This window comes from Eubalaena glacialis, chromosome 11 (genome assembly GCF_028564815.1).
Source record: "Eubalaena glacialis isolate mEubGla1 chromosome 11, mEubGla1.1.hap2.+ XY, whole genome shotgun sequence".
Lineage (NCBI taxonomy): Eukaryota > Metazoa > Chordata > Mammalia > Artiodactyla > Balaenidae > Eubalaena > Eubalaena glacialis.
In genome coordinates, this window is record NC_083726.1 from 108,201,366 (window position 1) to 108,273,454 (window position 72,089).

A 72,089-nucleotide genomic window follows, 5' to 3' on the forward strand; every position below is an offset into this window, starting at 1 on the left:
TCCTTGCTTATGCCTTGCTTATGCCTTTGCCAAAATCCAGTTGGCCCTGCTCATGTGGGTTTATTTATGGGGTCTCTATTCTGTTCCATTGGTCTAGGTTGTCTGTCCCTCTGCCAACAACACATTGTCTTGATTACTGTAAATCTTAAAATATAGAAATACAATAGATTTTTATATGTTGACCATGTATTCTATAAATTCACTGAATTCATTTATCAGTTCTAGGAATTTTTTTTTTTTTTTGGTAAATTGGAATTTTCTGTAGTTACAAAACAGGATTTTTGTCATATTATCTGAATATAGGGACAGTTTTATCCTTTTTTTCCAGTCTGTGTGCCTTTTATTTCCTCTCCTTGCCTCATTGTGCTGGTTGGCTAGGACTTCTGTTTTTATTTCATTGATTTCTGCACATTATTATTTCCTTTGGGTTTATTTTGCTCTTCAGTTTCTGGTTTTTTTAAGATGGGAGCTTAGATTATTGACTTGAGACTTTTCTCCTATTCTAAGATAAGCATTTTAATGCTATAAATGTCCCTCTCAGCACTGCTTTACCTGTGCCCCACAAATTTCAAATGTTGTATTTACATTTTCATACAGTTTAATGTGTTTTAAAATTTGAGACTTTCTCGTTCACCCATTTAGAAGTGTGGTGCTTAATTTCCAAGTGTTTAGTGCTTTTTCTGTTATCTTTCTGATGTTAATTTCTAATTTTATTCCCTTGTTGTCAGAGAACATGCTGAATAATTTTACTTCCTTAAAATTTGTTGAGTATTATTTTGGTTTTACGGCTCATGATATGGTCTATCATATAGCATGTTCTATGAGCTCTTACAAATATTTCTGCTCTTGTTGGGTGGACTGTTCTATAAATGTCAACAAGATTCTGTTGATTGATGTTGTTGTCAAGTTTTCCTATTTTCTTGCACCAACAGACCATCTGTCCATCTAGACCCACTGGTTTCTCCTCCATCAACATGTAGTGCTGAGTTTTGGGGGAGACAAAGGAAATCTTCAAAGCTATATACTGACTGAGTTTATCAAAAATGTGGTTTCAAACTGGGAGATTGGGATTGACATATATACACTAATATGTGTAAAATAGATCACTAATAAGAACCTGTTGTATAAAAAAATAAATAAAATAAAATTCAGAAATTCAAAAAAAAAAAGATGTGGTTTCAGCCAGACTGAGTGAAGAAGGGGCAAGATCTTAGCACCTTCCCCACTTGGAAACTTGTCTTGTGAACTCATGTAGACCTAAGCTAAACCTATCTTATCTCCTTCAAAAATTTAAGAAACTGGGTTAGGCAAATTAAAGATGATAAAAATTGTATGGAAAAAAAGTAAAGAAATATGGTATTATTAACTTAGGGACTTTTTAATCTTTAAGGTTTCTTGCATAAATGAAAAATACATTAAGTGCCAATGTTCTCAGCATTGTTTTAAACCTTCACACCTATCCTGGCTAGTAGCTTTTGTTGCCATTTAGGAAATGAGAAAGTTGTGGATCCAGGTCACACAGATTCACTAGGAGGCTCAAACCCACGGAAATGGAGGAGACAGAGAGAAAGAGTCTGGGAATCAGAAGATCTGGGTTCAGATCCAAAGTTCTCATCATCTTTAATCTCAAGCCACTCACTCAGCAGTGGGGTTTTCATGTCTGGCTGAAAGGAAAAACGTTGTGTGGATCAGTGGTTTTCAACTGGGGGTCAGGGTGAAGTCATTGCAGAGTTTTCCCCAGCTCTCCCTCAACTTTAGTATGCCATTGTCCTTTCGTAAGTGCCTCTGTCAAGATCACTTCTAGGGATGGCACCAAAGAACTATATTTCACTGGCTGATATTCGTAATCTGGGTCTGCACATAATTGTAGGGGAAATGATAGCAGAGGCAACAGCCAATGTAGAGTGTTCCAAGCGTGTGGCAACAAACAGGAACAGGCAACAGAGAAGCTGAATGAGGATTGGACAATTTGCTCACTTAGTGTCCGTTTAGAAGTGTGTTTAGGAACTTCCCTGGTGGCACAGTGGTTAAAAATCTGCCTGCCAATGCAGGGGACACAGGTTTGAGCCCTGGTCTGGGAAGATCCCACATGCCACAAGATCTTCCCTGCTGTGGGAAGATCCCACAGCAACTAAGCCTGTGCACCACAACTACTGAGCCTGCGTTCTAGAGCCCGTGAGCTACAACTACTGAGCCCGCGTGCCACATCTACTGAAGCCCACGCACATAGAGCCCATGCTCCGCAACAAGAGAAGACACCACAATGAGAAGCCCACGTACCGAAACGAAGGGTAGACCCTGCTCGCCACTACTAGAGGGAGTCCGCGCGCAGCAACGAAGACCCAACACAGCCAAAATAAAGAAATAAATAAATTCATTTTTAAAAAAAAGGAAAAAAAGAAGTGTGTTTAAACTGTGATATGAGACCATTTTTGACAAGTATAGTTTGCGATAACTCTAAAGTTGCTGAAGTTAAAATGTAGTAGTGATGGTTAAGAACTACTGAAGTCATTTTCCTGACAGACTCTGAACTTTTCTTTTTTCCTCCACTTTTCCTTTGCTTAGTCCTTCCGCTCCTCTTCCTTCTTTTAAGACATTCATTTTAAGGTTCAATTACTGCTGGTGTCACATCCTTTACAAATATGACTGTAGTTGGGAGGTGGCAGATGAACCACGGGAAGAGTTTTCCAATGCTTTCAATCTGGATTCCCTTTCCAATCTTATTCATCACAATGTCCCAGTTTGTGTACTTATAACTTAGAGTGGTCAGAGGTTTGTTTGTTTTTTTTCCCTACCACAACCCTCAGGGATAAATTTCCTGATGTTAATAAAGAAATAAGAAAAGACTCAGTTGTACAGTTTTTCTCATGATACTATGCTAGTGGTTTCAAATGAAGTTATTTAAATTTCAGATACTATAGGTACCATTGAGAATAGTTGTCTCTGTTCTTTTAGTCATTCATTCTAATTTAAAAAATTGATTTAAGTCAATTTTTAAAAATGAGTATGCAAGTCACTTTACAGTACATCTGAAACTAACACATTGTAAATCAACTGAACTTCAATTAAAAATAAATAAATAAATAAATAAAAGTGAGTATGTATCCCAATGCATGCGTTTTTTAATACAAAAACTCTGTGTATGTATTTGTATGTACTTATAGTACCTGTTATAAAACATAAAAAAGAAATTAAAAATGAAAGACAAGATATCATGCAGAAAATGTTTATTAATGTAACAAACTTCTTACTATGATATTTTAATAATAACTAGTAAAGTGATTTAAATTGTTTTATTATTTGTAAAAGTATTGGCTTAATATTTTGTGATATGTGATTTGAAAATATGTTTTATATGTTCACTTTGATCTGATAGTCGATTTCAGTGGCTGTAATAGCTGAAAAAAATGTATGGGTCCAAATGGAAGAAAAGCATTTTGCTTCTATCATGATATATTTCAATTCCATCTACCAACTATTTAAATGTTTTGTTGGAATTTGCATAGAAAATTTTCATCTATCTGGTATCAAAACAGTTATGTAAACTAGTTAGAAATTGTTACATAATAATTGCTTTCAAAGTAAGTGGAAACTATTCATTTATATAATTTTTAGAGAGGTTAGAAATTTTAAAAAGTTTTAGAAATATGTAAATATGAGAGAATTCAGAGGTGAAAAATATATCATTTCAGCAACAAAAAAATACAAGATAATGAATAATAACATCTCCAAAAACCCGTTTTCAAACCCCATAGCAAGGGTTCTTTTCAAAAAAGTTCAATTTTTACACATTGTGAAAATATCACTTTTACCTTGAAGGTGTTCATCTTTTCTACAACTATCTGCTAGCATACTCCTGTCAGTCACTGAACGCAGAAAAAATAGCAAATTTAGGAGACCTGCCTTCATATAAAAGAAAAGTGGATAATATTTTAAATGTGACAATTCTCTTAAGTATACAGGTGCATCTATATAGGACAATTTATAACTTCTCATTTCAAGGTATTGCCAGGATTATACTATTTAATGGTTTTGATTTTACAAAATAAACCACATTGATATCATTATAGATTGCATTATGTTAAACATGTATAAACAAATGTAAGTTATCAACCCCTTTTTTCATGTAATTGCATTTCTTTTCTCAGGATACCTCATCCTCCATACGTGACACGTGACCCTCTGACATGCAGATTCAGTGAGTATTCCATTGTCACTCTTTTATATAAAAATACAGTGAATTTTAGTGAGAAAGCTTACTTTCATATACTTCAAGATAAAAACATAAGCAAACCTTCGTATTTTCCTCACAATTTACATATATCTCACTAATGTATCCTATGTACCAAGCACTATATAGATTATCTTTTACCTTTACTGCAAGACTTTTTATTTCCCTTTTATTTATGTGGAGAACAGTGGCTCTGAAAAAGTGGTATGCCTGCATTTCTCAGGGTAATTAATTCTAGCTGCTGTAACAAACCATCGTAAATTTCAGTGGCTTACTATAATACACTTTTTTCTTATGGACGCTTTTGGTTGAGTGGTTCCCATGGGCAATTTTCCTCCCAGTGGTTTCTTAGGAATAAAATCTCTTTCCATGCTATGGGTCTGTTGTCTTTAATACATGGTTTCAGCTTGTCCTGCTGTCATCCAGCCAGTAGATAGGGAAACGAGAAGATGTCTCCTGGGCTATGGTCCTCACTGCTCTGAAGAGGTAGGGGGAAATGTCGGTATATATAAGATATTAGAGAAGGGGGTACGTGCAGTCAAGCTCACATTTTGGCAGAGGGTTACTGCTGGTCACCAGGAGCAGATGCCTCCATGAGTGATTTTAGTGCTTTTCCACATATCAGAAGATGCAAGAAATTGGGCTCATAAAATCTCCTCCTGAAAATATCTAACTATCTGAAGGCCTGTTCTGCCAGTTTTTCCCGGAGCACAGAGTGCCTCATTCCTGATCTCCACCCTGAACCCCTTTTAAGGTGTGTTGAAGGTCAGGGATTGCTGTGGCTAGTGACTTCATCCTTGTAGAACCAGATGGCGAGTGACAATTTTTAGTTGGCAATATCTACTGTTCTTTCAATTCCTGAGACGCCCCATTTAGGTGGAGGGCATTGCTGCAGCGAGTCTATTGCTGACTCTGTTTGCAGCTTGCATCATTGTTCTGTTTCCATGTGCCATGCAAACCTTTGTAAGCCTCTGGGCCTGTGAAGCTGTGTATGGTCCCCTGCTGCCCTCCTATGGTGAAGTTGGATTGTTTTCAGATAAAGTTGGAAGAATCCATTTGCCTCGCTTTTGTGTTAACTTCCTTTGAAACAGTTCCAAAGCAATGCTACCCAAAGTCTATCATAGTTTTTTGGCTTTGTTTTGTTTTTCTGTTTTGTGAAATAACTCTCCCAGTTGTACCTACGGTCACCTTTCCTGAGGCTCAGTTATGTTATGAGGTCTAGGCCAAAGGACTTTAAGAGACAGACACAACGCTGAACATCATTCTATTCTTGTCATTGGGCAAAGCCTTCTTGCTCTGACTCTTTCCTTATAATTAACAATTTTCTAGGGCTTTCTCCATGCCTCACGTAAACAGATTTCAGGAGGGTCCACCCCACCAGTCTTCAAGCTGGAATTCCTCCTCACATTTGTAGAATCCAACAGAATATACTAAATAACGCAGGAACGAGTGCTGTTGTAGGAATTTAGAGGATCTGGTAGAGGTGTGTATGGACTAAACTGCAGAATGAAGAGGTCCCCAGTATATATTTCAGTGTGACCTCTTGCTGTTCAGTACTTAACATGGGCAGAGCGGAAAATGGGCATTCAATAAATGCTGATTGAACGAATGGTGAGGCAGAAATAGCCATCTGGCAGGGAAGGATGGACTGAAGCATTGCTGAAAATGAGTAAGAGGGACAGAAATTTGAGACAGAGGTAATAATTGAAATTATAAGGGAATGAACACTTGGAGAGAAAAGAGAAATAAGGGATATCTAGACACCTTATTCATGCATATATGTGTGGGACCAGTGATACATATATGCCTCCTGTTTATATCTTCTGTTTAAGATTCTCTATCTAGCATGTATGTAGGTGTTTCTGTGTCTGTGCAGTTATTTCCAGAGTTTTCTCTATCTCAGAAATTTTAAAAATTCATCATTTATTTAAATTGTTTATTAAAATTGGAGAATAAACTTTTGAATCCCCCTTTGTTCTATCTGTATATATTTTTAAATATTTCTAGGTTCTAGAGGTTATTACTTCTATGACTGTAGTGGGTCCTTTACAAAAACTAGATTTTTAAACACAATTCTGTGTATCAGAATGGGTATCTAGCAGTATGTTGGATGCTGCAGGAATTACAAAAATGAGTAAGCCATGGTCTCTGCCTTCAAGGAGATCAGGGTTTTGGGGGAAGTAGAGTACGAGATTACATAATATAAAGCTCAGATCAGTTCATGTGTCTTTTATTCATCAATTATGACATAAAGGATGGGAAGAAAATTTGACTGATGAGACTTCATCCATTCTTTTTTTAAAATTGAGGTAAAATTCCCATAACAGAATTAACCATCAACCATTCTTAAATGTACAATTCAGTGGCATTCAGTACAGTTCATCCTATTTTAAAAGAGATCTGAAGGAAATAAAACAGTCAATAGCAAACACTGGAGAACTGAAGTACCTCAGTCTCTAAATGTGCCACATCACATTGCACCCAAATTCTTTCTGTTCTAATGATGCCCAATTTCTTCTTAGTTTGTTAACAATGCTGAGCAAACTGGTCATCTATTCAATCTATGACCTATATTTCTTGAATAGAACATGTATTAGGTGTTAGTATCTAATTTGGAATTCTCCCAGCTGTGTATTTTCTTCAGTGTCTCCTATGATTGTAAAATCCATGTGGGGGGACTTCCCTGGTGGCGCAATGGTTAAGAATCCGCCTGCCAATGCAGGGGACACGGGTTCGAGACCTGGAAAGATCCCACATGCCGCAGAGCAACTAAGCCCATGCGCCACAACTACTGAGCCCACATTCCACAAATAATACTGGAGCCCGTGTGCCTAGAGCCCGTGATCCGCAACAAGAGAGGCCACCGCAATGAGAAGCCCGCGCACGGAAACGAAGAACAGCCCCCACTCGCTGCAACTAGAGAAAGCCCAGGAGCAGCAACAAAGACCCAATACAGCCATAAATAAATAAATAGATAGATAGATAGATAAATAAATAAATAAATATTTTAAAAAGTTAACATAAATTCCACATGGGCCAGTAACCTAACTAGTTGTTCATCACTATATCCCTAGAGGAGAACCGAGCACACAGATTATGTAAAAAGCATTTGTGAATGATTGATTACCTACTCCTGGGATTTTTATTTTCACTTGTCCCATATCTATTGCCTCATGTCATAGCAGTGGTCAATATAATCTGGTGCACCCAGTAAAGACTTGGGGTTGCGATTGTCCCTGGAGCTAAAGTCAAATCCTGACCATTCTGAGCACCAATGAAGGCAGCTGTTATTGGGTCGCACAGGAGGTGGCGCTGTTGCGCTTTATCATGACTATAATTTCACCTGGACAGGCGTCTCCTTTATACCTGTCTAGCAATCGCTAGTGAAGGAAATGAATAAGTTGATCAGCAAGAAGTCCAGCTTTTACAGTTTCGGCAGAGGTTTCCTGCTGGTTTATGTGTGGTGAGCCCCGGAAACCTCAGTGCCCGCAGACTTTCCTTTGTGGGGAACCCGCCCAAACTCCATCCTTTGCTGGCAGCCACGCCCCACAGTGGGAAGGAGGGACTGAAAAGCATTTCCTTGAGGACGGCACAGCTTGCCCTACCTAAAACAGTCTTTTTTTTTTTTTTCCTGGCTGGGCCAGTTTCATCTGAAATACAGAGTGACCAGAGGAAGGACACGGTAGTAAAAACGGTTTGGGGGTACTAAGGATGAGAGGGGGATGGCAGTGATGCAGCTCTGGGTGGACTTTGATGTTTGGGAAGAAAAAACGGGAGGCGGCCGAAAGTGGGATGGTTGCGAGTGGCTGTTTCTATTTTATGTGAACAGCGATCACCAGGTGAATGAATCTGTATTTCTTTGGAACAAGCATCTCGTGGGTTTTGGCTTCTGTCTTTTTTAAGGAGAGGCTAAACTTGCCTCAGCAATTTTGGCAAGGACAGAGGCAGCCAGAAAGCGAAGTGATGAGGGGTCTCTGTGTATTACTGGAGAGGAGGCCATCAGGAGAGGGGAGATATATAGAAACAAGCATGTACAGGAATTACAGGAGTTGTCACAGGACAATACAGTCGTTCAGAAGTGCTGCCTTGGGCTCCCTGCTCTCAGCTTCAGTTCTTCATCTCTTATGCATAATTAAGAACGTAATTACCTCACGGGGTTGTTGTGATATTTAAATGAGATGAGATAATATCTGTAATCACGCTTAAAAATTGTGCAGTCTGATAATGCTGTTCTTCGTTTACCGAATTTCGGTTTCCTTCTTAATTTGTCTTCTCTTTTTCTTTTTTATTGAAGTATAGTTGATTTACAATATTATATTAGTTTCAGGTGTACAGCATAGTGATTCAGTATTTTTATAGATTTTACTCTGTTAAAAGTTATTACAAAATAATGGTTATTATTCCCTGTGCTGTGCGATATATCCTTGTTGCTTATGTATTTTATACAAAGTAGTTTGTATCTCTTAATCCCATACCCCTATCTTGCTCCTTCCCCCTTCCCTCTCCCCACTGGTAACTACTAATTTGTTTTCTATATCTGTGGGTCTGTTCTGTTTTGCTATATACATTCATTTGTTTTATTTTTTATATTCCACAAGCAAGTGTGAATACAGTATTTGTCTTTCTCTGTCTGACTTATTTTACTATGCATCCTGTTCTCCAGGTCCATCCATGTTGCTGCAAATGGCAGAATTTCATTCTTTTTTTATGGCTGAGTAATATTCCATTATATATACGTATATAATGTATATTTGTCTTTTTAAATCCATTTGTCTGTTGATGGCCACTTGGTTGCTTCCATATTTTGGCTATTATAAATAATGCTGCTTTGAACATTGGTGTGCATGTATCTTTTCAAATAAGTGTTTTGATGTTTCCGGATATACACCCAGGAGTGGATTTGCTGGGTCATATGGTAATCCTATGTTTAATTTTTTGAGGAACATCCATACTGTTTCCCATAGCAACTGCACCAATTTACATTCTCACCATTAGTGTACATCCCTTCCAACATTTGTTATTTAAAGCTATTCTGACAGGTGTGAGATGATATCTCATTGTGCTTTTGATTTGCATTTCCTTGCTGATTAGTGATGTTGAGCATCTTTTCATTTGCCTGTTAGCCGTCTGTATGTCTTCTTTGGAAAAATGTCTATTCAGGTCTTCTGGCCATTTTTTTGATTGGGTTGTTTGGGTTTTTTTAATATTGAATTGGATGAACTGTTTGTGTATTTTGTGTATTAAGCCCCTGTTGGTTGTGTCATTTGCAAACACTTTCTCCCATTCCATAGGTTGTCTTTTTGTTTTGTTGGTGGTTTCCTTTGCTGTGCAAAAGCATTTAAGTTTAATTAGGTCCCATTTGGTTATTTTTACTTTTATTTCTTTTGCCTTAGGAGACTGATCCAAGAAAATATTGCTATGATTTATGTCAAAGAGTGTTCTGCCTATGTTCTTTTTTAGGAATTTTATGGTTTTAGGTCTTACATTTAGGTCCTTTAACCATTTTGAGTTTATTCTTGTATATGGTGTAAAGAAATGTTCTAATCTCATTGTTTTATGTAGCTGTCCAGTTTTCCCAGCACCACTTGTTGAAGAGACTGTCTTTTCTCTGTTGCATATTCTCGCTTCCTTTGTTGTAGATTAATTGACCATAAGTGCGTGGGTTTATTTCTGCTTTCTATTCTGTTCTATTGATCTGTGTGTATGTTTTTGTGCCAGTACTGTGCTATTTTGATTACTGTAGCTTTGTAGTCTAGTCTGAAGTCAGGGAGAGTGATTCCTCCAGCTCTGCTCATCTTTCTCAAGATTGTTTTGGTTATTTGGAGTCTTTTGTGTTTCCATACAACTTTCTTAAGTATTTGTTCTAGTTCTGTGAAAAATACCATTGATATTTTAATAGAAGTTACATTGAATCTGTTGATTGCCTTGGGTAGCCTGGTAATTTTAACAATATTAATTCTTCCAATCCAGGAACAGGATATATCTTTCCATCTGTTTGTGTCATCTTCAATTTCTTTCATCAGTGTCTTATAGTTTTCAGAGTACAGTTCTTCTGCCTCCTTAGGTAGGTTTATTCCTAGGTATTTTATTCTTTTTGAAGTGATTATAAATGAGTTTTGATCCCCTTCCCTCTGTATCCTCCTTTTTTTTTTTTTTTAATAAATTTATTTTTATTTATTTATTTTTGGCTGCACTGGGTCTTCGTTGCTGTGTGCGGGTCTTCTCTAGTTGTGGAGAGCGGGGGTTGCTCAGCAGTTGTGGAGCAGGGGCCCAGCCGCTCGGCAGCATGTGGGATCCTCCCGGGCCAGGGCTCGAACCCGCATCCCCCACATTGGCAGGCAGACTCTCAACCACTGCGCCACCAGGGAAGTCCCTGTCTCCTCCTTTGATAACCCCTTTAATGCAAATATTGGTGCACTTAATGTTATCCCAGAGATCTCTTAGATTGACTTCATTTATTAAAATTTGCTTTTCTTTTTGCTGTTATGATTGGTGATTTCCATTATTCTATCTTCCAGATCGTGTATGTGTTCTTCTGTATCACTTAGTCTGCTATTCATTCTTTCTAGTGTGTTTTTTATTTGTTATTGAGTTCGTCATTTTTGATTGAGTTTTTAAAAATATATTCTAGTTCTTTGTTAAAATTCCCACGGTGTTCATCTATTCTTTTCCTTAATTTAGTTAACATCCTTATTACTAATGCTTTGAATTCTTTACCTGGTAATTGTTTATTTCTGTTTGTTATTTATTTTTTCAGGGTTTTTTTTTTTTTTGGCTTAACTTTCTCTGACTGTATTGACTCTATGAACAGTTACCTCCTGCAGTCTTTTTTTTTTTTTTTTAATTATTTATTTATTTATGGCTGTGTTGGGTCTTCGTTTCTGTGTGAGGGCTTTCTCTAGTTGCAGTAAGCAGGGGCCACTCTTCATCGTGGTGCGCGGGCCTCTCACTATCGCGGTCTCTCCTGTTGTGGAGCACAGGCTCCAGACGTGCAGGCTCAGTAATTGTGGCTCACGGGCCTAGTTGCTCCGCGGCATGTGGGATCTTCCCAGACCAGGGCTACGAACCCGTGTCCCCTGCATTGGCAGGCAGATTCTCAACCACTGCGCCACCAAGGAAGCCCCATATATATATATATATATATATATATATATATATATATATATATATATTTATATATTAGGTTGGTTATATATCCTGATCTTGGAGAAGTGGCTTATACAGGAGACATCCTATAGGGCCCATCATCACACTCTCCTCTGGCCACCAGAGCCATATGCTCTAAGGGTACCCCCTGTGTGGGCTGCGTGGACCCTTCTGTTGTGGTGAGCTGACTACTGTAGGTGTGCTGGTAGGTGGGGCTTGCCCCCAGCCAGTGGCTCTCAGGCCCTGCCTCATATGGAGGATGCTGGCCCACTGGAGGGTAGAACTGGGTCCTTGGGTGACTGTTTGTGGGGCATGAGTTGGGGGGGTTCCCAGGGCTGGTTCCCCCCACATGGCTGGTTTCTTGGCCTGTGGGGTCCTAGGACTGGTGTCTACTGGCTGGTGGGCAGGTAAGCCCCTGGTGCCAATAGGCTAGAGGGAGGATTCCAAAACGGTGCTTGCCAGTGTTACGGAAAGCTCAGCCTCTCTGTACACGGGTGCCGAATCAAATCCTGGAGACAGAGTGTTGGGTGAAATAGAAAAGGATGGCTTTATTGTTCAATACTCTGCCAGGCAAAGGGAGACACACTGGGCTTCTGCCTCGAAAAACTGTGTGTCTCAACCCCAGAGGATTTGATGAAGGGTTTTACAGCAGTGGTTCAAAGGTGGGGTCTCTGACAAGATTAGGGTATGAGCAGGGCTTGCCCTCCCTTAATCTCATCTCAGGTGCTCATCTCTTAATCTTGATGGGCTTCTCTGGTCCCCTTAATCTTTCCTCAGGTGGTTTCCTGGCTGCTCCTCCCTAGATTAGCAACTGTTCAAATCCGCCCTTTGGAACTCAGGGAAGGTCATGGAGGCTGGAGTCTTGCCTATAAGAAGTGGTGGACAAAAGGAGGCCTCCGTGCTCAGGCCCCACTCGGTTTCACCAGCACCAGTGTTCTTGTAGTAGAATGAGTTCCCAAAATGGCTTCTGTCAGCATCTATGTCCCCAGAGGGAATCCCAGTTTCTTCCTGCCTCTCTGGGAGGCTCTCCAAGATCAGCACATGAGTTTAACCCAAGCTCCTTTAAAACTACTGACTCTTCACTGGGTCTTGCAGCATGTGAGATTTTGTGTGAGCCCTTTAAGAGTGAGTCTCTTTTTCCAAGGCAGCTCTCCCTATGCAACTCGCCCTATGCAAGCCCTCCAACTCTCCCTATGCCAGCCCTACTGACCTTCAAAACCAGGCATTCTAGGGGCTCAACTTCCTGGTGCAGGAACCCCAGGCTTGGGAGCCCGATGTGGGACTCAGAACCTCACTCCTTGGTGAGAACCTCTGCAATGGTTATTATCCTCCAGTTTGTGGGTCACCCAGCTGCGGGTGTGGGTCTTGATTAGACCTTTCTCTGCTCCTCCTACTCATCTCATTGTGATTCCTTCTTTGTATCTTTAATCATGAAAAATCTTTTCTGCTAGTCTTCAGGTCATTCTCATCTATAGCTGCTCTGTAAACAGTTGTAATTTTGGTGTGCTGGTGGGCAGAGGTGAGCTCAGGGTCTTTTACTCCACCCTCTTGGGCACTCCACCTCAATAAAACCAATTCTTGACAATTGCATGATCATAGCAACTTGAAGATAGTGACTGAATTTTTTGGACCTACACTTTTATACTTTCATGGACTAAATTACTGGCAAGAATGATAAATGAAAGGGAAACCTGCTTCAATTTTTTTCTTGTACAGCTGTTAACATCTTATACCTTCAGTCATAGTAAACGGCCCCATCTTTGTATACTTAACAGTGGTTCTTAAAGTTGTCAGGTGACAAAATACATAGATATATGGTGCTGTTTCTAGAACATTGATCTAAATTAAAATTATTATATGTATATAATTCTAGGCTATGTTGGAATTCTACTAAGAACAAATTGTAGCAGATGCTAAAGTTTAAGAAAAAAATGTGTTTCAAAGTGTATGTTGTAGCCATAGAAAAATCTCAATAATACATATATAATACTCATATGTTAAGCCAGTTAGCTTCCTGGAGAAGACTTCAAAATTATTAGTTTTCATCTGATCATCGTTTTGAATGATTTAACCAAATGTACTGTTTTGTTGGATAAATGTGGGGTGTTGGGTTGAACAACTCTGGGAGACACCATTTATGTTATATTCATATTATGCTGTCACCTGAATGATGAAAAATATTTGCCAAAGATGATAATTTGGAGCTTAGAGAAGATGAATCGTAAGCATTATTTTTTTCTGACAATAATCAGTTTTCAAGACCAATTGTAGACCCAGCCACCCCTAGTTTGTGTCATTAGGATCAACTTCTCCGAAGTCCCTTTTAAGTCAGATGGGGTTAGCTTAACCCAGACAAGGAAATCGCCTGCTGACCCTTGCCTACGTGCTGTACAATGCCCCTCCAGCTGAGACTCAAAGTCAGTGCTGCCTCTGGCTAGTTAGAGGCTACAGCAGCAGGAAAGGACTTGTTTATCTGAGTAGAAGTGACAAGCTTGGCTTGTGGTTCAAGGAAGGGGGAGGGGAGCTTGGGAATGCTGAAAATCTGTCTTGACTGCCTTGTTTTCTACCGGATTTATAAGCAGATTCCACAAATCCAACCAGTCTGGTCTAAAGCTGCCCTGCCTCCTACCTCCGTGGTCTTTCCCCGTAGGTTCCAATGCCTCACCCCTTGAGTGTTCCTTGGGGCTGATATCTTAGTATGAATCAAAATGAGTTCTGGGGGAGGGATAAATAAGCAGAATATTCACAAGAATATTCTTAAAGCCCTGCAGTGCCAGCAAGGAAAATACAACTGGAATGTAAAGTCTCTAAAACCTTGGAAACGTATGGGGTAGATTTCCAGAGGTTAATCCAGACACATGTACAACCCAAAGGCCTGGCAGGCAGAAGAAACTATGAAACTATAGGCACATTATGAATTCTAAGAACTAGGATCTTCCTCCTTATCCTCATCTGTACAAAACTTAACTTAAAGAAGAGATCAAATATCCAGTCAGCCTTTTGAAGGGTGGAAAATTATAGTAAAAGAGTACCAGATGGGCATTCAAGGCACACGAGGCTAGTCTTAGCTTAAGTTCTAATTAGCTGTTGGGAGACACCGAAATCCTGTGCCTCAGTTTCCTCACCAGCTACTTATGGAGGTTAGGGCTTTTTTGGTTGCTTTCAAAGGGCTCTTCTGGTTGTACATGTTTAGAATGCATTTGTGGAGTTCATGTTGCATCTCACAGTGTACCTGTAAAGCAGAATAAGAAATGGAAGGCAGGGTTGCTGTTTTTATAGTTTCTTTAGCAGGGAGCTGTGTCTGTAGTGGCACAGGAGATACAGTGGTGGTTTATGGTGTGGGAGTAGAATGGCTTTTTGGCACTGAAAGGTGAAACTGCTGCGTTTGCGTCCCTTCTTGAAGCCCAAATAGCTCCCTTAACACCAAGTGACCTCGATTTCATGCCCTGTCTTTCTTGTCCTCACCCATGTTCCACTCTTAAGATGGTCTAATAATGGATTCATGATCAGAAGGTCCCACATCTGATTAGATCTCTGATTTATTTTCTAACCCTAGGCGAGTCACCTTTTCACTTAGATCTTAGTTTCCACATGCAGTAGGAAGTTCTTAAAACAGCCATGGATTATTCTGAATGACTTGCTATCATAAAAATGCAGAAAATGCGGTCCAGTGGTTAAAACTCCACGCTTCCACTGCAGGGGGCGTGGGTTCAATCCCTGGTCGGGGAACTAAGATCCTACATGCTGCATGGCCAAAAATAAATAAATAAATAACTCTGAAGAACACTCCAAGTTTTTAGGATTGGGAAAAAAAGAAATGTAGATTAACCAAACGCTATTTTGTAATTATCTGTAAAGCACCTCCCCTTCATCACCACCACCTTTATCTTTCTAGGTCTGCTTTTCTTGGGCTGATATTAAAATTGATTATTTTTAATTCACTGAGTTAATGCACTGGGAACTAGAGGCAAGCTGACTTACAAATAAAAGTATGAGCTTAGGTTATCTACAAACAGATGGGCAATAAAGACTTGATAGTATCAGCAAGGCCACAGGTTGTGGGCTTATAGAGAGCTAGATAGTGTGTGAGATCAATCACTCTGAAAAAGTTCACTGAACCTTGGGATAGAACTCTGTGCTAGATGGAAATCCCCATATCTTCATATCTGAGTTTAACAGCTGTATTGGAGGCTGCACCTCTGTGGCTTTTATTTCAACCTTAATCAAACAAATTTTGGGTGCCCAGGGAACAGATTTTTTTGTAGGTTAGGTTTATAGAAACATTTATGTTGCTAGCAATTTAGAGATGTGACTCTTTTGTTACATTCTCTAGTCCCGCCAATTCATGGCAACCTAAGAAACTGAGACCAACTCGGGAGGTCAAAGAAAATAAACTGGTTTCTGACACTGAGAGCTACAGAATGTGGTGCTGTATAGTCTGTGTACTTATCCAGATATGAGAGAGATCAGTAGTGGGCTTCTATTATCTTATATAAGGCATGTCTGGCCAGCTTCTAGGAGACATGTACTGTGCAACCTGTTCTAGAACTGATTTTCTCAGACACAGAACATTCTGTGGTATCACCAAACCATACACAAATTCTGATTTAACCTTTAGAGGCCATAGACCTGCAAATGCTAACAATAAATGAGACTTGTACACTGAAAACTACAAAATATCATTGAAAGAAATGAAAGAACTGAATCAGTAGAAAGACATCCTGTAGGAAGTAGGAAGACTTAATATTGTTAAGACGGCGGTCCTCCCAAGTTGATGGGCACAGTCAATGCAGTCTCTGCTGAAATTCCAGATTTTTTTTTCAGAAATGGTCAAGCTGATTCTAAAATTCATATAAGAGGGAACACAAGGGACTTTAGAGTATCCAAAAAAATCTTCAAAAAGAGAACAAAGTTGTAGGACTCAGACTTAATAATTTTAATTTTTTTTTTTTTTTTTTTTTGGCCACGCTACACGGCTTGTAGGATCTTAGTTCCTCGACCGGGGATTGAATTGAACCCAGGTCCTCAGAAGTGAAAGCGCTGAGTCCTAACCACTGGACCGCCAGGGAAATTCCCCAGACTTAATAATTTTAAAACGTACTACACAGCTGCAGTAATTAAGACCATGCGTTATTGGCATAAGGAGAAATATGGACTTCAGACTCTGGGACCCCTATTTTCAGGCCTCCAGCCTCAGATTGAATTCTAGCCCCAGATTTCCTGGTTCTCCAGCTTGCAGATGGCAGATTGTGGGACTTCTTGGCCTCCATAGCCTTGTGAACCAATTCCTATAATAAATCTCCTCTTATGTATGTCTTTCTCTATATATCCCTGTTGGTTCTGTTTCTCAGAGAACCCCCACTAATACAATGGATGAAACTTGAAAACTTGCTGAGTGAAAGAAGCCAGACACAGAAGGTCACAAATTGTATGATTCAATTTATATGAAATATCCCAAATAGGCGAACCTTTAAAGACGGAAAATAGATTAGTGATTGCCCAGGGACTTGGAGCGGGGAGGTGGGCATTGGGGAGTGACTGCTACCGGCACAGGGTTTTTTTTGTTGGGGGGGGGTGGGATTAAAATAGTCTAGCAGTGTGGTTGCACAACCTTCTGAAAATGCTAAAAAGCACTGAATTGTATACTTTAAAAGGGTGAATTTTATGGTATGCGAATTATATCTCAATTTTAAAAAAACCCCACAGCAATATTAAAGGTAATTTTTTAAAATATAAACTTATTTATTTATTTATTTTTGGCTGCGTTGGGTCTTCGTTGCTGCACGCAGGCTTTCTCTACTTGCGGCGAGCGGGGGCTACTCTTCGTTGCGGTGCGCAGGCTTCTCATTGCGGTGGCTTCTCTTGTTGCGAAGCATGGGCTCTAGGCGCGCGAGCTTCAGTAGTTGTAGCACACGGGCTCAGTAGTTGTGGCTCGAGGGCTCTACAGCACAGGCTCAGTAGTTGTGGCACAGGCTTAGTTGATCTGCGGCATGTGGGATCTTCCCAGACCAGGGCTTGAACCCGTGTCCCCTGCATTGGCAGGCGGATTCTTAACCACTGCGCCACCAGGGAAGTCCCTAAAGGTAATTTTAATTTTCAAAAAAAAAAAAAAAGTTTTTGAGAATCTGCTATGGAAGCAGTATATAGTATAATGTAAAAACACAGATTCTAAAGCCACACAACCTGGGTTGAAGTTCCAAATCCCTGCTTACTAGCTGTGTGATCTAGAGCAAGTTACTTAACCTCTCTGTGACACAGTTTCTTTATCTGTATGTAAAGTGCTTAGAACAGTGCCGAACACATGGTGAGCGCTGTATAAGTGTTTGTCATTTTAACTAGATGCCATAAAATGTACTAGGCAGTAGCGGGAAGCAAAAACCGGTATCAAGGAAGCTGTGCTGAGCATAAATATCAGTTAAGGGTGGAGTCCAAAGCAGATTGCTTCATTTGGTTTATTGTCTGAACTCTGCTCCATGCTCACTCGTGAAAAGAGCCTGGGTTTAGTGGAAAAGGAGGGAAAGATAATGTGGGTCCAAGGATACAATACCTGAATTTAATCTTGCTACCTGGGTCCTGGAAAAAGGTCCAAAATATGTTAGGAGAGATATATAGAGAAAAAACCAGAGCAAGGGATGGTGAACAGTACTTAATATAGTTTTGTTGTTGAGTTGAATGTGTTAGGCAACAATTCTGAGGGTTTTCCTCTGGAATTTAGACACTAACCTCATGATCGTTGTTCTCTTGTCCTATCTTTGTTGGGATCTTTTTTGCTCTTTCATTTCAAAATGTAAGATCAAGCAAACCTTTAAAGTTCATGTCCCTGCCACATTTTTATTACCAGGACAAATCAAGAACCCAGGAGTGTGGCGGGAGTTTCAGGTAATCTTTGCCTCCCTTTGCTTTAAACTGCTTTCTGCATCTTTGTAGGGGTGCATTTACAGTTATTGATTTTTCTGTAGATCTCAGTCTGTTGACAGACACCAAATAGAGATTCTAGTAGAAGGACTGGATTGCATACCACTTTTGAGGGAATGATATAAGGTATTAAATTCCCTACTTAGAAGGATAGAGAAAAACCCTGTTGTCCATCTTTCTCTGGTTTTACACTTCTGAATTCTCTTCTACTATGTAAATATATTTTATACATACTTGGTTTCATCATAGTTCTGCTTTCTTGAATATTCTCCATTGGATATCAATAAATAATTATAATGCCTTGTATTTTTACTGTTTACATATTATTTCTTGGTGCTTTACATACAACTCTTTGCCAAAGAGATGTTAATTGACTTGTTTAAGGTCACACACAAGAACTTGCTGACCCAGAATCATTACTTAGATCTCGTGACTCCTTTGCCTGTATTAGGAGAGGTTTCTTCCCTTTTACTGTACATTTCTCCTAGAACTTTCTATTGAGAAATAATCTGGGTGAGGAAAATATGGCGAATTCCAGGGCAGAAGGCAGCCGAAGCCTGAAGATTAATGCCAGGGCCTCATTATACTGGCATCCATGCTGGTACAGGTATAGCGTTATTTAAAATTCATTCGATATCAGATTTTTCTCCTAGGTGAATCTCATATCATCTTTTTTAAGATGCATTAAACTTTGTCTCCCTAAAGATTATTAGTAGTGATATATGAGAAAAAGTATGATAGGGCAATGAGCAGAGTTGGCTTGAAGTTCTCTGGAATACCTTAACAAAGCTTAACAGATCCCCAAGTTATTACTATAGAAAAGCTTTACCTGTGGGAAGCAAGGGTACTTCAGAAGAGATGGCAGTGGGCGTGTGTGGGGGGTGTGTGTGTGTGTGTTTGGTGCGGGAGGGTGGAACATGATTCTGAAATCCTTTTATTCTAAAACTGTAAATGTCCTCTCATATGTTTTATGTCATTTGTCAGAATGTCTCTGGTTAGGTAGTGCAAGGATGACAATACATTATGTTATAGATTAGGAATTAAAACACAGGGGAATGATAATATTTGGCCAAAGAGAGAGAAAGAGAGAGTACTAAAACATAGCTGCCAATTTAGAGCTTTATCTATTCAGGGTGATCAGCTTGGTGCTCTGTGATGACCTAGAGTGGTTGGATAGGGAAGGTGGGAGGGAGGTTCAAGAGGGAAGGGATATCGGGATATATATATACGTATAGCTGATTCACTGTGTTGTACAGCAGAAGCTAATACAACATTGTAAAGCAATTATACTCCAATAAAGATGAAAAAATAAAAATAACCTTATGTATTTTTAAAAATAAATATATATTTTTCATTTTTGGCTGCGTTGGGTCTTCGTTGCTGCACACGAGCTTTCTCTAGTTGCGGTGCGCGGGCTACTCATTGCGGTGGCTTCTCTTGTTGTGGAGCATGGGCTCTAAGCACGCAGTCTTCAGTAGTTGTGGCTCGAGGGCTCTAGAGCGCAGGCTCAGTAGTTGTGACACGTGGGCTCAGTAGTTGTGGCTCGCGGGCTCTAGAGCACAGGCTCAGTAGTTGTGGCTTGCGGGCTTAGTTGCTTCACGGCATGTGGGATCTTCCCGGACCAGGGCTCAAACCCGTGTCCCCTGCATTGGCAGGCGGATTCTTAACCACTGTGCCACCAGGGAAGTCCCAGAACCTTATCTATTAAATTAGAGCCTGGTGAATTTCCTCTGTATTAAGTAAGAAAGGAAGGTAATGCGGGTTTAAGGCAGAGTTCCCAAACTTGGTTACATACTGGAATTAACCTTCAGAGCTTTAGCAGATCCCAGTACTTTGTTCCCATTCCCAGAGACTCTGATTCTGACTTAATTGATGCATCTTGGGCGCTGAAACTTTCAAAAAGCTCCTTCAGCCACACTGGTTTAAATCTGGGAGAGGGTTAGAGTTGGGGAAAGGAAATCTACAATCAGTTTTATCTACTTTTACTGTAAGTATATGATGTTTTAAATTTAAAAACTATGAAGCAATTTATAAAAAAGAACACGAAAGTTGAAAATTTAAGATTTAAAAAAATCAGGTACTTCACAGAAGGAAGGTGAGAAAATTGTAGTAGAAGCCTGGTAATATTTTCTAAAAGGATACATTAAATTTAGATTTCAGGAAATAATTTTCTTATTCCTGTGATACACAGATGTATGAGTATTCTAATTGTGCTATTATGTCATGACATTGGTATGAAATCTTATCCAAAAGGAGAGGTCATTTGAAGATATCATAATTTGAATAATAATAATAATAGTTATTATTATAGGAATATTTTTATTTCTATAATTATTATAGGAATAATTAATAATACCTACTGTTTGCTATGTGCTAGGTATTGTTCTAAGGATCATTTAATTCTTACAGCGACTCTTGGAGTTAGATAATACTGTAAACCCAATTTAACAGGTGAAAAAAAATGAGGTTTAAGAGAAATTAAGTAATTTGCTCAAGAGTACACAGCTAATAAGTAGCAGAAATGGGTATATTGGGTTTCAGAAATGCATTGGGCTATACTTCTGAGACTTGTAATAAAAACTGAAAGGTAGGTGAAGCCTGGGAGTATGCCTTTTTGGCCTTTGTTGTGGAAGGTATAAAAGACCTCAAGGAAAGAAGCATCTAAAAACAAAGCATCTTCCTCATGCATATAAGTTCAGAGCAGGGAAGAAAGGGACAAAGGCAGATGGCTGAGATGGGGCCAGCTGTTGGGCTGCACTGGGGCTATATTAAGATAACAGGCCAGCTATAGAAGAATCGCTCACTTCTATTTAAGAAAATACACGCCTACGCACCCTACTCACCCACACCCACATTCGCCATATTCGCGTGCGCACACGCGGTGGTTCTGCGTTTTTTTGCTCACTGAATTTATTTTCCAACTATTCTCCTTTAACATTTAGCAAGTCTTTTGGCACTGTCATTATGTTGTGCCTGTGTAAAGAAGAAAGGGATTTTATCCACATTATGCCAGTGCTTTGAAGGAAAGCCACACTCTCTTGAGATCATCATGGTGGGCCAGTAGTAATCAGAGTTAGAGACCGTCAAGTAGAGTATATTATTCAGGAACGGTACGTTGGACCCCTTGGTCTGAAAAGTAATTATGCTACACACATGAATTCTTGTTAGAAGAGGAACTTATAACTACTACCATTGAAGAACACTTTTACAATCTTATTAATTCTCACTAGAATCCTCTGAGCTAAGTGGTCATGATGATCTCAGTTGTAAAAATTAGAAAACCAAGGCTTTACAAGGTTGAGATAAATCCATTCTGCATCTCCACCTCTGGTGCCTGTGTTCTTTCTACTATACCACAGTTTGATGAAGATGATATATTGACTTTGTCCCCGAAAGTTCCAACTTGTCTGTTTCCCAGATAGGAAAGATAATGCCTCCAGCAAGCAATAAGAAAGGACTTGATAAACGTCAGAGCTTCACCTTGACTTTAGGCCAAGAGAGCCCTCTTTGAAGCCATAAATCTTGACTTAGTGATTCTACCTTGTCTTTAATTCTGATCACTAGTTAAGAAGAAGATTTTAAAGACGAGTTTTTCTTCTGTCTTTTCTGTCACCCTCAGCCAGTTTTCTTTTGATGTCTCTGCTTTCAAATTTTTCTGCCTTCCAGACTTTCTTCCTTTTCATTTTTTTATTATAAAATAATGAAGGCTTAATTCAGACTATCTGAAAAATAAAAAATGGAGGAAAAGAAATCAATCTTACTGTCACCATTGTTGCTGTAACATTCTGATATATTTCTCTTTTGGGTTCCCCTGCACAGGTGTTTCCCCCTAACCAGTACCGGTGTGGTCTTCGCTTATATATGTATATTTTAAAAATCTGCTTTTATCATTTAATGTGCTACCATTAAAATTCCCCATTTATTAAAAATTTTCATGAACATAAAGTTAATGTATTTATAGTATTCCACTCTATAGCTATAGAAAAATTTAACATCCCTATTTGTATTAGTTAGCGTTCTCCAGAGAAATAGAATCAGCAAGAAGTGTGTGTGTGTGTGTGTATTTATCTAGCTATCTATCAGTCATCAATATATCTACCTATCCAATCTATGAAGATATATGATATCCATGGATACTTGGCAAGTTCAAAATCTTCAGGGTAGGTGAAAACCCAGGGAAGAGTTGCCGTTTGAATCCAAATGTAGTCTGCTGGCAGAATTCCCTCTTCTTCTGGGCAGGTCAGTCTTTTTCTATTAAGACTTTCAGCTGATTTGATGAAGCCCACCCACATTATGGAGGGTAATCTGTTTTACTCAAAGTTCACTGAGTTAAATGTTAATCTCATTTTAAAAATTCCTTCACAGAAACATTTAGAATAATGTTTGACCAAATATCTTGGTAGCATGGCCTAGCCAAGTTGACACAAAAATTAACCATTACACTCTTTTTGATGACAATTTGTTTAAATTTTTATCTTTTTTATAGAAAAAAGATATCTTTTTTATCTTTTTTTGTAGAAAATTTCAAATCTATACAAAAACAGAAAAAAGTAGGTAGGATGGGAAGATGGCTACCGATGTATTAATCACCCAAATTCAACACTTTTCAACACATGGTCAATCTTGTTTTTTTTACATCTCCACCCACTCTCCTTCAAGTCCTGGGATTATTTTGAAGTAAATGTATATTTTTGCTTTCAAGAGAAATAGATGACAGTACAATAAAAATGTTTGTCTGTGTTCAGAAACATCTTCCATTTTAAAAAGATCTTCTTATAATTGACTCCTAGGATAGAAATTATTGGGTCAAAATTATAAATGTCCTTAAGGCTCTTCATTTACATATTGCCAAATTTGTTTCTGTAAATGTTGAAATTTTGATAACGTGTCAAAAAAAAAGAGTGAGCTTTTTTTTTTTTTTTTTAAAACCCTCTTGCACTGTTGGTGGGAATGTAAATTGATACAGCCACTATGGAGAACAGTATGGAGGCTCCTTAAAAAACTAAGAAAGAGCGAGCTTTTTAATGAAGCTCCTCAGTGCATCAAAGTTCTTTCTTTCATTTTTTTCTTAAGTGGATAAGCAAAAAAAAAAAAAAAAAAAAAAAAAATTGCGTCTTGTTTTTCTTTTAATGTGTATTATTTAATTACTAGTTAAATTGAATATCTTTAATCTTACTCCCCCGTGGTTCCATATTTGTTAAACATTTTGGTTTGATGAATTTGTTTTCTTCAGTTTTTCATTTTCCATGGCCATTTATTTATTGGCACCTTAATAATTTTCTTATTTATTGCTATAAAATTTCTATGCTTTTATTTGTTCATTGGTTGATCTCTTTTTTTTTTCTATTGGAAAGAATCTTTTCTTTAAAATTTAGCAAGTCCTTGCCAATCCAATATAACTTATACTGTTATTTTTTATGTTTCTTAAAACATACAGTCATTTTTCCAACTAAAATTTATTTTTACATAGGGGTGAAGCAAGGATCTAAAGTATTTTTGCCAAATGAGTAACCCATAATATGCATATTATGCATAATTCATATAATGCGTAATCTATCTCAGTACTTCTCAATACCAGGTATAGTTTAGTATCTCCTGGGAAACATGGAGATACTCTTCCTTTTTTCAATGCTGATAGGTGAAATCATAATCTATTGGATTCATAATCATCATAATCTCTTCCAGGGTTGGGAGGTGGTGAGCTCCAGCACTAGTACTAGTATTTTTTTTAAAAAGCTCACTAAAAGATTCTAGTGTACAGTCCAAGTTTGAGAATCTGCTTGTTTTTTTCATGCTGACTTCTTTATATTAAATTTCTAAATATGTGTTTTATTTATAGGATATTTACGTGTTCTATTAATCTTTCTCTCTATTTTTCAGTGTCATTGTGTGTGAGTGTGTCTATGGGTAGGTGTGTGTGTGTGTATGTGTGTGTTAGGCTTTGTCATATATTCAGGCTTAGAACATGCCTCTCGGGCTCAAAGTTTGATTTGTTTTGTTTTTAGAATAAAAGATTACCTCATGCTGGGATGTTGCTAGTTCCCTTCCTCATCTTGCTGGAGCCCTAAGTTTCCAAACAAACCACCTATAAGAGCTCTCCCTGAAATCCTTATCTTAGTCTTCTCATTCATAGCTAAACATCTTAGAAAAGCTACCTAAACACATTTTCTCCACATCCTCACTTTCTATTTATTCCCTGAACCACACCACTCTCTGGCTCTGCTGCTGCCCTGACACTACTCTTTCTATGGCCAAGAGTGATCTCCATGTTGCCTGTATCCATTGGTGACTTTTTTCTCTAAATTTTCATCAGCTTTACGACCAAACGCCTGAGCAAGAGATGTGAGATAAACTAACTAGGTTGCAGAGGTAGACGGTAGGTAAAGATGGACAATTCAGTTATAGAGTCAAATGCAGGCAAGAATAAGCAACTTGGGTTTTTGGTGGCGTGAACAGAACACAGGGGCCAGAGGTCCCGGGGTGTGTGGGTAGACATGAAATAGAGCAGGGATGGGGTGATGGCCATGATTCAGGCTCTAGGCCGGCAGGGGTGTTTATCTGGGGGGAGATGTCTTCCCATTCGTAGCAGAACCTCAGTAACCAGAGTATAGAGCAAAGTTCTGATCTCATGAAGGAGGATTCATTTAGGCAGAGAGGACAGTAAGACCCTATCCACCCATGAGGATGGATTCAGGATGGGACCCCAGATTTGACAGTGCTTGGATCCAAAGCACGGGTGACCAGACATGCCTTGTGAAAATGGATCGAGGTTTTGTCCTCTCAAACTGGGGAGGATGGTGAGAGGAAGGGGAGAAGGGAACTGAGACTATTGATCACTATTGATCTCCTTACTGCCTCTGTCAAGATGGGTTCAGGACCTGGGTGAAGATTGAGCCAGCAGATAGATGGTATCAATGGAACCAGCTAGAAGGAGTTGAGGAATCTAGAGACAGAGGTTAATTAATTAACTAATTAATTATATCACTATTTATTAGAGCATTCCATCTGTTTTTGTACCTTTGTTCACAGCATGATGCTCTTTGATCCACCATGTTTAAATCTCCCTTCCTCAACATGATTGTGTTTTCTTTTTTTTAAAATTTATTTTATTTATTTATTTATTTATTTTTGGCTGTGTTGGGTCTTTGTTGCTGTGCACGGGCTTTCTCTGGTTGTGGTGAGCGGGGGCTACTCTTCTGTCTGGTGCGTGGGCTTTCTCTGGTTGTGGTGCGCAGGCTTCCCACTGCGGTGGCTTCGCTTGTTGTGGCTCACGGGCTCTAGGCGTGTGGGCTTCAGTAGTTGTGGCTTCTGGGCTCTAGAGTGCAGGCTCAGTAGTTGTGGCGCACGGGCTTAGTTGCTCTGCGGCATGTGGGATCTGCCCGGACCAGGGCTCAAACCTGTGTCCCCTGCATTGGCAGGCGGATTCGTAACCACTGTGCCACCAGGGAAGCCCAACATGATTGTTAAATTCAGACACCTCCTAGCAGGTGTAATACTTAGGCTGTCAAATCACACCTTGTTGGTGTATGCAGATTTTTAAAAAATATTTATTTATTTATTTGGTTGCAGTGGGTCTTAGTTGCGGCAGGTGGGCTCCTTAGTTGTGGCTCACAGGTTACTTAGTTGTGGCATGGGAACTCTTAGTTGAGGCATACATGTAGGATCTAGTTCCCTGAGCAGGGATCGAACCCGGGCTCCCTGCATTGGGAGCGTGGAGCCTTATCCACTTCGCCACCAGGGAAGTCCCTGGATGCAGATTTTTAAAACCCACATTAATTTGTGATTACTTTAACTCGCTCTTCAAACACGGGACTACATATACTTAGATCCACAAATATTATAAATATTTTGATAATGGTTTTTTTGTTTTGGTTTTTTATTTGTAGTTGTATATGCTTACCTGATTGGTACAGCTGTGTGACTACCTCCCAACCTGGAAAACAGGTGAAGAAGGGAGAGACTAATATACTGTATATAGATTGCCTGTAATGGACCTGGCACGACACCAGGTATTTTACATAAATTATCCCATATAATTTTCAACAGCCTTGGGAGGTAGATATTATTGTCTCCACTTTACAGGTGGGAAAACAGAGGCTCAGAAAGTTAGGATAACTTACACACAGTCATGGTGAATAGTAGAACTGAGATTCAAATAGAAGCCCTACTGCAGAGCTCCTTCTCTCACTATTACCCCAAAGGAAATTACAGGCAGTGGAGGGATAGGAATGAAAACTTGTGAGGTTCTGGGGCTGCCATGATGTGCGTAGGAAGATGCAGGTCCAAGGGAGCCTTCAGAATTTGAGAGAGGCGAGGGGAAATTCCTGGTTGTGGGGACTTCTTGGCCGGCCTGCCCCTTTTCTGGTGTCATTCATTTCCTGCAGCTCTCTGTAGTTCTTTACTACCCTCAGGAGAGAAGCAGGTGTCTTGGTCCCGAAATTAGGAAGAGAAGGAATGACAAGGTCAAGTGATATGCTCAGTGAATCACCTACTAACCCAGACCTAGAACTTCAAACCTCTGCTCTGTAATCCTAGCACCAGGTCAGCGCTGATGCTACTTCCCTGGACTCCAGACGGTTCAGCTCAGAAGCACGCTGGCCCACTCCTGAGGCGGGGAATCTACTGTTTGCTCCTGAAGGTGCAGAATGAGGTGGTGATGTGTTCCCACAGGTGCCTTTTTCATCGTGCCAGGCATTTGCTATTGTTTACCTGGAATTACCTTCTGTGTATAGAGCCCTGACAAGGACACACCCTGTATGACAAAGCACTGAGGTGAATGGCAGCTGAGCTGATTTCCTGATTGTGGAGTCTCCTGTCTATTTGTCTCTCTGCCTGCCTGCATCTGGGACTCATTTATCAGAGAACGAGAAAGTGTGCTTCTGTGTGTGTGTGTGTGTGTGTGTGTGTGTGTGTTTCCCTCAATCTTTTGCAGACTGTCTTCCTTCTTTCTTTCTTTTTTTTTTAACGGTGAACTGTTTGTCATATTAGCATTTCCTGATTGGCAAGCTTATAAACATATTCCACAACCTCTACAAATACACATTTTCTCATTGCATAATTTCTTTCAACGTGGTATAAGGTGTTTGTCCAGTGAACAGAAACATCTTCAGGTTTTCTCTAATAAGAAGATACAGTAGTTAAATGTAGACATGTTCAGCAATTAATCAGACTGTCTTCTTTCCGCCCTTCTCTCTGCAGAGGGCTGTGTGTTAGAAAAGGCTGGAGGCGTGGCAGGACAACAAAATAGATCTCCTCGCTTATAGGGGAAATGGTCAAAAGATTTTTAAAGTACCGGAAGCTCCCCCTTAGAAGGAAAAGCCAAGCGGGGTGAATCATAAAGATGGGGACTGATCCCTGGAAATGCAGTGTGACTGACAAAGTATTTGAAACAAGCCCCAAGCAGCACATATAGGCATCTTTGGTGTGTCCATCAGGTAGGAGAGAATAAATGGATCAGAGGCAACTCTGTTTGCAGAGCAGGTGGTGGTTGTATGTTCTTGGCCTTTCCTTTTTTTTTTTTTTTTGGTAATAACCCACAGTGCCCAGCATATCACTGATATTCAATGAATGAATAAGGGAGTGGACAGCACTTTGCAGGGAGTTGATGTTGGGAGGCAGCAAAGGAGCTAAAAAGCCATTGGCCTTTCCTTCCTATCAATAATCTTTATTATGGGCTTGGGAAATTGCTGTTGGTTAGTAATCCCAGGAAGAGAAAATAGCCAGCAAGAGAGAATATAATTATATATATATATTATTTCCGGGCTTTGGAGGTTTGCACGTGGTGGATGGAGGGTTATGGAATCGGGAACGTGATAAGTAAAATGATCATTATAATAAAAATAAAATGTCTCGAATTTGTATAACACCTCAGAGGACATAAAATGTGTTCATGTCCGTAATGATATTTAAAATCTGATGCTGTTTGTGATGTGAGCGCTGCACCTCGTGCCTGGGAATCCTGGGGCTGCCTATCTTGCATTCCATGTCCTCCTCTACGGAGCAAGCTTTTCAGGAGAAGCCAGGATACAATTTAGGCTTCCTCATCTCTACTGTGTATCATGTATATTTCAGGAATTCTCAAAGAGGTAAAAATTCCTGACAGGTAAAAATAAGCAAGAAGAGCTGGTAACACTCCGGCTTGTTGTCAAAAGATTTTGTTTCAACATGGCCACGACTCCCAGGCAGCATGGCAGGGCCTCTTTTTTTATGGTTCAAAGTGCATTTCAAGCCTTAGGTCTCTGGGAAGGTGGAAGAGGGTGGAGATCAGCACAGTCACAATCGTTCCATATCTGAGAAGAACGGGAGGATGAGGGGTTCTCTCTGGCTACCTCCTCTCCTGTCCGCCTTATCTGCACCAGGAGATATCACTGGGCATAAGGTGAGTTATCTGTGCAAGTCTGATTCTCTGGGTTTAAAGAGCAAGGCCTTTCATCTACTTGTCCTCTCACTGCAGGAGAAGGGTAGAGCCTGAGGCGCTCTGAGACCTGGCAGGGCAACTCTAAGGATTAGGCCAGGGCTCTGTCCCCTGGGGGTTCTGGCCCCTTCCTGACCCTCGGGCTCACAGTGGAAGATTGCTAGTCCTGGAAACCAGGCCCTTTTCCCCAAAATGGAAGATAGAAATAGGCTTGGGCTCAGATCCAGGAAAATGAACAGACAAAGAAAATGATACTGGATTCCATCATCTGGTGAGTACTGGAAACCATTTCTGATTCGACACTCATATTCAGAACGCATTTTGAAGACAGACACGCAGACATGCCCCTAGGTGACCTTGGAGAACACACAGACAGATTCTACTCAGCTGTTCTTTCCAATTTATGGTATATTTGTTGGTGAAATTTAGCTTCAGCATTGTGGTTTCCATGATTCTTTTGGATTCTGACATAATTCCTTCTTGACACTATGTGTCTTGTCCATTTGAATAGCAAGGACATACACGTAATGAAGTAGTTTATTTATTTATTTATTTATTTGGCTGCATTGGGTTTTCATTGCTGCGCGTGGGCTTTCTCTAGTTGCAGCGAGCGGAGGCTACACTTCATTGCGGTGAATGGGCTTCTCATTGCGGTGGCTTCTCTTGTTGCATGGGCTCTAGGCGCACGGGCTTCAGTAGTTGTGGCTCGCGGGCTCAGTAGTTGTGGCACACGGGCTCTAGAGTGCAGGCTCAGTAGTTGTAGCGCATGAGCTTAGCTGCTCCGCGGCATGTGGGATCTTCCCGGACCAGGGCTCGAACCCGTGTCCCCTGCATTGGCAGGCAGATTCTTAACCACTGCGTCACCAGGGAAGTCCCAATGAAGTAGTTTAAAGAACATTGGGTTTGTAGTTAAAAGACTCAAGTATGGGAAATTACCTGGTGCTCCAGTGGTTAAGACTCCACGCTTTCACTGCTGAGGGTGCGGGTTCAATCCCTGGTCGGGAAATTAAGATCCCGCAAACTGCATGGCCAAAAGAAAAAAAAAAGACTGGGGTATGAAACCTTTCTCTGACATTTATTTACTTGCCTTTTTTTTTTAAAAAAAAAACGCTAATTCAGAACTTAATCTCTCTGAGCTCAGTTTCCTCCTGTGTGTGAAAGTGGCTAGCCTAGCATGATACATGCACACTGTAGTTCATCAATATATGTTTCTTGGATCTGAAAACAGGAAGGACAGCTCGGTTTTCAGAATGTTGGAGATAAGTAATTCTGGAATCCTCTAGATCTGAGCAGTTCTTTTCTATCTTGCTTCCAACTTAACATTGTCACTCCATTAAGTGAATTTTTTGGCTAGACAGCTCAGGGGTAAGGATGATGGGGGAAGAGAAGGGAAGGCTGAGTGACAGAGCCAGAAGGCAGACGGTCTCTGTCTCGGGGTGCCATCTCCATATATTTTATCTTCCTCACTTTGGGTCTTTGTGTCCTCTGCCCCATAGCCCACAGCTATTAATAACCCCCTCGACCCAGTGCAGTGCCCAGCTAGGCAGCGGGGCACTTGTCTGTATGAAGAGAACATGGCTGGCAGATCCACTTGTGCAGAGATGCAGGTGGTAAGATTGAGGGTGAGGCAGGCATAACAGATTTAATCACACCTTATGGGAACGGGACCATGTGTCATACAGTCTTTTGAGGAATTTCTCACAACACATAGGCAGACAGAGTACAGGAGAATGCATCTAAATTTTTTTTGGCCTCACCCTGTGGCATGTGGGATCTTAGTTCCCCAACCAGGGATGGAACCCCTGCCCCCTGCAGTGGAAGCTTGGAGTCTTAACCACTGAACCACCACGGAAGTCCCTGCATCTAATTTTTAAAGTTCTATTTGTAGATGAATTTTGGTAAGAAGAGTTTCTTCTGGACACTCACGAGTAAATCGCTGTTTATGTCCAGGACATTATTATGCTAACTGAACAGAAATGTCACTCATCAGAGTTGTGTTATTATTGCAGACAGAACTGTCTTTCTTTGTGTGTAATAAAACAGATGCAAAGATGCAGTGTGCATTGTACTTACATTGTAAATATGTGTAAGAATTTGGAGAGCTAATATGAATACTTAGTTCAATTCCAGTTGTGATCATTCACTTCTATGGTCTCTAGACTGCAGTCTTGCAAAAATCTGGGGTGGATTTCACTTCCCATTTTACTCTCATTCTCTTCCTATTTGTATCTCCTTCATAGTGCTCTGTGTCCCTCTAGATTCTCGATTCGGGGGGGCGGGGGAACTAAATCTTTTAATATGCTAACAGAAAGTCAGGAGCAAATGAAAAGAGAAAAAATAAGGAAGGATAACCACAAATGAGGCAATAATATTGTTTCAGTTAGAGCCCTGCCTGAGAGATTTGGCACCATATGTATGTGTAAACTTTAGGCAAGCTATGTACATATTTTCCACTGTCAAATATAGTTATCAGAATTAACAATTTCACAACCTCACTGGACCCTTGATTCCAATGCCCTGCGTGTAGTAATACATGGCACTAAAGAGAGAACTTGAAATCTGCCAACTCTTTATTCGCTGTCTGAATTAGCTTTGTATAAAAATGAAATGAAATGTTTTGTTTAGAAAATAAGTGAGACACAAAGAAAATTAGACCTGCTTAAGGACCATAGGGGAGGCAGACTTTTCCCACATAACCCACGGACCACAATTGTTCAGACAGGTGCTGTGAACATTTACTTGAGCCCTGGAGCAGGAGTCTTGGGTGGGAGGGGAGCCTTTAAAAATAATTTGAGAAACAATGGCATGAAAGGATAAGGCATATAGGATTGTGTTTTACATACTTAAGGATTTTACAGTCCAATTAAGAGACGAAGCAGTAGCGAACATATTTTTTTCTTTTAACCCAGTGAGATATAGTTGAAGGGGACGGAGTATTGGTCATATTGTACAGAAATGCTGGTCAGGTACATTCTTCTAATAATCAGATGGGTTAGAATCAAACCCATAAGAATGGTCATCCCAGAAGGTTTTTTCATCTAGCCATGGCTTTTCTTAGCTTGACACAGAGTGGGCAGGCCAAGTCATGTGGTAATTGAATGTTAGTATTCAACTAATTGCAGAGAGAAAAATGATGTGGAGAGAAATATTGTTCTTACAAGTGATTATAAGAATTTTTGTGACCTAAGTGCTTTGGAGGGCTCTGTGTGGTAAGTTTCCTGTGTAGGCGTTCATGGATATAGGGGAATACCTGGCGTGTATTCCTTAAAAATTCTACATTCATTTGGTATATTATAGATGCCTCTAGCCAAAGTGTAATCATCGGAAAGGGCTTATTATACAAACATCTGGAAAGCAATTTATTGAGTGGGCCTCACCACATTCTAGGTTTATTTCCTTGCTTCAGCATCCAGTTTCGTCGGGCTGCTACGTGTTGTTAAGCCCAGTCTCTTTAAACTGTCTAAGCACAATTAAAACTGATGGTGAGGGCTTCTCTGGTGGCGCAGTGGTTGAGAAAATGCCTGCCAATGCAGGGGACACGGGTTCGAGCCCTGGTCTGGGAAGATCCCACGTGCCGCAGAGCGACTGGGCCCGTGAGCCACAACTACTGAGCCTGCGCGTCTGAAGCCTGTGCTCTGCAATAAGAGAGGCCGCCATGGTGAGAGGCCCGTGCACCGCGATGAAGAGTGGCCCCCCCGCTCGCCGCAACTAGAGAAAGCGCTCGCACAGAAACGAAGACCCAACACAGCCATTAAAAAAAAAAAAAAAAAAAAAAAAATTAAAAACAAACAAACAAAAAAACTGATGGTGAGAACCTTGGTCAGGAAACGCAATAGAATGTCACATTGTATCCCAAGGTGGGTGCTCCGTAGTAAGTGTGATACCCAGGTGAAAGGGTATAGGCATGGACTTGGGTCCTTGGCCACAGGTATGTTTGGCCATGTGCTGTCATTGTGGGCGGCCACCTGAGCAGCTCTACGTGGGGACATGTGCACAGGGCTTTACATTTCGTGCTCAGGTATGCGTCAGCACGTGTGTGGCTTGGTTTCTGGGCAGAGCTCACGAGTTGGCGCTGGCTGCTGGCTGACGCTTTTTTTCCTCTTGTACTGTGGTGAGAGAGATTATGCTCACAGAACCGACTCCCCGGAGAGCCAAACTCGTTTAACTGGCTGCTCCCTGAACGAAAATAATTACATCTGATAATGCACCGAAAAGGAAGTAAGAGGAAAGGAAAATAAGAATCAGAATGACATTTGCAAATTATGTTTGAATTCTCCTGGCTGAGCTAATGTTTTATTTTTAGGACCTTCTTCGCTCCACCCTCTCAAGGCTCTCTGTTTCTTGCCCTTTTACGAGTGTTTTCCCTTTCATGCAGTCTTGTGGAATTGTGGGAACTTTCACCTTGCCTTTTTGGCTTACAAACTCGATGAGATGGACTTAGCTATCTTACCATTCATTGCCTTCATAGATCCCTCCCTACGCACAAGCCCGCAGATAAGAATTTCCCTTTCTCTCTGCGATGTTCCTTCTCCTGGCTACTCCTCTCTTTACTTAGGTTTCTGTCAACCAGCCACACACCTGTCTCTCTTCTGAGATGTAAGGGGATTGTTTAACTCTCATCCCCTCAGACAAACTCATGCAACTCCAGGAATAGTGAAAAGAAGACTCAGCTGGCTGGGACGTTTCTTTACATATGTGTTTCCAGCACTGAGACACTCTGCCTCTATAAGGTATTAGTGGTTATTAGTATCAATAATAAAGCACAACATGTAATGTAACAGACGGGACCATAATGTGGCTAATGTCACATGTGTACAATAGAGTGTAATATCATATAAGCTACAATTATGATTTTCTAAAATTTACCTTGTTATTAAATCACTACAGAACTAGATCACATATTCAGAGTTACCTAGGCAGTGAAAAATCACCGTAGTTGTTTCAGATCCATCAGAATTAAAGACGTTGGCTTTGCTGGCCATGGAATCAAGTTAATCAAGGGCAAAATAAAGTTTTTATGTACATGGCAGAGTGGTGACCACCAGTTCTCTTCAGAAAGAAAGAATTGGGTTTTTGGAAATATATGCTGATTATATGGAATTCTATAGAAATATAAGCTGATTATATAGAATTCTATAGAAATATATGCTGATGATACAGAATATAATCCTGTAAAGAATCTCTGGCCAGGTAAGCAAGAAACTACCAACTATAGTCTACTTGGAGGAGAATTGGGAACTGGACAGATGGAGAAGGATGGGGTGGGGAAAAGATTTTCATGGTATACTATTTTATATTTTTATTTTTGGATCATATGAACATATTTCCTTTTTGTTAAAAAAAGAGAGAGGAAGAGAAGATGGCTTAGTGCTGACACTCGCTTTCATCCAAATATTGGTAAGAATGAGTGTCTGTGTCTATCTGTATATGATGGCCAGGGAAAGCTCCGAGAGTTGCAGAATTAAATAGTTTTATTGATAACTGCTATCTGCTCATTGGTAGTGAGAATGCGGTAGAGGGATGTTTCAGAGAAGGAAAGCAAACGTATAACTCATCTCTCTTGAAATCTGCCAACTATTGATTCATTGTCTGAGTTAGTTTTGTATAAAAATGAAATTAAGTGTTTTGTTTAAAAATTAGGGGATACACAGAAAAAGAAAATTAGACCTTCTTAAGGACTGTAAGAGAGATAGATCTTTCCCACACAGCTCATGGACCACAATTGTGCACCATTCGTGAACTTGACCAGTGGAGCAGGAGTCTAGGGTAAGAGGGGAGCCTTTAAAATAATTTGAGAAACAAACAATGGCATGAAGGGATAAGACCAGATCAGGGCTGGATTAGCCATATAAGAAAAATGGCAGGAAAAAAAAGTTCTTCCAGTCTGAATGTCAGATAGTTGGATAGAGATGAATTGGTGGCTTGGAGCGTTCCAGGTACCTGTGTACTTAATAACTAGTTATTTGGAGACGTGTCTTAAAATTCTCTGTGTGCTCCATTTTATCTTATTTTTTTTAATATAAGAATTTTCTTTTATTTATTTATTTACTTATTTATTTATGGCTGTGTTGGGTCATCGTTTCTGTGCGAGGGCTTTCTCTAGTTGTGGCGAGTGGGGGCCACTCTTCATCGCGGTGCGCGGGCCTCTCACTATCGCGGCCTCTCTTGTTGCGGAGCACAGGCTCCAGACGCGCAGGCTCAGTAATTGTGGCTCACGGGCCCAGCTGCTCCGCGGCATGTGGGATCTTCCCAGACCAGGGCCCGAACCTGTGTCCCCTGCATTGGCAGGCAGACTCTCAACCACTGCGCCACCAGGGAAGCCCATTTTATCTTATTTTTTTCAGAACAACTGAACCCTTGGGGATTATTCTCTAGTGTTCTGTGCATCCTCTGGCGGTCAAGCGCTGAAGTGGACTGCTGTGTGGCAATGGGAGATGAGAGGCGCATGACGCGGATGCTGTTGGAATGCAGTCTCAGTGACAAGTTGTGTAGTAAGTACAGATGATATAGAGATCTGCCCTCTGAGTTTAGGATGATGGAGATTAAGATCTGAATAGATTCTGGAAGGAAGATCATTTGATTTCTAATAGAAATGAAGACAATGGTGATAACGGAATTGGCACTAGTGGCTTTGGGTGGAGAGGGGAGAGTGGCAGTCATAGATCCAGATGTGCTGCATCCTCCATCTCAGTAGGAAAAATGAGAGACGAGGCACAGAGCATACTTCATGGGCTAAGAGACAGGGACATTGGGATTTCAGAGTAGGGAGTTGATGCCAATTGTGGTAGAGGGACCAGGAGGAAGAGATGATCGTGTGTGGTGAGCTGAAGACTGATGGGTAGGGGAAGTCAGGGTAGGCTGCTTCTTCAGTCTCTTCTCTACTTGCTTGATTTCCTACCTAGTTGTCCGGGAGCAGCAGTATGAAATCATCATCATCCCAACCCTTCTGGTTGGGATCTTCCTCATTCTCCTTGGGGTCATCCTGTGGCTTTTCATCCGAGAACAAAGAGAGCACCAGCAGTCTCCTGGACTACAAGGTAAAGTTCAAACCGGGGCTGGGCAGTGGCTCGGGGAAGATGGAGGTTGTAGAAAATAAGGCACAAGCCTCAGTGAGCCCAAGTCTAGAGGACCCTGCAATGAGATAGTGGGTATGGGCCCCCTCCTGTGTAGTTGAGCGGCGGGCGAGCTTTTCTCAAGGAAATGTACTACATGCTTGTTAGCTGAAAGAAGAGTAGGCAAGAGAGGCCTCCTGTAACTTGTTTCTGTCTTCTTCGTCCTATTGCACTATCAAGTCTTTGGCCATGTGAGTGTCTAAGGACTGGGGAGCAAGGCTTGGGTAAAGCCCAAGGCTTTGTAACCAGCTTTGAAGGATGACATTTTACTCTACAATGCATTACAGCCCTACCCTGTGCTTCTGGAATTTACGATGTAAAGGGGTAGCCTTCATAATAGTCTTCGAAGCATTAGGTAGGAGGTGATAATGTGCTATTCTGGAGTACCACTGAGCATATAATGGAAGAGAATCAGCTCATACAGGAAACTCAGAGAAAAAAGAAGGAAAAAAATATCCTGACAGTAAATGAAACTCTACAGTGGCTGATCCCTAATCCTTCTCTAAATTGTATCCCAATTCTCTTATAATTCACTCATACAAAAAACTTCTCAAAGAACTTGTCTAAACTCACTCTCACTACTTCTACTTGTCACATTCTCTTTTGAACATACTAAAACAAGACTTCCCCCCCACAAGTCCACCAAAAGAACTCTTTCCAAGATCACCAGTGTCAGCTCTGTTGGGTCTTCATCCTACTTGACCTGTCAAAAGCATTTGACACTATTTTGCACTTCCTCCTTGAAACACTTTTTTCTTTCCTTTTAAATCTACAGTCACTTCATAAATGATCTCATTTTCAGTCTTATGGATTCAATTACTTTCTCTATTCTGACTATAGTCCCCTTGAACTCAGATTTTTGTACTAAACCACCTACTTTGCAGTTTGGACCTAGTACACATCTAATACGTAATGTGTGTAAAACAAAGGTCCTGAAATTCCCTCACAATGTCCTCTCCCAACAGCCTTCCCTATCTTAGTAAATGGCAAGCCCAGCTCCCTATATGTTCAGTCTAAAATCTTGAAGATGTCCTTGACCCCTCTTTCTGTCACACTCCGTCTCTAATCCATTAGCAAATCCTGTTAACTATGTCTTCAAAATAGACTCAAGCCACCCTCACCTCTCATAGATAACTGTAATACACTCTTAAATGGTTTCCCTGCTCCTGCCTGTATCCTTTTATGCTCTATTCTCCTCAGAGCACCAGAATGATTCTTTTAAGGCATAAGTCAGTCCTGTCAATTCTCTGCATGAAACCCCCAGTTGCTTCTCAACTTAGAATGAAAAAAGACAAAATTCTTTTTTAAATTAATTACTTAATTAATTAATTAATTTTTGGGGCTGTGTTGGGTCTTCGTTGCTGCGTGTGGGCTTTCTCTAGTTGCGGTGAGCGGGAGCTACTCTTTGTTGCGGTGCGCGGGCTTCTCATTTCGATGGCTTCTCTTGTTGGAGCACAGGCTCTAGGCGCGCGGGCTTCAGTAGTTGTGCCTTGCAGGCTCTAGAGCGCAGGCTCAGTAGTTGTGGCACGTGGGCTCAGTAGTTGTGGCTCGCGGGCTCTAGAGTGCAGACTCAGTAGTTGTGGCGCACAGGGTTAGTTGCTCCGCGGCATGTGGGAATCTTCTTGGACCAGGGATCGAACCTGTGTCCCCTGCATTGGCAGGCGGATTCTTAACCACTGCGCCACCAGGGAAGTCCAAGACAAATTTCTTTTAATGGCCTTACATGATCTGGGCCCTCTCTGGCCTCATCTCCTGTAACCCTCCAGTTATCCCCTTGGTTCCAGGGGCACTGATTTCATTACTCTTCCTCAAATATGTCAAGAATGCTCCTTCCTCAACCTCTGCACTTCTTCCTGATACCAGTATGGTTTGCTCTCAAATTGCTTCCAGGTATTTCTCAAAAGTCATCTTCTCAGAAAGACCTTTCCTGACCTTCAAACATAAAATTGCATAACTGATGCTTCTTATTCCCCTCTTTTCCTCCATAACACTCCTTACCTAGTATATTATTATCTGCTTCCTCTCTCCTACCACTAGATGGTAATCTTCATAAGAATCTGGACTTTGCCTATTCCTATCACCTAGAACAGTACCTGGCATGGAGGAGGTGATATTTGTTGAATAAATGGATGAATTAATGAATGAATAAAGATTTAATAAAAAGAATGAATCTCTCTTCTCTAATGGAGAAAAGCTGGTTTAGAAAGGGGGAAAGTACCAAAAGAATTTTTTGATTGAGACTCTTGGAAATATGGAATAATTTGACTTTGGGGACAACTTGAGGGAGGAATAACTTTAGCTTAGAGTTGAGTAGTTATCCGTACCTACCCTCCACCTTGGGAAGCCGTTTGGTTGACTTTAATGATAGTCTCCATTGGCAGTTACCACCACCTTTAGGTGTCTGTGGTTTGAATACCTATTCAGTAACTTCCTTAATTGTCTTCATACTATACTCATACTGAACTGTAATCCTGAGGAAGACTGAAATGAAATGTCATTACCCATTTTCAGAGGTCCATCTTCAGTTGTCTTAGAAGTAATGGGATTATTACATAAATTCTACAAGGTTTGTATTGATGCTGGTTCATAGAGAAGCATCAGAAGGTATCATCACATTGGCCAGAGAGAAAATTGCTGAAGGGACTCCTTGCTGGTTTGTCCCAGGGTCTGCTTTCTTGGAGTCCCTAGGCTAGGAAAAAGCTTGTTGGTGCCACCTCTTTGTTTTAGGTGTTGCCCACGTGCCTCCATCTAGGGACCTAAGCTGGGAAGCAGCAAGACCTGAAGGAAGTGTGTTTGTACCACTTAAGGAGACATCGGTGGAAAGCCTTCTACGAACTTCCACACATGCCCTGGCTAAGCTGCAGGTGCCCCGGGAGCACCTCTCTGAAGTTCTGGAGCAAATCCACAATGGTAGTTTTGGGACCATCTACCGAACCAAGATATATACTGGGGACCCTGATAAGCCCAAGAGTGTTGTCCTCAAGGCTTTAAAAGGTAAAAGGAGAAGTGTTGGACTTCCTTTCCTCTTTTAACTTTTTTACTGTGAGCCCTCAACAGTGAATGCTAACAGGCTTTGCAGACATTAAGATGTTAATCAACAGATAGTTGTGGTCACAACTGGGCACAGAATAAGAAGGGAATAGAAAGTAAAAACTCGCAACAGAAAGGTTCTTCTTTGGGTCTTTCCCTAGCTCAACCTTGCCTATCAAGGCTGTTAAAACCGATTTTTCCATATTAGATATTACTTGAATGAGGATTTTGAGGTTGTTTCTTCATTTTTCTTCACTGTTTTGATATCTTTTCCAGTTACTGCATTTTTCTTCTTTTTGCTGATACTCATGATATGGACCAGTAATGATGGATACGTAAAACAGAACAAGGATAGGATTAGCAAGAATATTAATCAAAAGGTCTAGAAGTGATAATATTTTAATGTGTGATAATATTTTAATGTGAACAGAACACTTGTCTATTGGGCAGAGGAAAGCCCATCCAGTTCTAAAGACCTATGGTTCTATGTTACCTTTGACAAAAGATCAGTGACATTGAAGATCAATTTCTAATTGATTCTCTTTCTTTTTACTTTTTGTCTACACTCACTCCCCTTTGGAGCCTTGAAATTTATCATCTGAGGTTGCTTCCTGACTTGAACCCCCATTTTATTGGTGATACTCTGACTGCTCACTCCCCATGGTTCTTCTGTCCTCCACAGAACCAGCTGGGCTCCAAGAGGTGCAGGAGTTCTTAGGGCAAATCCGGTTCTATCAGTACCTGGGGAAGCACAAGAACCTGGTACAGCTGGAAGGCTGCTGCACAGAAGGGCTGCCACTCTATATGGTGTTGGAGGATGTGGCCCAGGGGGACCTGCTCAGCTTTCTCTGGACCTGTCGCCGGGTAAGTGGTAGGGTAGAGGTGTTGGGAAGGAAAGGCTTGACCTGGCTTATTAGCTGTTCACATGTCAATTAGCCTGATAAATGACAAATTAGAGAGACATTATAATAGCATAACAGAGTGATTATCACCAACCAATAGAATTTTTAGTGATGATGGAATATCTGCTCTGTCCAATATGGTAGCCACTAATCACATGTGGCTACAGAACCCTTGAAATGGGGCTGATATGATTAAGAAACTGAATTTTCAAATTTATTTAATTTTAAATAACATATGTTTAAATAGGCATATGTGGGTGATGGCTACCATATTGGGCAGTGCAGATTTAGAGAATGGACTTTGGGCTCCATCTCCTACAAGCTATGTGACTTTGGGCAAATCACCTCTCTGAGCCTGAGTTTTTGGAATCTGTAAAGTGGGAGTAATAATAAATACTTATTAAATTCAAGGAAATTACGTCTGTAAAAACATAGTGATTGGTACATATTAAGCACTCAAAATGGTAGCTGCTTTAATGATAATTGCATAACAACCTAACTACTGTTAGTAATAATTTTGTTGTTAGTGTCAAGTATATTTTCTATTCTGTAACACCACCCTAGTGTGCCGAGGCTGAGTTAAGGAGAAATTCAGCCTGCAAGTTTGTATATCTCCAATTCATATTTTAAAAAATTTAAATGTTCAGAAATTTCCAGGCTAAAGTGCAAGTCCTATTCCTTACAATTTCACCACTTCTGTATCTACTCATCTTTTTGAAGTGCTCCATGTTTTCCTAGTTAGCTCGTCACTTGGTGATGAACAAAGTTCAATATTAATCAAGCCTCCTAGGTAGGCTGATCATTGTATTACTTAATGTGTATGAAAAAGAGACCTTGTTGACCTCTTCCATCCAGTGATGCAAATAGGACAATGTGCACATCATGAGATTTTAAACCTTTTTAAGAGGTTATCCATCTGTCACTTGGTCTGTGCCCTAACCTCACTTGTTTCTTTTTATTTTTCAGACTGCATGCCTCTCTATTTCAGATTGTTTTCGCATGCTTTTCTCATTATACCAGACTTCTCCCTTTCCCTTCTTTGTAGGGTCAATGGCCACTCACTCTTCGGATCTCGTCAAGAGCTTTCCTTGCTTCTCCAACTGAATGAGCTCTCTTTCCTCCACCATCATATGATCTCTTTTACATTTCTTTCATGGCACCATGTATTTATGTATGATTATTTTATTTTGATTCACATGTGTTTGCCACAGTATAAGCTCCAGAAGGCAGTAGACATATTTATTTTGCTCACTTTTGTATTCTGAGTTCCTAAGATGGAATCTGGCACATAGTAGGCATTCAGTCAAGATGTGTTCAGTTAATGTGCTTAATTAATCTCTCTCTCTCTCTCACACACACACACACACACACACACACACATATTCTGCCCTAGGAAAATTGCTGCTTTATCCAATGGATAGTCTTATATATACTTGTCTTTCTTACCTGCTATTCTGTTCTTCCTTCACTCTGCTATTCATCTACATTCTTTACTGTTTTCCTGGTCCGATAAATCATGGTACTTCTCTGCATATCTGAGAATCTCTCATATCATCTGTCCTTGAATCTTATAGTCCTTATATATTTGTGTATTTTCCTTAGCTTTGATAACTGCATTTAAGAATATCTCTGCCCCTATTTTTTCTTTCAGATCTGTTCATGTCATTTTGATATACTTCTTTTTTCTCTATCTATTTAGGACGTGATGACCATGGATGGCCTTCCCTATGACCTCACAGAAAAACAAATATATCACATTGGGAAGCAGGTCCTTTTGGCTGTGGTAAGGCTTGGAGAAATGACAACAGATGACAGTGATTTTTCTTGTTAGCTTGGTATTTAATGTCATATTTCTCAGTTATGCTCTCAAATGGGGTATATATTATAAAGGAAATCAGATGGAAGTTAGGGGACGGAAACTCAAGCACCAATAAATTGTTTTCAATTCTTTCATGAAATTATTTAGATAATATAATTCAGGATTGGTAATTCTAGGAAGAAAGTAGTCAGTTTAAAGTGTTTTTTTTTTTTTTTAATAAATCTATTTATTTTTGGCCGCGTTGGGTCTTCGTTGCTGCGCGCAGGCTTTCTCTAGTTGCAGCGAGCGGGGCCTACTCTTCGTTGCGGTGCGTGGGCTTCTCATTGCAGTGGCTTCTCTTGTTGTGGAGCACGGGCTCTAGGCCCCTGGCCTTCAGTAGTTGTGGCACGTGGGTTTCAGTAGTTGTGGCTCGTGGGTTCTAGAGCGCAGGCTCAGTAGTTGTGGCACACGGGCCTAGTTGCTCCGCAGCATGTGGGATCTTCCTGGACCAGGGCTCGAACCTGTGTCCCCTGCATTGGCAGGCAGATTCTTAACCACTGCGCCACCAGGGAAGCCCTGAAGTGTTTTTTTTAAAAATATTTATTTATTTGGTTGCATCGGGTCTTAGTTGTGGCAGGCGGGCTCCTTAGTTGTAGCTCACTGGCTTCTTAGTTGCGTTACGTGGGCTTCTTCATTGCAGCAGGCGGGCTCCTTAGTTGTGGCATGCGAACTCTTAGTTGCGGCATGCATGTGGGATCTAGTTCCCGGAGTAGGGATCAAACCCAGGCCCCCTGCATTGGGAGCACAGAGTCTCAACCACTGTGCCACCAGGGAAGTCCCAATTTAGGGTTTTTAGAAGGAACAGGGGGGCTTCCCTGGTGACGCAGTGGTTGGGAATCCACTTGCCAGTGCAGGGGACACAGGTTCGAGCCCTGGGAAGATCCCACATGCCACGGAGCAACTAAGCCCATGCGCCACAATTACTGAGCCTGTGCTTTAGAGCCCATGAGCCACATCTACTGAGCCTGCATGCCATAACTACTGAAGTCCGTGCGCCTCAAGCCTGTGCTCCCCAACAGGAAGCGCCACCGCGATGAGAGGCCTGTGCACCACAATGAAGAGTAACCCCCACTTGCAGCAACTAGAGAAGGCCCAGGCGCAATGATGAAGACCCAACGCAGCCAAAAATAAATAAATAAAATAAATAAATTTATTTTTTTAAAAAAAAGAAGGAACAGGAAGGGTTTTAAAAGATTTCTCAGTCTTAAGGGTAAAAAACCAGGGCCAAGAGCTATATGTCCACCTACTTCCAGATATATACTAATGTTAACAGATGTAAAAGGGGAAAGGGGAAGCAAGTTGGGAGAAGAAATGGGAATAGAAACTGAATGGGTGAAAGGCTACAGAACCAGAAGGAAGCTTATAATTTATACCTGTAAAACAAGAAATACTAGTTCAGAACATGTTAGGTTGTAGATTTGCTTTGATACTGAATGTGATAGGAATTACAGATACTTTAAAAAGAACAAGGAACAAGTGGAAGAGGAGGAATAAGAAGGGGCAAAGGTGAGAGCATTTCTTTATTTTATACTAACCCAAATAAACAGAGAAGAGAAAGAACTCAAGGCTTAAGAGAAAAAAAAGTTACCTTTACCAGAATTACTCAGAAAATTTAGATGACTATTCCTATGAAATTATTTAGATAACTGTGTTTAAAAATAGCTACAGAAAATCAGGGCTCTGTGAAGCTACTATTTTAGTATTTGATATATCTTGCCATCTTGAGGTATGAAATATACAAGGGATCTAAATGGAATCAGAGAAAGCTTAGGAAAATAGAGGTGATGAAGTGAGAGAAAGTTAGTTGAAGTTCTCATGGAGCAAGGGAGAGAGCACATCATACAAATAAATGTTAACTATGGTGTTTGGATGGCCTAGTTGGTATATTTCCTTGATAAAGTTAGGGTATCAGGACAAACGAACTATTTAAAAAACAGAAATAGACTCACAGCATTGAAAACAAACTTATGATTACCAAAGGGTAAAGGGGAGAGGAGGGATAAGTGAGGAGTTTGGGATTAACAGATACACAATACTATATATAAAACAGATAAACAACAAGGACCCACTGTATAGCACAGGGAACTATATTCAATATCTTGTAATAACCTATAATGGAAAAGAATCTGAAAAAGAATATATATATATATACATATATATGTATATGTATATGTGTATATATATACATATATATGTGTGTATATATATATACATATATATCTGAATCACTTTGCTGTACATCTGAAACTAACACAACACTGTAAATCAACTATATTTCAATAAAAAGTTAGGGTATAAGGACAGAGCTTACCTTGTATTCTGAACCATAATTGCAGGGGTGCCCCATAGAGATGCAGTGATCACACTGAAGCATTCCTCAGAGCCCTAGGTTACCAGTTATAAGGCAATATCATACTATTTTTTCTAACTTTTAACAACCTCAAGATCAGTGCATTCTTCAAGTCTTCTCATTAGAGTATAATACCTTTGTTCTGAGACCTCACCTGAGACAAAAAAACAAAAAACAAAAAAACAAAAAATCCCTGCTAGTCACTCTTTGCTGAACATCAATGACTGGAAATTGCCACCTTCCCCTTTTATTTTTTCACACCATTCTTGTTTAGTAATCATAGACCTCAGTCTCTAGTGCTTTAGTCACGTATAGTTTTTCAGCATCTCTGTATGCCTTGAACACCTTGATGTTGGGGGAAATGATTTCAACACATCAGTGTCATTCAGGTGCAGTGGTTCTCAAATGTCTTCTTGGCTGTGCTATAATCATTTTGATACTTCTTAAAAATATAGATTATCAGGTCCCTCTTCCTAGATTTTAGTTAAGTAAATCCGGAGAGAAAACCTTATGAATTTATAAATCTCTCAGGCAATTCTGATTTGCAGCCTGGCCTGAAAAGTATTAGTAGAATTTGTAGTACTTCCTATGAATTAGAATATTGGGTTCTGGTCACTACCACTTAGTACCAGTGTGACCTTATGTAATCATTTAGATTTATCTGAAAGTTACTTCCCTAACTCACCTCATCTAGTTATTTTAGGGACAAAATGAGATGATGTAAAACTGTATATAAATTTATTATTATGACACTCAATTTTGCTATGTATATATTACCCTGTTTGGGAGACTGCTGCTAGAAACTTGAAACCTACTCTCCTTCCCCTTGTCTAGCTGGGTCCTATTTGAGAGGAAAATCAGGCCAGGGTCAGGGTCAGAGTAGGGGATTATAATTTCCAAACCCAGTACAAATGTTATTTGGATTATTTGCTCAGTTTGCTAAACTTTATTTGTTTGTTTTAAAGCAAAGCTAGTGTATTTACTAATAAATGTGTCTTCAAAAATATAAAGGGTATATCAATGTATCCAAAATGTGTAAATCATTTGTCAAACCCCAGAGAATGTACAATGCGAAAAGTGAACCCTGATGTAAACTCTGGACTTCAGTTGAAAATAGTGTATCAGTATCAGTTCATCAGTTGTAACAAATGTATCACACTGATGCTAGTTGTTAATAATAGAGGAAACTATGAAGTGGGAGGGAAGGGATGTGGGAGTGCTCTGGATTTTCCACTCAATTTTGCTGTCAACCTAAAACAACTCTTAAAAAAATAGTCTTTTAATTTTTTTAAAAAAGGAATGAAGTATTGGTATCAGTTTGCTAATCTTAAACACAATGCAAACATGTCTGATTCATTATAAATACTTGGAAGCGGGACTTCCTGGTGGCGCAGTGGTTAGGAATCTACCTGCCAGTGCAGGGAACACGGGTTTGATACCTGGTCCAGGAAGATCCCACATGCTGTGGAGCAACTAAGCCCGCATGCCGCAAGAGCCACAACTACTGAGCCCGTGTGCCACAACTACTGAAGCCCGCGTACCTAGATCCCTTGCTCTGCAACAAGAGAAGCCACCACAGTAAGCCCCTGCTCGCTGCAACTAGAGAAAGTCCTCATGTAGCAACGAAGACCCAACACAGCCAAAAATAAATAAATAAAAATTAATTAAAAAATTAATAAATACTTGGAAGCGATATGTCATAATGAGGCTTGTTCAGAGTAGAAAATCTCCTTGTCTTTTCAAGGATTTGTTTCTTTTTATCTGTGACCTAAGCCATGACCTCAGAGAGCTGATCCATCTTTGATCTCATGTTGACAGGAATTTCTCCAGGATAAGCATCTGTTCCATGGGGATGTGGCAGCCAGGAATATCCTGATCCAGTGTGATCTCACTGCTAAACTCTGCGGACTGGGCCTGGCTTATGAAGTCCACTCCCGAGGGGCCATCTCGTCTACTCGCACCGTACCTCTCAAGTGGCTTGCCCCAGAACGGCTTCTGCTGAGACCAGCTGGCATCAAAGGAGACATGTATGGTTTGTTCCTGCCCTGTGGATTTCTTCCTTTCTTGACCCAGGTGTCCTCCAGCTCATGAACATGACTGGGTCTATTGTCAATTATGTCTCCACATGAAATCTCTACTGAGAAGTCAGACTCTCAAGCAAAAATGTGTGTTATGTGGCAGAGCTTATATGTGGCATCTGCCTGCAATCCTTTATAGTGCCTTTTGAAGTATTCCCTCTGTGTTAGATTAGAAACCTTAGTTAGGAGAGAAAAAAAGTGAATAGATTATTCATGCTAGTATCTGAGGACTTAATCTTGTGGAGTTTTATCTGTTTATCTAGTTCTATCTGAAAGAGGTAGGTCCGCTTAATCAAAAGTTTAGTTAAACTAGGACTTATTAAAATAAATACATATGTGTGTGTGTATACTCAATTTATTTTAACTTAAAACATATAAATAGATATTTAATTATCAATCTTTTGGAGGAGGGCCAAGGGGATAGACCTGCTATGCTAAATGAAGTTACGTGTCGTGTTTCTTGTATAAATAGCATCCATAATGAATTATTTTTGAGTTTCAGTTTGGGATGACTCTAAGTAGAGAGAGAAACTTGAAAACAATTGTGACGCAATTTGACTACAGACATTTATTGTTAATTTTTTCCCAGTTTTCTACAGTTGTCTCACCCACACAATTTGACAACACTTTCTTTTTAGCAGTTTGGTCTTATAGAATATTTTCAAAGCATTCAATCTAGTTTTCAGGGAGCTAATGCTTTTGGCATGTATATTTAATCAGCTTACATAATATCTAATTGATTACATAATTACAGTTACATGTAGGGTTGGCATAAACAGGATTGTAAAGAACTGCGATTGACTTTTGGTAGCCATATAACTCAACTGCTCGGAGGAGCACATAAACATAAAATAGAATATCTTACTAGCCATGAACGTTATGAGTTGTGGGGGAAATTTAGAACATCAGTTGATGTGGTGGGTCAATTAAGAGACTGCTTTTTTATTTTATTTATTTATCTTTTGGCTGCACCGCGTGGCATGTGGGAGCTTAGTTCCCTGACCAGGGATCGAACCCATGCCCCCGTGCAGTGGAAGTGCAGAGTCTTAACCACTGGACCTCCAGGGAAGTCCCCAGAAGACTGCTTTTTTATTTCATTGCTGCTTCGCTGACATCTGCTTTTGAATAGAGGTCTGGGAATAATAAGCTTAACTGGGAAATATTGCTCATTTAATGATGATGTTATAGAATAGTGAAATATACATCTCTTGAATCATATTGCTTAGGCAAATGCCTACCCCAATTATGTATAAAACTTGTTCTGTTAATATTTTTCCTAGGTTTGGGCAATTAGATCTACTGAGGAAATAGTAGATAAATGATAAAACTTGCTTGGCCTTGAGCTAAGAATAAAGGCTAGAATTTCAGCAGGGAGAAATGGAAAGGATGAAAAAGATGCAGAGGGGAATTTCTGTATGTTTGGGTGAATATCTTTGCATGTTTGCACAAACACTCACAATTTAGCAAATAATGGTAAATATCTATTAATGTGTAATATAGAAAAAAGGAGACATAAATTCAGTGCTCAAATAGATTAGATTCTAAGGGGATTGGACAGAAATGCTTTCTTTCTTTTTTTTTTTTTTAATTAATTATTTATTTATTTATTTATTTTATTTTTGGCTGTGTTGGGTCTTCGTTTCTGTGCGAGGGCTTTCTCTAGTTGCGGAAAGCGGGGGCCACTCCTCATCGCGGTGCGCGGGCCTCTCACTATCGCGGCCTCTCTTTTTGCGGAGCACAGGCTCCAGACGCGCAGGCTCAGTAGCTGTGGCCCACGGGCCTAGTTGCTCCGCGGCATGTGGGATCTTCCCAGACCAGGGCTTGAACCCGTGTCCCCTGCATTGGCAGGCAGATTCTCAACCACTGCGCCACTAGGGAAGCCCAGAAATGCTTTCTAATGGCACTACCTCATTGCTTATTGTGTCAGTCACCCTTGATTCCCTCTCATTGCCTTTGTAATGGGGTTCTTACTGAAGGCCTCTGGTATTTAAGTGAGCTGTCTTTACGAAAGGCAGAAATAGAAATTAAATCCATGGCCTTGTTTCTTTTACAGCTGGTCTTTTGGGATACTGCTCTACGAGATGGTGACTCTAGGTAAGGAGGATCCCCAAAGTAGTGTGCACCTATACAAAGATATACAAGGATGTTTATTTGGGTGGTGGATGACATTTGCTATGAGAAGGGGTTTCGGTACAATCTCTGAAGGTTGAACTGAGTTGACATAGAATTCTGATTTTTGAGATAGTCTTGTAATGTCTTGATTCCCTCCCTCTCTCTCTCCTTCCCTCTTTCTGTTTTTAACTTTCTTTTGCTTTCTTTCCCTTTCTTTCCCTCAAGACTTTACCAATTCCATGGGATGTTTTAAAATCCAAGGATGATTCCAAGGATGATTCCAAGGACGATCTTGCATAAACATAAAAATATTGTCTTTAGATTTATTAATCCACTTGATGGAGAAACTATAGCACCTTCTCATGTTTGGGAAGTAGAGGGCAGATCTTATTTCTCACTTTGCTTTATTTTGTTATTTTCCTAAAGACTCAACGTTCTACTAAGTTATCAGTACCCACCCCCCCCGTCTCTTTTTTTCCAAAATTCTCTAAGCTATATCCTTACTTGATCACCAGGGAGCAATTATATTATATCTATTATTTTTCCTATGGCTATACTTTTGCAGGCAATTAGCCCAGGTGGATGGAGAGTAGTGTTAGTTATACTTTATATTCCAGAGGACGCTTAAGTTCTCTTACTACTCTCATTCTTTCCATACCAACAGGGGCACCTCCATATCCTGAAGTCCCTCCTACCAGCGTCCTACAGTATCTCCAAAGAAGGAAAATCATGAAGAGACCCAGTAGCTGCACACACACCATGTAAATGGTTTTTAAAATATTTTTTTGCTCTTCATCAGTCGTGCCCCTTTCAAAGTGGCTCAGATGACCCTCAGCTGTCCTTTGTGTGCTAATGTACAACCCTAAACCAAACCTATGCAGTAAAACACATCTGCTCACGTATACGATGTACATGTATATGTATATCATATGTATGTATGTGTGTATACATACACACACACAAAATATTGAGGCAACCACTGAGTACTATATTAGAAATTTAAGTTTGCTAACGTTGTTAAAGCTTAGTTCTTCTGGAAGCTTTTAAAATAGACCAAATCCAATGCAAATACAGTAGTGTTTTATCTATTTAAATGTCAGTCTCAGTTAGAGACTACTAGCTTCAGTTCTAATATAGTTGTCATAAAATCCATTGCACTACAGTTACTCACTGGTTCCTATTTAATATTTAACTTAAAAAAATATTGATTATCTGTTTTCCCAGTTCTAAGCATGTTGGAAGCCAACCAAAAGGGGGGGGGTGAGAAGAAATTAGACAGGAGAAGGAGGATATCAAATTGTCAGCAGAAAGGGACAGTTGGTGAACTAACGTAGAGGCAGAAAATGGAAAAATTAAAAATTACCCTCAGAATTTTATAACCAATAAAGTACAAAAAAAGGTTGTTATAGAACATAAGAAAAGGTTAAATTATTTTTAAGAAGACAGGAGTTAATATATTAATATACATTTCTATTAAAGTTGTTGCTATTTTGTAAATTTTTCAGCACTGAAAAGGTAAACTTCCAGCACCTGGGTTTCCCAACATTAAACAGTTACAGCATCAAGCATGTTAAAAAATGTTAAATATCATAACTGTTGATATATATTTTTATGTGTATATACACACACATACACACAGTATAGTGATACTGGTTGGGTATACTAGAATGAAGTTGTTGACAAATATTTCTCATAGGCTTTATGTGTATAAAAGGCTGTCCTTGATACTGGGGAAAGACATTTAACTGATAAAGTACCTGGTCTTGAAGAAGGATATCAGAAACAACATGAAAATCAACATAAAGTTTGAGGCAATAAGTAGAATGGTTAAAAGCTCAGATTCATCTCATAGAGTCAAAAAGACACACGTTCAGCCCTAGTCCTACTACTTTACTGTGCGTTGTTTACTTACCTTAAAATAGGCATAATGATAATCCTACCTCAAAATTATTGTGAGGCTACAATGAAATAATGCATGTTAAGTTTCCCTACCATGCCTTTTATAATAAGTAAGTTCTTGGTAAAACGTTAGCAGTATTATTAAAGTAGCATCTTATACAAAGTCTCAACATACAACATTAATGAGTGTGGGAAACACAGTGCATGCTGAGGTTTATAAGGAAAGGAATTGAGACTTAAACCTGTAGGAAAGGATAACCATGGAGAGGATATTCAAGGAATTGGGCAGAGCACGAGCAAAGACAGAGTTGGGTGTTACTAACCACATCAAGGGCATAGCAAGACACTGACTTGTCAGGAGGAGAGGGCTTCAGTTAGGCAAGAACTATGTGGTAAGAAGCTAGGGGGTGGGATGTTGACTTTATATGGTGAGCAGTGGGAAATCACTGTAGGTTCTTGGGCAGGAATGAGACTTGATGAAGAGTGTTTGAAAACAGGCTATGTTGTAAATTCTCTAGAAACTGGATTGAAGCAAAGACAGATTAAAGGTGGTAAGTACTTCTATCTCGATTAAGGCAATTTCCTGGAGAAGCTAAGTAATAAAGGGGGGAAATGACCTGGATTAAAGGAAGGAACCATCTAATTACATTATCTGAAATTAGTATGAATTGTATTATTCCATACCTTCTTATTTTCCTTGCTGTAATGTAGCTCATACTGGTAGATAAGTTATAGCAATGGTCTGGAATGATGCAAATTAATAACATGTAAGATGAAAACACTTAAGGGTTTTTGGTAATCTAATGGAAAAAAAAACTGTTCTGTCATACTGATTGTAGTTTAAGAAATATTTAGTCATTCCTTTTATAAAAAGGGTCCTGTTGAGAAGATGATATTAAGAGACTTAGCATTAGGAGGATGAGAAGGAACAGTATTCTCTGGGAAGCATATGGGACACAGCAATGAGAAGTAGATTAAAGACTCGTAGGTTTCTTTTGTTAAGGTTTGTTAGGAGAGGAGACAGTTTCTCTTGTTTCTCTTGTTTCCCTTTCAGGTACGGTCTCATGAAGTCCTGCTGGCGTTGGAGTGAGGACAGCCGCCCCTCACTTAGAGAGCTACACTCACGCCTAGAAACTGCCGCTCGAACTGCAAATGACAAGGCTGTGTTGCAAGTACCAGAGTTGGTGGTGCCTGAATTGTACGCAGCTGTGGCAGGCGTCAGCGTGGAGAGTCTCTCCTATAGCTATAGCATCCTTTGAAGATCCCGGGGCAACACATATTTTTGGGAGATCATATACTCTTGGAACCAATTCCTCCAAGAACAGAGAAAAGACTTTCTACTGGGACATAAAGGGATGAATGGGACATGGATCCTGCATCTTTCCCTACACATTTCCCTAGAAACCTGAAATGATGCTAGATGAGGCTGCACACACCATATACCCTCGAGACTGAGAAGTACAGTTTCATTTCTGTTATCCCAGTCCTGAAGATGCAGGGTAGATGGGATGGACCATGTCAATGCAAGGGAGGTTTTACAAGTCTGTGGTGTTTGTCGCAGCATGGCACAGATAAGCTGGTCCCTCCCACCACAGGCTGGTTTCCTTTGAAACACGCTTTTATCTAGACTATTATAAGGTCCAGAAAATTGGAATCAAATGAGGGAAAGAGAAAGCTGATAAAGAAGTTGATGAGAAGAAAATTGAAGGTTCTACTTGCTCAGGAGTATAGATAAGGACCAAGGTCATCCTTCAGAGAGAAGGGGGAGGAAGGACATACAGGACTTCATTCCTGGTCTGTTCATGCAGGGCTGAAGGAGAACCATTAAGGAAGACTTCTGAGCTCCCCCTAAGGTGTATATAGGAGAAATATGGTCCCCTTTGATCTAATTCTGAGGTAGGTGAACCCTGTTGGTACTATTTTAACTAGAAGCTGGAGGGGTCATTTCATGATTAAGAACATTCAACTTGTACTTTTCAACAGTCTGGCTTCCTGGCCCCTATGAGACTAGGGAGACTGAGCCCAGAGGGTCAATTGGGTCGATGATGAATACACTGTGTATTTAATAAATGGGAAATATGGAAATCAAGCAAAAGTGCTTAGTAGGCAAGGACGTCTTTAACAAGGGCTAGAAAAGGATGTAACCTGAGGTGGAAGGATGATAGGTTCCCATTTTCAATCATCCAATGATCTACTGTGAAAGTTATTTCATTAAATTCATATTTATTGAGTGAAAGTAGGCTTTTCAGGTTATACAGTTGCCAAAATCTCTCCAATAGGGAGGATAACAGTAGATAAATGAAAGCTAATGTCAACAGAAAAATTCAAGAGGCAATCTACATTGTCAGAAAAGGGATTCCTATTGCGTGAAAAGAGGATGCTACCTACCTCACAGGGTTGTCATGAGGATTGAATGAGAGTGTATATTTGTACCGTATCTGGCACATACTATGTGCTCAATAAATGTTAATTTCCTTACTCTCATCCTTACTAGCCTAGAATCTTTCATATCTTTTTCATTTAACACCTACGGTGGCCAAGAAGAGAACCTCGGTCTGTCAGTCACACTGCAAGGGAGGACATGCTTAAAGATGATGGTATGGTACAAATACCACTTGACTAAAATGAGGAAGTCATAATTTTTGTGTGAGCGTCTGGATGATGACAGTCATCTCCTACTAGTTCAAAATACTGGAAATATCATGATAATGACAGTTCAGTTGAACATGTGGTCTGTGATTTTAAACAATACCTTGGATACTCTAGAAGGGACATCCAAGGCTGCTATAGGAAAATGACTGGCAGTTGAAAAACTTGCAGAAGTTAGAATCCTGATGGAGCCATGATGAGTCGCCCAACTGAATAATGATTCTTGCACCTCTAGGAATACCGCAATGACTAGACAGAATTTACATGCGTGGTAAGCAGCAATAGGGAGAAGGGAGGAAGAATGGCTCAGCACAAAATGATGAAGTCCTATGGAATCTCATTGTTCTCAGCTGTTCATTTAAGTCAAATTTACAAAATATTTATTTATTTATTCAACTATTTTCAAAGAATAGAGTGTTAAGGCCAACTGTGCCAGACACTGTGCTAGGTGTTGGATAAAAAGAAACGGAGAGCTTTGGCTTACAGTCTAGAAAGCAAGAGACACTATATACACATTTATGTGGGTATTTGTTAATTACAATTGTGATAAGTGCTGTGAAGAAAAAGTATAGGGTAGTAGAAGGGAGTATAGAATGGGGACCTCCCTGAAAAAATGGCATTTAGACTGAGACCTTAGGGATGGGTGAGTAAGCCTGACAGTGAGGAGAAGAGCCTTCCAGTTGAAGGATTATGTATGTGAAAACTCTGAGGCAAGAAAAAACTCAGCTTGAGGAACTGCAAGGAGGCTAGTGGGAGGGAGGTATAGTGAAGCGGGAGGAGAGTGGTGCATGATGAAACGGAGCATTGCTCTTTCACGCTGTATTTTTTTTTTTGCAAGGGAAATAATGAATTCACCTTTACCAATGATATTCAAAGTAGCACTCGACACTCATCCATCAGCGGTAAATTAGGAACAATAAAAATCAACTCTACCAACAGTCTGGGAATAGATCAGATGATCCAAGAGGGAATACTTCTCAAAATCCCCACCATGTACAAAAAGAGACTCAATGGAAAAGAGTAGCTTTTAAAATATGTAAGAGAAAAAAATATTAATTCTACAAATAGTTATTCATTGTATACCACATACAAAGCTCAAAGTTAGCTTCTATGGAAGAAATAAAGACAAATCCTGAATGACTCAAGCCCTCAAGTCACTTATTTGGTAGTAAATTCGTGCCCCTCATTTTTTTTTATTACATATCTTTATTAGGAAAAATATTTTGAGCACTCAACCCTACTAAAATTATATAATTTATATATAGATGTAAAATATACACAGTATAAAATAAATGCAATATAAATTAAAACTGGTAAAATAAATATTATTTTTTAATTTTTATTGGAGTATAGTTGCTTGAAATAAATGTTATTTTTAAAATATTTTGCTAATTGTTTCACATTGTATGTTAATGTTTGTTTTGGTAGGAGGCAAAGAAGCAGACAATTGCTATTTTAAACTTTGTTTTTCTGGATATAGGTCTGGAACATTGGATACAGTAATTGTTTATTCAGAGGAAACTGGGTCTTTCCCTCACTTGGCCAGGCTTTTTCCAAAGGAGAATTATATTTCTGGCATCTTTGACTTGTCAGCCATACCAGGTATTCCCAAGCTAATGAATGGAAAAAAGAATGAAAATATTTACCATTTAATCAAGTTGAATCCGGGTTAGGATTTGTTTTATTGTTTTGATTCCCTCCTCTCCCACTTTTTTTAAATTAAATTAAATTAATTTATTTATTTATTTTGGCTGTGTGGGGGTCTTCGTTTCTGTGCCAGGGCTTTCTCTAGTTGCGGCAAGCAGGGGCCACTCTTCATCGCGGTGCGCGGGCCTCTCACTGTCGCGGCCTCTCTTGTTGCGGAGCACAGGCTCCAGACGCGCAGGCTCAGTAGTTGTGGCTCACGGGCCCAGTTGCTTCGCGGCATGTGGGATCTTCCCAGTCCAGGGCTCGAACCCGTGTCCCCTGCATTGGCAGGCAGATTCTCAACCACTGCGCCACCAGGGAAGCCCTCCTCTCCCAGTCTTGCTTTTCCAATTTATGCTTTATGGTTAAAAAAAAATTGCAAAATAGCTAGGAACTGAGCAAATGCCCACCTGGAAACCACGTCTCATTGAAACTTGACAATGTAATTCAACTTAGAATAGTCTGAACCAGTAGTTCTCAAATCATGTTTGTGCACAACACTAGTTTTAGGTATTTTCTATGAAAATTGAATAATAATATTTTTCACCATGCTAAAGAAAAAGTTAGTGAATAGAATCTTCTAAATCTTAACCTTGCTGTAACAACTGTTGTTAAATTTTTGCTCTACCATGACTCATTTAAACAAATAAATGTGTATCAAATACAATACAAGACTGGGAGAATCACCTATTATGCTTAATTTAGCAGACTGGTTTTACTTGTATTGGAAATAAGAATTAGTGGTTATGCTATGTGTTAGAAGCATATAATATTGTCATATGCTCGATAAATTATTAGTTTGAATAATGGAATTGAATATATCATGTCGTAATAATCTAGCAATAGCTTCAAGTGCTCACCATATATGAACATATTTGAGAAACAATGGTGTGGAAGTTTTGGTGTTTCTGCATGATGGTGGTTTTCTCATTAAAAAAAGTAACTCCACTGAGTGGTTTAAAACAGGGGTCCCCAACCCCTGGGGGGGGGCGGTTCCTGTTAAGAACCAGGCTGCACAGCAGGAGGTGGGCAGCGGGAGAGCAAGCGAAGCTTCATGTGCCGCTCCCCATCGCTCCCCACTGCGCGCATTACCGCCTACCATCCCCCTAACCCCACATCCGTGCAAACGCTGTCTTCCACAAAACCGGTCCCTGGTGCCAGAAAGGTTGGGGACCCCTGGTTTAAAAGACATATATGGTTAAAACAGATAAGTCTACTACAGAAGGGAAGAGAGAAAGGTGGGTGGATGGAATGAAGACTGAAATAGACCATAGTCATTCTGACATTTAAAAACATTTCAATTACCTTAGAATATTGTGTTAGACCATATAATATTCTTGATTTACTACTCTGATCCATTTAATGTAATGAGCTAGCCCTAACAGTTTTTGTCTGTAAATACAAAATCAAAACTATTCAAAAGCTACTGATAACATAATGAAAACAACAACTATCTTTGGGCTTGCCTGGTGGCGCAGTGGTTAAGAATCCGCCTGCCAATGCAGGGGACACGGGTTTGAACCCTGGTCCGGGAAGATCCCACATGCCGAGGAGCAACTAAGCCCGTGCGCCACAACTACTGAGGCTGCGCTCTAGAGCCAGCGAGCCACAACTACTGAAACCTGTGTGCCACAACTACTGAAGCCCGGGGCCTAAAGCCTGTGCTCCGCAACAAGAGAAGTCACCGCAATGAGAAGCCCGCGCACTGCAACAAAGAGTAGCCCCTGCTCGCCGCAACTAGAGAAAGCCTGCGCACAGCAACGAAGACCCAATGCAGCCAAATAAATAAATAAATGAAAATTAAAAAACAAAACAAAACTATCTTCTCTAGTTATCACAAGAAAATCAGAACATATTTCTGGAAATTGTAAGTAGGAATGATTTGATAATTTTAAATAGTGGGGCAAAAGGCAAAAGAGGTGTGAGGACAGAGCAGACATGAGAGATCAAAGGAAGAGAGAATTTTAGACACAGGAAACATCAGAATATTTTAAAAGATGAAATTAACACTTAGAAGAAATAATCATCTCTGACCCTAGCCCTCTGACTTGATTCGTCATCATGAAGTTGAAAGCAATAAACTTAAAAACTTGAATGGGAAATCATTATTTTATCAATGAATAATGTGTATTTGATTAAATCATTAAGCCTTCATTTCAGCTGGAGTTGGAAAATAAAATGTTTATTTCTTAATTACTTCACAAGGGTTTTTGAAGCTAACCACAGAGATTGCATTAGCAAAGGCAGAAATAGTTCTTCATTTGGCTTCATTTAAGCAGCCCAAACATTTATTTTTATAAATAAACTATGCTGTTGCCAGTAAGTATGTCCTAATTTGAAGCTTACAGCCATTGAGATTGAGATTTCTCAATGTTCCAAAAATATTTTCTCTGTTTCCAGCCCATGTAAAAGCATATAAAATGGTTCTTATATAACTTTATTGTCCAAAATGATAGCCACTAGACATGTCTGGCTATTTAAATATTAAGTTCACACAAATTAAATAATATTTAAAAATAAAAATTCAGTTCCTCAGTCTCGCTAGCCACATTTCAAGTGCTCAGTAGCCATTCAGAAAGTTTCCATAGCTCTGGTGTATAACATCCAAGAAGACCACAATACACAAATGCTTCATCACTTTCCAATCTTTACGGTGACACAAGAGACATACAGTTTGCCTTTTTTTTTTTTTGCTAATTATAGGAAGGATTAAGTAAGTATATTTTCACATTTCATCTTAAAAACAGATAGGGTTAGAGAGGATTAGTCTTGAGCTCAGATGTCTTTTTAGGGGATAAAGACAGTAATTGGTTACAGATAAAAATCTTAACCCTGTGCATTCCATAAGCTCTATTTACACAGTCACAGATCTGGTACCTGTAGCTCTACTTAGGTAAGCGTGAACACTTGGCACATTTGCCAAAAATGGGAAGGAAATGCATTAGGAAATCCAAAGATTGCATGAGGCTCCCTACAAAAAACAAATGGATTACTGCCTATATTTTCAGAGATACTATGGAATATTATGATCAAGTTTCTGTGGATTATTTTTGTGGTAAGTACAGTGACTGATGTATCCCAGTTTGCCTGGGAAGTTCCAGGTTTTAAGACTGAAAGTCCCACATCCTAGGAAACTCCTTGGTCCTGGGCAAACTGGAATGGTTCATCACCCTAGTGATGAGGGATGGTGCTTTATGTTTCTTGTATATTTTCCATAATGGCAGCCTATATTGGAACTGAATAATTTTTCTATATTAACATTTATACAATGGTTAATATAGTTTTCTATATTGACAGTTATACAATTGCTAATACAGACTCAACATAACCTGCCCAGTCTGCTTTTCTCGTTATTCCACTTCCATGAACTTTGTGTTCTAATTATACTGAAATTCTTGGCTTTCCCAAGGCATGCATTGTAACACGACTGCACCTTTGCTCAGGCTATTTGCTTTTCCATCCCTCTGAACATATACTGAATTTATCCAACAAGGTCCAATTCAAATAGCACGTCTTGTCACAAGCCTTCCCTGGTACTTCCCCTTTCTTCAACTTCCCCAATAAAGTGATTTGTGTCCTCTGCTGTATTACCAGCATTAAAAAAATTTTTTTTCCTTATAGCATTTGCTTCCTTGGGCTAATATGTGTCTACATGTTTGTTTTCTAGACTACAAGTGCAAAGGGCTCTTTTTAAATTACCAGTGCCCAACAATTTCTGGCATGTAGGAAATGCCCGTTATAACTCATTATATAATGTTTTATAAATTCTAAATCTTATTTTACATGCATTATCTCATCTGATCTTTTCAACAGTTCTTTGAGCTTGACAAAGTTGATTGTAGTCTATTCATTTGGCTGACGAATAAACAGGCTTAGAGATAGCGTCTTAACCACGGTTAGGTAGAGATACGTGATGGGAACGAATCCCAGGTCTTCTGACTGCCACTCTTTCTACCAAATCCCACTGAAGGTTAAATATCATCCAACAGGCAGTATTATTCTGTGTGTTGGTAAAAGAAAGGTAATCAATAATATCTGAACAATAGGCTTTGTGTAAAGCTCACCTTGCCTTTCCCCATCCTTCAAAACCTATCCTAGATGAGCACTCCTTCCCTTCCCCCGTGTAATTCTATCTGGTGAGAAACGCTGGCTAAACCATTTGATCTTAAGTCAAGTTGCCAAAACTCCACAGGCCACTAGAGAGTAACCCTTACTGAATAAGTTTTACTATTAAAAGGAATTCTTTTATATCATGACTGCCAGAGATTTTTCAGTTTCAACGTGCCTTTCAAAATTTCAGACCTCATGTCTGATGAATTCTTTTTACTTTGTCTCTACTATTACCGGCTTCTAGGTGTCGGATAACTAACCATCATTGTCCGAAGGGGAAAGGCCCGTGTTAGGAATCTAGCGGAAAAAGGGTTTTGTTTTCCCGATGTGCCATTCTGATTCTGGGCTTTCGCTTTACTCACTCCACGAATCAGGGGAATAAGGCCACACCCACCTCACGGATGTCGCGAGAATTGGAGACCCGAAAAGTCAGAGCGATTGGCAAACCTTAGTTCCAAGCCCATAACAAATGCTTTCATATTTCCACACTTCTTTGCTTTCCTAATAGAATATGATCTACTGAATTTTGAAAATAATATGCTTCCAACCCTAGTAAAGCAAAGTTCAGGTCGCTGCCGCCCCCCCCGCCCCCCCGCGCTCCTCCAGCTCTCTCACTCGAATCTCCGCCCGCCCACCCGCTTTCCTCTGGGGTCGCGGGAGGCGGAAAGGCCGCAGTGACGCGTTTATCCTGGGCGACTGACGTCACTGCCAGGCGCCCGGCGGCACGTCGGCTGGGCCTTCGGCGGGCTTTTCGGGGACAAAGATGGCTATGGCCAGCGATTTCTACCTGCGCTACTATGTAGGGCACAAGGGCAAGTTTGGACACGAGTTTCTGGAATTTGAGTTTCGGCCGGACGGTGAGCAGAAAAGCGGCCGCGGCAACGAAGCGCGGTGCTGACCAGGGGGAAGCGAGGTGGAGAGGCCGCGCAGGAGTTGGGGTGGGTGGGCGAGCCTCCGCCGGCTGGCGAGTGTGCGGTAGGGTCGAGGAGCTTAAGGAAAATAGGAAGCGTACATTGGCTTTGTGAATAAAAGAGTAAATTGGTGTCAGTTAGTTAAGAAAAGCCGATCCTGCCAGATAGTAAAGTTCAGAATCCTAGCATAAAGTTCAGAATCCTAGCATCAGTTCACCGGAAGGGACCTTAAAGGCCGTCTTGTTTATCGACCTAATACTTGAACGTTTGTGAGAACATCTCCACCACGCGGTGGACGCATGGATGCTTAAAATCTTCCGGTGAACAGTAAATTTCGGACTGCCCATTCATCTTTTTTATTCATTCAGGCGCTGTATGGAAGGCAAAATGTCGAGAAAAACGAATGAGGCCTGCTCTGAAGCGGGGAGCCCCACGTGTAGAAAAATGAGTGTAATGACGTGTTTGGGGTGCCTAAATACAGTTGTTCCCTATAGGATGCATTAAGACTATAAAGAAGGGGCGTGGTTAGTTCTACATGAAAGAGTCGCAGTCTTGTTAGAGAAGGTGACAGTTGAGGTGAGTCTTGAAACGAGAGTAGTTTTTTTCTTGGTCTCTGAGGGGAAAAAAGGAGTCAGACTGCTGAGAGCCCTATGAGGTGAAAGTGCCTGCTGCCCAAGGAAAGTGCAGCAAATTCTGTCTTTTGACAGCTCTGATTCTCTTTAGATGGTTGTACTGTATATTGAATTCTTATTGTAACAACGACAGTCCAACTGCATAGACTTTTCTTTTTTGAATGCATATTATGTGCTGGGCAACATGTAAAAACAAAAATTGAAGGGACAGTAGTGCATAAGACTCTTTAATTCCCCTCAAGGAGTTATACCTTGGTGGGTGACATAGACATGAAACTAACTGTAAGGCAGTATAGATATTAAGTGCTGTGTTCATGCTTTGGACGAAGTTCTGTGAAGGCATGAAAGAAAAATTAGGGGAGGATCACATATTAGGAAAGGGGAAGAACATCACACATTTCATGTAGAAGTCAGGGTAACTTCGGCTCTGCAATTATTTAGAAACCTTAATCACCTTACTCTCCCTGGTTCTCCCCAAGTCTTTTCTAAATTTAGGTAAGGAGCCAAATTTACCTGAATCCTCCATCTGTTCTTTCTTCGTGTGATACTGTTTTCAGGGCCTTTGCCTGTGAACAACTTTTAGCTTGTCTGTATCACTTTTAGCCAGTCACGTAAATTAAGTAGTCTAAGATTATCAGGGAAATTTCGTTCCAGAACACTGGTTCTCATCTGCCACCACACCATTCCACAACCTTTCCATAAGTAATGATGAGTCCCAAAGACAGTGATTCCTAAGGGGTTCTCCTCATTAGGATAACCTGTCATTTTAGAGGCTCAGGATCACATTACATTTGTATCTGGGAAACTGACTAGCCGTGAGGAGAAGCATACATTAGGGAATACATCAAAATTAAATGTAGATCAGGTAACAAACTGGTCAATTTTTATTCAGAAGATACAGTTTGTGTGCTTCTTAATTACAATTCTAAAACAGTAGCATTGCCATAGTACATTAATTTGAAGGAAAATAATTAAAAGAACATTTTGGAGTAGTGGGGAAAGCATGTGTATTGGAAGAAGGTAGATCTAGGTCTGAATCTTGTGTGACCCTGGGCAAGTTACTTAACTCTCTGTTTTCTCAACTATGAATAGGTGAGAGAATAAAACATACTTTTTAGGGTTGTTTTACAGATTAGGTTAAATGTTCTGGGTAACTCAGCACCAATAAGACATGTAATGTAAACTTTAGAAGAAATGTTAGTTCCTTTTTCAGATTCCCTGTCTAGATCATGACATAGCTTAAGAAAATGTGCCTTGAAAATGGCCCTCCCATTATATGGAATTGTATTGAAGGCATGGAGTTTAAAAAGTTGACTGGCTTCAACTTCAGCCAACTTAACAGCAAATACGTGTTCAGCGTTGATCTTATGCCAGGAGGGAGGAAATATTAGTAAAAGTAGTAGTATAAAATGGTTTTTACCTTCAAAAATTGCTTACGATGTCATTTCTTTATATTTTAGCAGTTTTTGCTGTTATAGATTGAATTTTTTTCCACTTCCCACAGGAAAACTTAGATATGCTAACAACAGCAATTATAAAAATGATGTCATGATCAGAAAGGAGGTAAGTTTTTTACAGATGTGTAGTTTTTTATATTAAGCCTGTTTCCCTCATGTCTATGTTTTTATTTACATATTTAAAGTACATCTGAGGCTGTAAAGAAGAAGCCGATGTATAGATTGAAAAAGGCTTCTGATTGTAGCATCTATAACAACAAAAGAAGCAATCTGAATATATTAAGTTGTAGTCCCACATTCAAGTGTATCATTTAATTCATTTTATAATTAACTTTGTGTTTTTACTCTATTCATTATTTAAAACTAATTGATAATTATGTTTTAAACACAGTATGAATTTTAAATGAAAGTCTCAAAAGTTAGGTATAAGAAAAAGTTCAAAGCACTAACCGTGATGTGTATTTGTCACTGTTCACCTCATAGATTTTGTGTTGACCACTCAGAGGTATTTGAGTCCTGTGTTACAAAGGCAGAATACAAGGTTTTACAAAGGCAGAATACAAGGTTTTAAGATGGGGCTGGTGTTGAGAAGAGGGAAAAATATGTTTTAAAGGAAAGGGCAAGAGAGTGAAGAAACATAAGGAAGAATGATTCTCTCCCATCTTGTACTTTTAGAATCAGAATTAAATTTTTCTTTAATATTCTATTTGAATACTCAGGGTTTGTAACTCTGTTTTATTATTTCCTTCTGAGTTGTGTCGAGAAATAGAGAGACACTGAAATTTTTATAACTTGTTTTCAGGCTTATGTACACAAGAGTGTAATGGAGGAACTGAAGAGAATTATTGATGACAGTGAAATTACAAAAGAAGATGATGCTTTGTGGCCTCCCCCTGACAGAGTTGGCCGGCAGGTTCGTATTTAATAATTCTTTAAATGCGTAAATACAAAAAATTGTTAATATAATTGTTATGTTTCTCCTTGTTTATTTAGAATAGCTCCTCATTGAGTCTTGGGTTTTCCATTTAGTAGGCACCTGGTAAATACTTTATAATTTTATTTCACTTGGCGTCATTTTCTGTGCTACCGCCTAGTAGTAAAGGAGTCAGTTTAGACATCTTTCTGAACAGTCTTCTCTGCAGCCACCCCAGCTAAAGTTTAAGATGTTTTCACAATGTTATGAATAATTGCTATTATTGGTTAATTACTTTTATTAGGAAATAAAAATAGATAGGAAAAAACACAAGTGTTTGTTAAATTTGAGAATTAGCATTCTCATTGACTACGTAAAATTCACTTTCGCCAGATTTATAACTTTGAAAGTTCTTACTTGCATCTTTATGCCACAGAGAGTGATTTGATTGGTTTCTTTGTTCCAACTGACCGTTGCCTTTGCCTCTCATATTCCCTTCAGAAAAATCGATGGGCTGCTGAAGAGCTCTGAAGGCCTAATTTCACTCTGTAGAAAGCCAGTTTGATTTCTGAATTGGGTCTTTTCACCTGTTGGAGAAATGAGATATGACCCCAGGAGGAAGAAACATTTAATTTCGCTTTTGTATATTCCCGAGGATTATACTGTATAACAACTTCTTTGACTAGAAGAAAATGTGGCGAAATCTAATAGATGCTGACTCTCTGTAGCAGTAACTTAACACTTCTCTTTAAAGAAATGTTATTTAGGAAAGCAAAGGTAATAGTTAACAGTATTTATTTTATGCACTGCAAACACTTTTAAGAAGTAAATTTAGATCTGTTTGTTTTATACATATATACGTTTGCATTAAAAACAGCAACAAGCCTTTTGTTATCTCTTTTAGACTCAGGGAGAGGGCAGTGTTTTCATCTACCCACTTGGTGATGTGTTCGTGTGTTTTGGTTAGTGGGGAGGATTACTCATGCTCCAGAAATTGTCTGTTGGATCTTTAAGTCAAAGATTTTGTGATTGTTTGAGAGTCTTATTTAATTTTCCATTTTGTATGTGCCATAAACTGTGCGTAATTAGATTTTCTGCTCAAATACATAGCTAGGAGTGTCTTTAAGGTCATCTGTTAATTTAAACTGAAAAATCACTACAGACGTAGCCTCTTACTTTTTCATTTTAGATTTGCAGATAAACTATGGAGAGAAATTTATACTTAATTTTGGCACACTAGAAATGTCTATATTATGTTATGTTTGTTTTACTGGTTCTTAATTTTAATTGTTTGGTGAAGTCAAAAGAGTATGAATCTTTCAGTATTATAGTCCAGGATTCAAATATTAGTACCATCACTTACTAGTGGTTCTACATCAACAGTTTTTTTCCTCTGCTTTATGAGTCTTGGATTTTACATTTGTAAAATTAGGCAAATAAAGCTGGCCTGAGAAGGGTAGGCTTTATTAGCCCAATTTTAGGGATTACAGAGAATGTTTGTAAAGTCCCTAGCACTGGGCCTGACACATAGTGGGTGCTAAGTAGTGCTATTATTAATATTATGCAGTTTATTTGTAGAGCCTGGTAGAAAGGGTAAATGTGTTTGTATTTATTATATTAAAAATAGGCTTATACCCATATTACTAGTTTTACTCACATTATAAGAAACATTTCTGTGTCACTCATAAGTATATCATTCATTTGATAGCATCATCTTTTTGAGATCTCTGGAAAGCAATTCTTTTTGTTTTTCTCTTTTTTTCGTGATTTCCCTTTTTTTTTAACATCTACATTTCTTTCTATTTATTTATTTATGGCTGTGCTGGGTCTTCGTTGCTGTGCATGGGCTTTCTCTAGTTGCGGCGAGCAGGGGCTACTTTTCGTTGTGGTTCGCGGGCTTCACATTGCTGTGGCTTCTCTTGTTGCGGAGCATGGGCTTCAGTAGTTGTGGCTCACGGGCTTAGTTGCTCCGCGGCATGTGGGATCTTCCCGGACCAGGACTCGAACCTGTGTCCCCTGCATTGGCAGGCGGATTCTTAACCCCTGCGCCGCCAGAGAAGCCCCTGGAAAGCAATTCCTGATTCATCCTAATACTGGGGACACCTGAGGAGCTGGTGAGGTTTTGTTTTACATAGTTCATAGCTAACAGGTCGCTTCTTTTTTTTTTCCTCCTCTATGATGGCTAGAAAACTTGCAGCTAAAATTGGGACTTCTTGGTAGCAAGAATACATATATCTTGTGGGATGGATTTTTTTATTAACTACATTTCTCTGTTTTATTTTTTTCAGGAGCTTGAAATTGTAATTGGAGATGAACACATTTCTTTTACCACATCAAAAATAGGTTCTCTTATTGATGTTAATCAGTCAAAGTGAGTATGTTAAAGCATTTTGACTAAATTGACATAATTTCTTAGAGGGACTCATTTTAGAACTATAGCCAGTTTGGGAAGATTATTTTAATTGCAACCTGTATCAGTTTATTATGTATATGTAATCCTCATTTTTACAGTAGTGAAGACTTGTTATCAAAGAAGTTAGCAGTATATTTTACTGATTGCCAAAAAAAATCTTAATCTGGACACAGCGTCACAAAATTTAAAAGAAATCCGTATTGGATTTATCAGCCTTATTAGTCCCATATAACATCATTCTCCTCCTTGGATTTAATACTTGAAAGAAATGGAAAAAGCCCCAGTATAGCTTAAGTATGGCTTTAGCTACCTGTGTCTTCCCAAGCTCTGTAAGTGCGGTACCATATACCATTGTCTGAAAAATCTCTCTGCCTCCAATTATTTCTTTCCACTCTTTCCCCTCAAAATGTTCTTATAGTGTCTTTTTCCTATCCCCCTAAATTGTAATAACTTATTTGTTTGCTTAACTGGCTTCAGTGTAAGCTCCCTGAGAACCTTGCCGTATCTCAAAATTAGTGCAATGCCTGGCACACAATAGGTGCTTTATAATTTATAGAGGAAAGGAGAAAGGAATGAATGCATAACTACTGGATACAGATGGCTATGTTCATAAAGACTGGCGAGATACTTTTAAACTATCACATCTATTTTCCTATAGTTGGTGAGGATGTGGCATTTGTTTCCTACTGGGATTGTAAATTGATAACTTTTTTGGAAAGCAATTTGATAATATGCATCAAAAGCTGTTAGTATTTTTCTTTTATCTTTGTCCAGCTAATTTCATTTCTGAGCATCCATCTATCCTGGGAAATACTCTGAAATAATGAAAAAACTGTATTATTCATAAAGATGTTCATTAAAACCTTATTAATAATTGGAAAACAATTGAAATGCCAACAAGGAGAGAATTGCTAAATTAATTAAAAATTATTTGTGAATTTTTTTTTAATGTAATGGATAAAGTAATGTTTAAAAGGCCACAGTGAATGTTTTTAATTATGAAAAAAATTAGAGAAATACCAAAATATTTATAATTATTCCATGAGGAATGACATTATATAGTATTGAGTTTCTTTTTTCTATCTATATAATTTTATTTGCCTTAAACATTTTTGTGATGCATAAATATTATTTTTTATAAGGAAATAAACACTTTAAATATGAAATGAATACTGATGAAGAGATTTATGTATTTTTTTCTTACAGAAAAAATAGAGGTGGGAATTGTTCAGGATATCCATTTTAGTTTCAGAAAATGCTTCCTTTCTCCTCAAAATTCCTTTAACTTAATTGTTTTAGGTTTTTGGTCCTTGTTTTGTTTTAGGAATTAATTTGTACTATTATGTTGTTTCATTTTAGGAAGAAAAAAGTAACTTTTATCTTTTTAAATTTTAGGGATCCTGAAGGCCTTCGAGTATTTTACTATTTGGTACAGGACCTGAAATGTTTAGTTTTTAGTCTTATTGGATTACATTTCAAGATTAAACCAATCTAAATTGTATGTTTTTTGAAACTTGTTTATATTTAATTAAGGGATGGGTGAGGGAGGGTTTGTCATTTATGATATTGGGGTTTTTATGAATGTGAAGCACGCTTCTTTTGTATGCAAATTGAAAATAAGAAAATACATACACAGGCTTAATGGTTATCTTCACTTGGGTCCAAGTGGATTGGATAGTCCCCACACACATTAAATTCTGTAAATAAAAGCCACCTTTATTGAAGTTTTGCTCCAATAAAACATATCAAAGCCTGGATGGAGAGTGCATTTTTTCCTTCAGGAGGCTGTATCTCAGATTCATTTTAAAGATAAAAATTGTTCTAGTAGGTGCATTCTGTGGCAGAGGGTCTTTCACGTAGAAACATGTAGCCAGATTCCCTTCCATTTAAAGGCAATTGTAGATCTTCCCTTGTTTGTACCATACCTGATGGGATTTAATTTTTGGGTGCTTATAGAAGTTGTTTATAGAAGGTTTTGGATTTTTTACATTGTCACAAACCCCTCAGGGGTCATTCACATTTAAATGTTTTTGTATAAGCAGTGATTTCCTCAAGGTTACGAAGATAAAAGTCAGTACCCCAAATTAGGCACATCTTTTATTATGCCCCTGTTTCCATTATTTCACAATGTATATATTTTGTATATCTGTGGGAAGTAAGTGAGTTCTCAGCTCTAAAAATTACTTAAAATTTAGACTTATGTATATATGTGTGTGTGTGTGTATTTATATCCTAACTCCTAATGAACACACATCCCAGTCATATTTCTCAGTTCCCTTCAACCTCTTTCTGGTAGACTGGATTACTTCTCCTCTTAGTAGCTAATGCCCTGATATTCTGTTACTTTTCCATCTGAACCTTCACTCTAAAAGTATGCAGTCCTGTTAGTCATCATCCACTTTGCCCAGGGACCTTAGGGTGGAAGAATTGGTGTCTGAAGGCTCACCGGGGCTCCTGAGCAGCTCTGTCCAGTAAACTTCTGTGCGGTAATAGAGATGTTCTGTATCTGAGCAGTCCAATAGGGTAGCCACTGGATACTACATGTGGCTACTGAGTACTTGAGATGTGGCTAATATAACTGAATTTATAGTCCTATTTAATTAAAAATAGTATTTTCCACCATTTTATTATGAAAAATTTCAAACGTAGAAAACTTGAAAGAATTGTAAAATGAACACCCATATGCCAATCTAGATTCTATAATTAACATTTTTCATTTACTGTAATAATTCTAAGTCATATCATGTTGATTTCTCACTTATGGGTGGAAAAACTGGTATAATTGGTGCCAAGAGACTTTTATTTTTTATTTTTTTATAAATTTATTTATCTATTATTTTTGGCTGCGCTGGGTCTTTGTTGCTGCACGCAGGCTTTCTCTAGTTGCGGTGAGCGGGGGCTACTCTTCGTTGTGGTGCGAGGGCTTCTCATTGCGGTGGCTTCTCTTGTTGCGGAGCACGGGCTCTAGGTGCGTGGGCTTCAGTAGTTGTGGCTCGCGGGCTCTAGAGCGCAGGCTCAGTAGTTGTGGTGCACGGGATTAGTTGCTCTGCGGCATGTGAGATCTTCCTGGACCAGGGCTCGAACCCGTGTCCCCTGCATTGGCAGGCGGATTCTTAACCACTGCACCACCAGGGAAGCCCTAAATTTACTTTTCAAGTGTTGATTTTGTGCCTCATCCCTTCATTTGCCCCTTCATGGGATGGAGTGTCACTACCCATCATCTAACACAGTCTTTTCTATATAGTAGGTGCTTTGTAAAAATTTTTTCAGCATTTTATTGTCTTTTATATTTACTGCCTTCAGATTATTTGTCTTTGTAACTTAGTCTGAGGTGTAAGAGATTCATTTCTGTCGCTATGGATACCTTTCATTACCATGAATTTTTCAAATGCACATACTCATACCACAGAGTTGTATGTTCGAACACATTGGATAAGGATGTGTCTTTTGGATGTGGCCCAACTGTGATCCTAAGTTCTGTGTATAGTCTGAGTTCCTCAATCAAAGCAACCAATAGAGCACAGCAAAGAGGACGGGTGAGAAGCAGGATGATCCGCCAGGCTCTACCGTTCTATTTTATTTATATATATATATATTTGTTTACAAAATATACTTTATTTTTTAAATTATAGATTTACAAAAAATTGAAAAGGTAGCACAAAGAATTCCCATATGCCCCCCACCCCATTTCCCCCATGCCCCTCTTTTACATGAATGTAATAAAAACTATGCATTATTATATTTCTCTTTTCCCATTGTGCCTACATGTGCCTATTCCTACTGTGCCCCAATAATTATTGTAGATAGAGAAATAGATATTTAATATTATAAATTGGGGAGTGGAAATCTGTAGTATTGCCCTAGTAACACCATCTTAACTTGGCTTGAGGTCAAGAAAGCCTTTGAGTGACATAACCCATGGAAAGCTGAAAGCTGACCAACCTCTGGTGGAATTTGACCTTCTGGGGAGGACTACCAGTCGGGTAAATGGTGGTATCTCTGCCATGAAACCAACACTAAATCTGGAACTTTTTCTAAGGGTCAAGGATAGCGGGGCATGGTGGAAAGAGTTGCTTAATGTTGTCAAATGTTTAAACCTCTGGTCTTTGAAGTCAAGGGTTGGGCTAAATAATCTTTAATGTTTCCTTTTAGCCGTAGTAACGTATGAGGCAGAGATTAAAAAAAAAAAAAAGTGCTTTATATGAAAGAAAAACCAGGTTTTGTGCCTCTTCTTACTGTTAAAAGTACAGGTAGATATTTCATTGATATCAGGCTGAGTCTATTCATGTGGGCATTTAAAATATGAATATACATGAGATTATTTTATGTATCCTATTGTTAGACTACTTTGTTTTCATTTGAAATGTGTGAGACCTGTGAACATGGGTTGTGCTGTAAGTTCAACGACTGATCCATATGATTTTTTTTTTTAAACTATTTTTTTAGAGCAGTTTTAGGTTCACAGCAAAATTGAGAGGGAAGTACAGAGATTTCCTGTATATTCCCTGCCCCCCAACTCATGCATAGCTTCCCCCATTATCAACATCTCCCACCAGAGTGGTACATTTGTTACAACTGCTGAACCTACATTATTAGGTTTCACTCTTGGCCGTGTACATTCTGTAGGTTTGGAAAAAATGTATAATGATGTATCCATTATTATGGTATCATAGAGTGTATTTTCACGACCCTAAAAATCCTCTGTCTATTCGTTTCTCTCTACCCCCAACTGCTGGCAACTTCTAATCTATTTACTGTCTCCATAGTTTTGCCTTTTCAATAAAGTCATATAGTTGGAATCATACAGTCTGTAGCCTTTTCAGACTGCCTTCTTTCACTCAGTAATACACATTTAAGATTCCTCCATGTCTTTTCATGGCTTGATAGCTCATTTCTTTTTAAGGCTGAATAATATTCCATTGTCTGGATGTACCACAGTTTGTTTATCCATTCACCTACTGAAGGACATCTTGGTTGCTTCCAAGTTTTGGCCATTCTAAATAAAGCTGCTATAAACATGTGTGTTCAGGTTTTTGTGTGGACCTTAAGTTTTTTGATTATTTTAATAATTGGTTTCCTAGCATTATATGGCAATGAGCTAGATTGAAAATCCAAAAAAATTAATAAAAATAACAAAGGTAAATGAATGATTTGAGGAGGAGCTTAGAGTCCAAATCATGTGATACAGTGGCAAGAACACTGAAGAACTGAAATTCTTCATTATGGCACTACTTCACAGAAATATTTTCCCTTTCAACCTGTGAATAGGCTTTATCCCTTAGTGGCACAGAGTCTGAATAGTTATCCAAAATCCTTTTTTTGCCATTATTTTTTCATGCTTTCTTATTTCCTCAGGTGTTCCTCTCATTTAGTTAGAAGTTGGAGGAAGGATGCTTCCTGTTTGATTGACTGCTGGAGACCAGCTGGGACAATAGAGAAATTCTCTAGAGCATTAGAATAGCTTTTACCGTCAAGAGAAGGACAAATAAAGTAGCTAATTAGGGAAACAGGAAACCTCAAACAAGGTGTTCTTTTGAGTTTTTACTGTAAGAGCCAGGAAATTTCATATGGCTCAGTGGCATAAAGGTGAGGCATTAGGACAAATAGCCATGGAGGGGGGAACCTGGCCAGGTGAGGTTACTCCTCCCGATAAGAGGGATAAAGACCATCTTTCCCTGGGAACTGGTGGTTATTCTTGAAGCCTTCACTTCAGGCTGCGACAGGAAGAACAGCCTGCTGCTGTGAAATGATAAGCCATTGAGGTTTGAAGGTGTGACTAGAAGCTGTGTGCTAAGCTTCTGGCTGACGAAGTTAATATCATCAGGAAGGGACGGGTAAAAGGTGTGGTTTCCTAAATGAAGAACGCCTTTAAGCAGCCAGGAAGTAAATGAATGCTTTATGTATTCATGTTGTGTATGTGTTATCTGAGTTTTGCACAAAGGTGAATTCGGAAGACAATGTACAAGAACATTCAAAACATTCTTCAAATTATTCATCTTTCTGTTTTCTTAAGGAGTGGGTGTGATAGATGAAGTTTAGTGCTTCCATTTTGTGCTTTGACCAAACGACAATGCTAGCAGTTTCAATTAGTCCTGTCTGAAGTTACTGCTGCTATCTTCTGATGCTGGTTTGTCTTCTCATTTAAGAAGGAATTTGCCTTTCCCAGAAATCAGAGCTTAGTAATAAAAAACTAGAGCTTAGAGGGAGCAGCTACACAATTTGGCTTTCCCATTATTAATCTCATGATGTCTCTCTACGAAACTATGAAAACTCTAGATTTTGTAGTCAGTTCTTACCTTTAACCACCTCGTTCATCAAGGGCACATGTAAGCCTCATATCTCTTCCATGTGCTACAGTTAGAATAACGAATGGGACTGATGTTCTCATGGTATGGAGTTTATACAGAGGAAACAGACGACTGTGTAAGTGTAAAAATATGTTCTGCCCCTGTCTTAGCCTCCATCATGAGAGCTATCCACCCTCTTACCAGCTATGAGCATGTAAAACAAAAGAGAAAAAAAGCTCAACATCACCAATATCTCCATGGGGCGTAAGATATAAAATAACCAGATCTGAGGTCATGGAATGCCTTTTTCTATGGAGGCAGTGGGATGCTGCCATGTTTCCCAGCTCCTAAATTGTGTTAATACGCACCGCCTCCACCCCCCGCCGGTCCCCCCGCCCACCCCCGCTTCCTTCTAAGCATCTGCACTCCTAGCTCAGTGTGTCAGCATTTCTGGATTGCAGTCCTGGCTCTTTCACTATTTATAGACCCCTTGAAGAAAGAGAAAAAAATGAATATTTACTTATTTTTGAAGTCTAAGAAATCCTAGCTGCAGTGCTAATCTAATTGAATTCTTCCAGATACATAAAGTGAGTGACATTCTTATTGAACGTGTGAAGAAACAGGCTTGAAGATTTGGAGTGACGAGTTCAAATTTTTACAGCTAGAAAGGATTTGAATCTTGGACTTCAAATAATAGTATTTAACGTTTAATGAACGTTAGCATTAGGTCTGGTTAGCGCTTTATATACCCTACAATCTTGGGAAGCAAAAGCAATATTTTACTTTGGTCGAATCTGAGGTTTAAAGAAGTGAAGTGACTTGCCTCAAGTATTTCTGGTATTTCAAGCCAGATCTGCCCGGTTCTAGAATTCATGCTTGGTGGCAAGAGATTAGTTGAAAATCCAGGCTCTTCTGAATCCAAAGCCCATCTGTGCTCTACATATTCAATCAGCCCTGATTTTAAACATGGGTCGAGAATTAGCA

The 72,089-nt window shown here is 39.5% G+C and overlaps 2 protein-coding genes across 3 annotated transcripts; both read left to right on the top strand.

The window, feature by feature from the left end:
• The first annotated feature begins 4,179 nt into the window (after positions 1 to 4,179).
• STYK1 (serine/threonine/tyrosine kinase 1) lies at positions 4,180 to 51,329 on the top strand. The gene is made up of 10 exons (XM_061205592.1): positions 4,180 to 4,198; positions 35,051 to 35,197; positions 35,609 to 35,743; positions 38,546 to 38,812; positions 39,531 to 39,712; positions 41,450 to 41,533; positions 45,777 to 45,985; positions 48,090 to 48,130; positions 48,813 to 48,909; positions 51,102 to 51,329. The coding sequence occupies exons 2-10, from the start codon at positions 35,134 to 35,136 to the stop codon at positions 51,304 to 51,306; spliced, it is 1,284 nt and encodes a 427-aa protein (XP_061061575.1). The 5' UTR covers positions 4,180 to 4,198; positions 35,051 to 35,133; the 3' UTR covers positions 51,307 to 51,329.
• A 7,849-nt stretch (positions 51,330 to 59,178) lies between these two features.
• Positions 59,179 to 66,567, top strand: MAGOHB (mago homolog B, exon junction complex subunit). Of its 2 annotated transcripts, XM_061205269.1 has the most exons (6): positions 59,294 to 59,349; positions 59,772 to 59,979; positions 61,540 to 61,598; positions 62,295 to 62,405; positions 64,694 to 64,776; positions 66,214 to 66,567. In XM_061205269.1, exons 3-6 carry the CDS (start codon positions 61,584 to 61,586, stop codon positions 66,311 to 66,313), a joined length of 309 nt encoding a protein of 102 aa, XP_061061252.1. In that variant the 5' UTR covers positions 59,294 to 59,349; positions 59,772 to 59,979; positions 61,540 to 61,583; the 3' UTR covers positions 66,314 to 66,567. The 2 variants fall into 2 exon arrangements, with proteins under 2 accessions (XP_061061251.1, XP_061061252.1); XM_061205268.1 differs by lacking the exon at positions 59,772 to 59,979 and having other exon boundaries at positions 59,179 to 59,349.
• The last annotated feature ends 5,522 nt before the right edge of the window (positions 66,568 to 72,089 follow it).

Bases quoted from the DNA above. Each gene is read 5' to 3' on its own strand.
- MAGOHB (XM_061205268.1), top strand. From the start codon at position 59,256: ATGGCTATGGCCAGCGATTTCTACCTGCGCTACTATGTAGGGCACAAG. The intron at 61,599-62,294 runs GTAAGTTTTTTA...ACTTGTTTTCAG, and splicing joins ATGTCATGATCAGAAAGGAG to GCTTATGTACACAAGAGTGT. The intron at 62,406-64,693 runs GTTCGTATTTAA...TATTTTTTTCAG, and splicing joins CTGACAGAGTTGGCCGGCAG to GAGCTTGAAATTGTAATTGG.
- STYK1 (XM_061205592.1), top strand. From the start codon at position 35,134: ATGGGAGATGAGAGGCGCATGACGCGGATGCTGTTGGAATGCAGTCTC. The intron at 35,198-35,608 runs GTAAGTACAGAT...TTTCCTACCTAG, and splicing joins TCTCAGTGACAAGTTGTGTA to TTGTCCGGGAGCAGCAGTAT. The intron at 45,986-48,089 runs GTATGGTTTGTT...TTTCTTTTACAG, and splicing joins GCTGGCATCAAAGGAGACAT to CTGGTCTTTTGGGATACTGC.